The sequence below is a fragment of the Hibiscus syriacus genome, unplaced genomic scaffold, assembly GCF_006381635.1.
Source record: "Hibiscus syriacus cultivar Baekdansim isolate YM2019G1 unplaced genomic scaffold, ASM638163v2 tig00000715_pilon, whole genome shotgun sequence".
In the NCBI taxonomy this organism is placed as follows: domain Eukaryota; kingdom Viridiplantae; phylum Streptophyta; class Magnoliopsida; order Malvales; family Malvaceae; genus Hibiscus; species Hibiscus syriacus.
This window is the reverse complement of record NW_024061811.1, coordinates 400430-472518: the sequence shown is the minus strand read 5'-3', so window position 1 is coordinate 472518 and position 72089 is coordinate 400430. Positions and strand designations below refer to the sequence as shown.

General features: G+C 34.8%; 5 protein-coding genes, 1 long non-coding RNA gene and 1 pseudogene across 7 annotated transcripts; 3 read left to right on the top strand and 4 right to left on the bottom strand.

The window, feature by feature from the left end:
• Nucleotides 1-20701: 20701 nt before the first annotated feature.
• LOC120210271 lies at nt 20702-22016 on the bottom strand (annotated as a pseudogene).
• Nucleotides 22017-23098: 1082 nt separating this feature from the next.
• On the bottom strand, nt 23099-34196 carry LOC120211082. Of its 2 annotated transcripts, none has more exons than XR_005524572.1 (6): nt 34034-34196; nt 33244-33303; nt 32020-32316; nt 31700-31737; nt 31478-31544; nt 23099-23297 (listed from the first exon to the last, which is right to left on the bottom strand). It is a non-coding gene; the product is annotated as an uncharacterized LOC120211082 (long non-coding RNA). The 2 variants fall into 2 exon arrangements; XR_005524571.1 differs by having other exon boundaries at nt 23099-23273.
• Nucleotides 34197-34799: 603 nt separating this feature from the next.
• On the bottom strand, nt 34800-38758 carry LOC120211072 (protein adenylyltransferase SelO-like). Its single transcript, XM_039209695.1, has 8 exons — nt 38403-38758; nt 38008-38117; nt 37405-37461; nt 37004-37303; nt 36641-36888; nt 35684-35990; nt 35330-35603; nt 34800-35250 (listed from the first exon to the last, which is right to left on the bottom strand). The coding sequence occupies exons 1-8, from the start codon at nt 38631-38633 to the stop codon at nt 34996-34998; spliced, it is 1782 nt and encodes a 593-aa protein (XP_039065626.1). The 5' UTR covers nt 38634-38758; the 3' UTR covers nt 34800-34995.
• Nucleotides 38759-42937: 4179 nt separating this feature from the next.
• LOC120210263 (protein EMSY-LIKE 3-like) lies at nt 42938-58738 on the top strand. Its single transcript, XM_039209030.1, has 6 exons — nt 42938-42942; nt 43050-43202; nt 43284-43350; nt 43434-43497; nt 43944-44123; nt 58719-58738. The coding sequence occupies exons 1-5, from the start codon at nt 42938-42940 to the stop codon at nt 44072-44074; spliced, it is 420 nt and encodes a 139-aa protein (XP_039064961.1). The 3' UTR covers nt 44075-44123; nt 58719-58738.
• LOC120211065 lies at nt 44354-46454 on the bottom strand. Its single transcript, XM_039209687.1, has 3 exons — nt 46038-46454; nt 44517-44866; nt 44354-44466 (listed from the first exon to the last, which is right to left on the bottom strand). Exons 1-2 carry the CDS (start codon nt 46381-46383, stop codon nt 44523-44525), a joined length of 690 nt encoding a protein of 229 aa, XP_039065618.1. The 5' UTR covers nt 46384-46454; the 3' UTR covers nt 44354-44466; nt 44517-44522.
• Nucleotides 55515-58843, top strand: LOC120211054 (non-structural maintenance of chromosomes element 4 homolog A-like). The gene is made up of 7 exons (XM_039209680.1): nt 55515-55881; nt 56016-56096; nt 56399-56651; nt 56768-56861; nt 57592-57808; nt 57907-57998; nt 58426-58843. Exons 1-7 carry the CDS (start codon nt 55686-55688, stop codon nt 58660-58662), a joined length of 1170 nt encoding a protein of 389 aa, XP_039065611.1. The 5' UTR covers nt 55515-55685; the 3' UTR covers nt 58663-58843.
• An 804-nt stretch (nt 58844-59647) lies between these two features.
• LOC120211047 (zinc finger CCCH domain-containing protein 14-like) lies at nt 59648-63562 on the top strand. Its single transcript, XM_039209669.1, has 3 exons — nt 59648-59895; nt 61418-61478; nt 62654-63562. Exons 1-3 carry the CDS (start codon nt 59814-59816, stop codon nt 63408-63410), a joined length of 900 nt encoding a protein of 299 aa, XP_039065600.1. The 5' UTR covers nt 59648-59813; the 3' UTR covers nt 63411-63562.
• Nucleotides 63563-72089: the final 8527 nt, after the last annotated feature.

The following is a 72089-nucleotide window of genomic DNA, read 5'->3' as shown; positions in this document are numbered from 1 at the left end:
TGTATGATTTTTCAAGCATGAAACATTTTCATGTTTTAATGGATTAATCTCCAGTTTCACTCGAATACATACATGTTTATTATTGTCATTGGGGGAATAATGTTGGAGGAATATACCTGGAGGCTCCTCGGCTTTGTGCTCAGGGTCTTACTGGCTCATCGACTTTGTGCTCAAGGCCCTACTGGACTTGACGGTGGGTGTATGGTTCTAGAGAACCTACACATTTTGGACTTGACGGATGAGGGTAGTGTTCAAGTTTAAAACTGATTTTTAACTGGAATATTTTATTAATATGTTTTATTACATTGTATGGAGCACACTGGGCTTTTTAGCTCATTTTGAATTTTTTACCCTTTTCAGATAACAACAGACTATAATCTAGCAGATTTGGCATCAGAGGAGATCAATTACTTTTACTTTTGTATGAACGAATACCTCTACATGTTTTTCAGTTGTATTTGGTGACATGTATTTTGCTATCGTTTTGGATATAACCGTATTATCGATATTTTGTTCCGTATTACCTCTAATGTTTTATAAGTTGTTTTAAATATAAAAAGAATCTCTTAATGGGACATGTGACTGCTTAGGTTTGGGTCTAACGTTCAGGCCGAGTCTAGGGGGTTACATTTGGTGGTATCAGAGCCTTCGGTTTTAAACACTCGGACTGTGGATGAGTCATAAACTCTGGATTTTTAAGAAATTTTAATAAAAAAATGTGTCACCTTATTTTATGAACTAATTTTTTCTCGAGATCCCTGATGCTAATCCGACCATTTCTCATGATGATAAGTTTACTCCTGTGAGAGACCCTCCCGTCACTGAAGATGAAGATACTGACATGAACGAAGACACCATTAATAGAGTTATCTTTCGCATGTTTTAGAGAGTTGCTAGAGCCCCTAGTAATATGTTTGCGGTCGAGATTTCGAATTCTTTGGTAGCTGCTGGATAGTTCCTTTTGAGGGAATTACTGGGGGACCTCCGACAGACGCTGAGTATTGGCTGGAGGACACAAAATATTATGGATGAGATGGATCTGAGGCCTGAGAAGAAGTTAAAGGGAGCTCTGACTATGCTGAAGAAAGAGGGTTTTAGATGGTGGCAAACGATTTCTGATAGTATTCCGAGGAACCAGTTAACATGGGATCTTTTTAAGACACGTTTCCGGAGTCGCTACTTCGGGGAGAGATATCTGCAGGAGCGACGCCAGGAGTTTCAGAATCTGGAGTAGGGTTGTAGACACCCATTTTCTTAAAAGATAGAACTAGCAATAGTTCATCTCCTAAGAGGACTCTTCCACCATCATATCTTTTAAAGAAACAACCACACTAACAAACGTGCAACAACCGAGTAAGGAGTCTAGTTGCATTGGGATTCTATTGTTAATAGGATTCTAAAAATAGTTAGTTTTTTTCACTATAAATACATGTAATCCTCCCCATTTATAAGAAACGATTTACATACAAGATACAGAGGAAAGCACGAAAAAAGACAAAGGCAAAGCTATTGTAAACGATTCGAAAAGAAAATAAAAGGTAGCATCTTTTTTTACATTGATTCGTTCATTTCTCGCATGTGCATGTTATTTTTCTTGAGACTTGGTTTGAATAACACAAAGCGTGGGTTGCGTCGATGACCAAAAAGGGGTGGGGTTTCGAAGTTTCGAACCTAGATCTACTCCCGAGGCATGTTCATTTTTTTAAAGTATTTAATATTTCCCCTAAGTCAATCTTAATCTTTAATTTACCTTGAAATTTACCGTTTAATTTTACTTTTATATTAATTTCGTCCCTTATAAATATATTTTTAATTATATTTTTAATTTATTTATTATATTCCTTTTTTATTTATATTATATTATTTTTATTATATATTTTTTTATATCATTATATATATATATATATGTATTAATTTTTCTCCATTTACTATGTATATATATTTTTTCTTAATATTATATTTTATACATTTTTATATATATTTTTTCTTAATATTCTATTTTTGTTTTTATTTATTTATATATATTATATTTTTACTTTATTTTATTTTTTTCTATTATTTTTTCTTAATATCATATATATCTTTATTTTTTATTTGTTTTACTTAGTATTATATATTTATTATTTTTATTTATTTTAGTAAATACTACTTTATATGTACACATTATTTTTATTCATTTTTAATTTCTTTTATCTTTTTTATTTTTTTAATCCATTAATATTTTCCTTTTATCTGTGTATTTATTTTTTTAACATTTTATTCATTTTGTTTATTTTTATTATTTTATTATTATTTTTTACTTGTTTTGTTATTTTTCATTTTTTCTTGTTTTATTTATTATTTTCACGTTTGCACACTTGCTATCCTAATTCGATTTTATATTCCGCTACGAGTCAAACGTTTTTTATCTTTTAAGGGTATTCAAATCAATCAATTGTAAGTAATTTGAATCGGGTCTGTTAAATTTAAATTTAAATTTCGAATTTTTGCAACTAAGACAACCGACAAATTAATTGGTACCGAAAGGGCGGTTCAAGGGTGCTAATCCTTCCTTGACCGTAACCGACTCTCGAACCCGACACATTTCTGGTAAAAACATAGATCAGGTAAGATGGTGTCTGACCCACCTAAATTCGTTTTAAAATGGTCGGTGGCGACTCCAATCCACATTTTTAAAGTCGAAGCCCAATTCTGGGGCCCAATCGAAAGACGATTACGATAGCTTGGCGACTCCACTGGGGACAAGTAAGTGAGTCAGGCTAAGGTAATTTCCAGTTGTCTTTTTAACGAAAAAGGGTAAGTTTAAATTTTAAGGTAACATCTCTATCCTTTTTTACTTACTTTTGATTATATTTTCGGGTAAATAGTTGTACTAATCGTTTTCTCGTGAATTCATCCTTCAAATCTTTTTCATTTAAGGCTCTATACCCAAGCTCCAAACCCTATCTTAAGTGGGGGTGAAAGCGACACCTTCGTGTGAATTTATTCATCGTGTGGGCCTAGCAAGTAGCCTTCGGGATTCATATACCTTATGTCTTCGTGTGAATTTATTCACCGTGTGGGCATAAGGGAATGTGTCCTCTCGAGTTTAACTTAGTCCACACAAGCCTGTGATGGGTTTAGGACTAAGGGTCTGACAAGCCCAATGAGGCACCGACAATGAGAACTCGGGTACCGTTTTTAGAACCTAAACTGGAAAACCATGGAGAATTAGAGCCTACCCCGAAACCACATTCCAGAATCTAGGATGTTTTTACCCTAACCATTTTCTTTTTTGTGTTTTTTTCTTTCGTCATTTTTTTATTTTTATTTTTATTTTACTAATCATTTTGCCTTTGTGTTTGTTTTCTAGCATTTGCATCATAACAAGAGGCTATTGATCCTTAAAAAGCATTTGTTAAACACAAAATAAATATGAATTAATGGACAAAGGTGTTGTAATACAAGAGATTAAAAACGCTGAGGCACGACTATGGTCCGAGAAGACCCAGAAAGAGAAGGGAGATAGTCTTCAGGGAAATTATGTGTCAGAGCTTGTTAGTTACGCATCTGTCAGCCTGAAACAAAACGATGTCCAAGAACTGCGAAATATTTGGGACAGTTGAGGGAATGACAGAAAGCAGAAGTTCAGCCAACGATATGGTGATATTGCCCTCTTACTCCATGTCAAGACTGATGAGCCCCTGCTCCGAGCATTAATTTAATTCTGAAACCCAAAATATAATTGTTTCACCTTTAACCGAGAGGACATGGTGCCCATAATTGAAGAGTATACTACCCTACTGCACTACGAAAACATCAGACTAGAGAGGGCATATATTAAACACATCAAGAGTCAGCCTTTCAAGAACGGACTAGCTAAGATTGTAGGGGTTGATGAAAAATGGGTGACTGATCGACTTCGACACAAAGGTAACGAGGAAAAACTCGAGTGGATCCACATAAGGCAACTAATGAAGAACCACCCTGATGAATGGAAGACTATAGACCTTTTTGCACTAGGTATGTACGGTCTGGTTATCTTTCCGAAGACTTTGGGTTGCATCGTCGCAGCCGTGGTAGAACTATTCGAACAACTTCCAAGGTGAGTCAACCCAGTACCGGCCATCTTAGCCGAAACCTTTTGATCTCAACCATTGCAGAAGAACTGGCGGAGAAAGGTTCGTTGGGTGTATTCAGCTCCTTCAAGTCTGGATTGACAACCACTTTTGGAAGACTAATGGCGTAGCCTATCGTCGATTCAGCACTACCTATTCACCTTTGGGAGAATTCATCACTAGGAAATGACATGAAGATGCTTCAAAGGAAAAGTGGATGAAAGTTTTTAGACATCTTCAGGATCGGGATATTACCTGGAGAGCCCCCTAGTTGTTCCTCGGTGACGTTCTTTTTCGGTGTAGGGATTCTGATACTATGACCTTACTCAGACTTTGGGGTGCAGTTGGGTATGCTCTAATGTTAGTACTTAGATAGTATGGGGCACGCCAGTTTGTCCCGGTAACATGCGGGCTAGCTAGATCAGAGTTTGTGTATAATGGTGACAGTTATAAGAAGAGGATCAAGGAAGCAGCTGATTCGTGGAAGAAAATATACCGGATGGATGTTGTGGCTGCCAGAGACATGCTTACTCCGAATTATGTGGAGTGGCGAAGACTGAGAAAGAATGATAATATCCCGGTGCCAGAATGTGAAGACACCCGGAACATGGAGGAACATCTCAAGCATGTCCCTTCAGAACTTGAGATAGCTAAGGCGGAGTTTGAAGCTGTAAATAACGAGCTGAAACAGAAGGTTAAAGAACTGGAAGCTGAACGTTATCAATGGAAGCTAGATGTCGAATCTCAGAAAGATAGAGCAGACAAGCTGGAAAGAGAACATAAAAGAGTCCGTTTTGAGCTCGAGGATTTGAGAAAATGGTATCAAGATAAAGTCAAGGATAATTCCAAGTTGAAAGTAACCTCTGAATACTGGAAAGACGATGTTCATGGCTTAAAAAGAAAGTTTGAGGGGTCTGATGAAAGAGCTTGGAAATAACAGTTGAAAACTGCTCAGAGGCGCTTAGCAGACAGTCATCATCAAAATCAATGCTTGAGAATCCAGATGGCTGACCTAGAAAAACAACATGAGAGAGATGGAAAAATAATATCCGAGTTAGAAGTTATTATGGATGAATTCAAGAAGCAAGCAGCCGAGCTTCAGATAGTACCCTTCGACGGAGGTCTGCAATGACATTTTCGTTGGGAGCAAGCATAATAAAGGGTGAAAGCTAGAGACGCAGTCATCCGAGATTTCCTGGATCAAGTACAAAAAGTAGCCTGTCATCTTCACGGCCTGGCAAGGGAAGCTGGAGTGGTTCGACAAGGCATTCAACCAATGACAGATGGAGGCAGAAGACTTGTCAACCTATTAGAAATTGTTCGGGGTCTAGAGGATTTAGTCCAAACGTACCTTTGATTGTTTTTTATGTCTCTTACAAGATAAAACATTTCTGTCTAAATAAGGATTATTTATAATAATAGACACTTTTCTGGATCAATGCCTCGAACATTTCATGCATTTTTGCATTTTGCATCTACATTTCATTTTTTAAGCATTTTTATAAACATGAAATTTATTCATGGAGAATTCGATGAAGTGGTTTTAACCACATGACACCACATGGAAGCAAGATTGTAACATCAAAAGAAAAAAACTGAAATCACAACAAATGAGCCTGATCAGTTGGTTGTACGATTAAGCCTGTCAGGATAATCTGAGAAGAGAGTCCACATATCATAAGGGCTACGATGTTGAAGCTGTTTGCAGTTGCCACATAGGATACTATGTACATTCCTCTGAGAACTATAAGGCACTGAAGCGCGAGATCCAAAACCTGATGGATTCAGGGGCATGGACAGCCGAAGAAGGGGATATTGCATATATCATTTGCAGTTAGAGGATTGTTTTGTTTGAACATGTCTTTGATCTTTCATGTTTGCTTAATCTTTTAAATGATTGAATTTATGCTACTTTCTAAGGTGGAGCAATTGAACAAATTTTAATCTTTAGTTCTTCAAATATTAAATGAATTAAGGATTCTTTTAATTCTTCAATAATTATGGATTTTTGACATATGGCAAGATTAGACCTTTCTTATCCTGTCTCAAACCCCAAAATAAAATACCTTAATTCTTTACCCAAAATAACTCATGGTCATTACCAAAAAGACCAAATTTTGACATTACCTCCCTTTGAAATTTTTTAACATTGCCTTTATCTTTTTATACATCCATACCTTTCTTTGAGTCAAATAAAGTCACACCATTGTCCTTTTAGACTCAAAATTGACATTCTAATACCATTAAAACTCAAGGCATTAAGTTGTTCATTTGAACATGAGCATTCTTCTAAGACACAACTTGGGGCATCTCGTAGAGAGCCTGAACATTGAGACATGTTGGGAGCAAGAACCAGAAAGAAGAATTCACTCGAAATAATTCTACCATGCATTAATTACACTGTTTTCATGTGAATAAAAATAATCCTGAAAAATCAATCCCCCTGGGGATACCTCTTCTGTGAGGACTTCCATGTATGAAATGATGAACGACTTTCTTTCTTCATCCCTTAACAACAGTAGAAAAATATATCCCTTATGTCCCTTTTTGAGCCTATAGTATTTTTTTCTTCTGATTCAACCCTAACCAAGGATCACCCTCTACACTGGGGGGCAAGATGGAGAAATATGCTCGTATGAGTGAAGACATTGATTCAGATGAGATACCGAAAGGTGAACCAAATGCCAAGTGCGAAGATTCAATCAGAACAAAAAGAGAAAAAAAAGAAAAAAAAAGAAAAAAAAAAGAGAAAAAACAAAGGAAAATTGAAAAAAAAAAGACAAGATGCATATACAAAGATTCTCTTGATTCAAACGACGCATCGAGATTCAAACTATGATATTTATCAAGCACGATCATTTCTGAATCACTGAATCACTTCACTCGAAGATCATAGAGCATCAAATAAGATTGATCGAGCACAATCATTTTCGAATCATTGAATCACTTCACTCAAAGATCATAGAGCATCAAGAGAGAGAAACATACGAGCAGATTCAAATTGAGCAAGATATGATTGAAGAAATCAGAATGAATTGATCATTGGTTCAATCACCCTTAAACACTTATTTGGGCCTTTTATCCATTTCTTTCATAACCATGAACCATGACCTACGTTACGTGCCTTAAAAGTCCTTTCTAATCATACATGGATTTCTGAACATAAGAGACTTTCTTCAGATTTCATCCCGCCCATCAGGATTAATCTCTATTTGCAAAAAATAGTGTAATTAATGCATGATAGAGAAAAATAACAAAGGAGGGTTCAAGACGTAAATTCTGAATGGCGTCTTGAAACCAAAGGAGGATTCGAGTTGAAAACCTAAAAAGGCGGCTCGAATACAAAAATTGGGCAGCTGAGGCGATCACACGAATTCCTTGATAAGGCATCGCACAATCCGAGCTTGACCATGAAAGTTGGGAATCAGAGAACACTTCCAATAGAAGAACATGCAAGATACCCCATCAAACCTTTGAGTATCAAATAAACAAAAATGCCAAACCTTTGACCAAACACAATAACCTGAGACATTTTTATCCTTTCCTTACTTAACCATTTCCCAAAAATAGATTTGATCTTGGCACGTGTCAAACGGCTATAATTTATTGAAGGATTAACAATGTAATTAATTATTTGATATCCAATGAACTCTAGTTTTATGATTTGTCTCAATTGTAAAACCGTGAAAGGGGCAATATTTTCAAAACTTTTGGTTAAACATTTTTCGCAACTCTTTTTTGATATATTCAAAACTTTGAAAATAAAAAAGAAAGAAAAACATTTTTTCAAAACAAAACAATCTCTCTAGAGTGGATCTTGGTAAATGACATGTCGCTCTCAAACATAAAACTCATGCTTAGAATCAATGCTGAAGCAAGAAATCAGAAACAATGAGGGCATATTTGAAGATTCAACATCAAATTTTGGGGCATTTTTTTAGATTTAACATCAAATGTTGGGGCATTTTTTGAGATTCAACATCGAATATTGGGTATCTTTGGGAATTCAACATCCTAATACAAATTATCAGACCTTTTGAAGGCATCTCCTCCATATGCAAGAACAAGCACAAAAAGCACGAGACTCCATCCAGGGGATAAAATAGAACTAATTCATGTTACATGCATCTTAGACATACTTAAGAGCATCGCATTTATCATTTTTGTATACATAAGTTTTTACAGCTTTTAGAGTCAAGTTTCAACTTCAAGATGAAGGATGCTCGATTCAAAAGCACATGGTGGTTGCTCTACCTCACAGCGAAAGGGCGACTGTCTGACAACAAAACAACTTTCCAGTTTCAGTCAGAGTCAATTTCAACTTCACGGCGAAGGATATTGAACTCAAAGCGACACAATTCGCTCGAGAGTAGATTTCAACTTCATGATGAAAGATATCATGCTCGAAGTTAAACTTTATAATAAAGGGGTCATCCACAGTTTCAACTTCACGACGAATAGAATCGTGTCCACCCAACACATACAATACTTGGATTTCAACTTCACAACGAAGGATATCCAAGTCAAGGCTCAACTTCACGAAGAAAGGGTCACCTGCGATTTCAACTCCACGACAGAGGATATCGTGCCACTCCAGACAACACAAGTTCAAATCCACAACGAAGGGACGACTGGTTGTCAACAAACAATTTCCCAATTTCAGAGCCAATTTCAACTTCACAGCGAAGGATATTGGACTCGAGACAGCACAAGCTCAACTTCACAGCGAAGGGGCGGCTAGCTGTCAACAAACAATTTCTTAGTTCCAGAGCCAATTTTAACTTCACGGCGGAGGATATTGGACTCAGAACAATACAACTTACTTGGATTTCAACTTCACAACGAAGGATATCCAATTCCAAGGCTCAACTTCCCAACGAATGGGTCATCCACGGTTTTAACTTCACGACGAAGGGAATCGTGCTCACCATTGTCTCTCTTGAGACAGTTTCCAAGTTTCCTTAAAACAAAATAGTTGAATATGTTTTCATTGAAACTAATTTTGTCTCCCTTGAGACATTTTCTTTTGGAACTAAATTTTGTCTCCATTGAGACAGTTTCTCTTGAAACATAAACATTGAAAACATTTCCCTTGAAATGAATTTTACCTCGATTGAGATAGTTTCCCTTGAAACAAAATCTTTGAATTTATTTATCCTAAAACAAATTTTGTCTCCCTTGAGACAGTTTCTCTTGAAACACAAAATCTTCAAATTAATTTCCCTTAAAACAAAATTTTGTTTCCTTTAAGACCATTTTTCATGAAACAACAGAAATCTTTGAGATCGTTTCCCTTGAAACAAATTATATCTTTTTCGAGATAACTTCTCTTGAAGCATCATCTGAACCGTTACACTCAGCTCAGACACATACTTGAGATGGTCGAGAAGCATTTCTCAAATCAAAAATAGAATGTACACATCAGATTTGAACATTTGAAGAATTTAAGATCAGGGATCAGAACTTGAAGATTCAAGAATCAAGATTCCAGACAGGCAACCAGAGATCGAGATTTCTCTCCAGAGCCCCAAGATAACATATGTTGCATATGCATTTTAGGCACACCTAAGAGCATTGCATCCATAGCATCACATATATGCATAAATTTTTCAGGTTTTAGCTAGAGTTAATTTCAACTTCGCGGCGAAGGATATTGAACTCAAAGCGACACAATTTGCTCAAGAGTAGATTTCAACTTCAGGACGGAGGATATCTAACTCGAAGCCAAACTTCACAATAAAGGGGTCATCCACGGTTTCAACTTCACGGCAAAGGGAATCGTGTCCACTCGCAATATACAATACTTGGATTTCAACTTCACAACGAAGGATATTCAAGTCAAGGCTCAACTTCACGACGAAGGGGCCATCCGCGATTTCAACTCCACGATGGAGGATATCGTACCCGCACATCCACGATTTCAACTCCACGACGGAGGATATCGTGCCATTTGAGGCTCAACTTCACGACGAAGGGGCTTCCCAGTTTCAGAGCCAATTTCAACTTCACAGTGAGGAATATTGGACTCAAGACAACACAAGCTCAAATTCATAACGAAGGGGCGACTGATTGTCAACAAACAACTTTTTAGTTTCATTCAGAGTCAATTTCAACTTCACAGCGAAGGATATTGAACTCGAGACAACACAAGCTTAACTTCACAGCGAAGGGGCGGCTGGCTGTCAACAAACAATTTCCCAGTTCCAGAGCCAATTTCAACTTCACGACGAAGGATATTGGACTCGGAACAATACTACCCACTTGGATTTCAACTTCACGATGAAGGATATCCAATTACCAGGCTCAACTTCACGACGAATGGGCCACCCGCGGTTTCAACTTCACGACGAAGGGGAATCGTGTACACAAGCAACATCCATCTCTAGATTGGATTTCAACTTCACGATGAAGGATATCCAACTCAAAGAAGGGTTATCTATCAACAAAGACCTTCAATTTCAACTACGCTCAGCTCCAAGACACATAATTTGCAGCATAATTCAAGGCAAGAAGGGTTATCTATCATTAAAGACCTTCGTGTTCGATTACATTCAACTCAGAGGTAAATCAAATTTACAGCATAGCTCAAGGCAAGAAGGGTTATCTGTCAATGAAAATTGTCGAGTTCGATTCCATTTAGCTCGATGACACCTCAATTACACTATTGTCCGGCTACAATCGAGGTTTTCAAGTCGAGAAGAAAATATGGGTTAGCCGTGCCTTGGTAAGAAGAAGCCTTTTTTCCGTCAGCATAGTTTAAGTTGAGAAAACCTATCTATCAATGAAGATTTTTCGAGTTCAGTTTCATTCAGCTCGAGGGCATATCAACCACATTGTAGAGTAAAGGGATTACTTTCCAGTCGAATTTTTAGCCAAGGTCTTTAAACCGAGAAGAAGACCAAAGTGGACTACAATGAGAAGCCACATTATGATTCAAATCATTTCAAGATGGACTCGACTTCGCAACGGAGGAGCCATCCGCAACTCAATTCGACAGGGAGTTATTCTTCAACTCCACTGAACGAAAATTTGTGTCTTTTTATCTTTGTCCTATTTTTCGTTCCACGAAAAAGGACAAAGAGGGGCAGCTGTAGACACCCATTTTCTTAAAAGATAGAACTAGCAAGAGTTCATCTCCTAAGAGGATTCTTCCACCACCATATCTTTTAAAGCAACAACCACACCAACAAACGTGCAACAACCGAGCAAGGAGTCTAGTTGCATTAGGATTTTATTGTTAATAGGATTCTAAAAATAGTTAGTTTATTTCACTATAAATATATGTAATCTTCCCCATTTGTAAGACACGATTTACATACAAGATACAGAGGAAAACAAGAAAAAATACAAAGGTAAAGCTATTGTAAACGATTCGAAAAGAAAATAAAAGGTAACATCTTTTTTTTACATTGATTCGTTCATTTCTCGCATGTGCATATTATTTTTCTTGAGATTTGGTTTGAATAACCCAAAGCGTGGGTTGCGCCGATGACCAAAAAGGGGTTGGGTTTCGAAGTTTCGAACCGATATCTACTCCTGAGGCATGTTCATTTTTTTAAAGTATTTAATATTCCCCCTAAGTCAATCTTAATCTTTAATTTACCTTGAAATTTACCCTATAATTTTACTTTTATATTAATTTCGTCCTCTATATATATATATATATATTTTTAATTATATTTTTTTATTTATTTGCTATATTCCTTTTTTTTTTTATATTATATTATTTATATTATATATATCTTATATCATTATATATATATATATATATATGTATTAGATGTATTAATTTTTCTCCATTTACTATGTGTATAAATTTTTTCTTAATATTATATTTTATACGTTTTTATATATATATTTTCTTAAAATTCTATTTTTGTTTTTATTTATTTATATATATTATATTTTTACTTTATTTTATTTTTTTCTATTATTTTTTTCATTATATCATGTATATTTTTATTATTTTATTTGTTTTACTTAGTATTATATATTTATTATTTTTATTTGTTTTAGTAAATATTACTTTACATGTACACATTATTTTTATTCCTTTTTAATTTCTTTTACCTTTTTTATTTTTTTTACTCCATTAATATTTTCTCTTTATCTTTGTCTTTGTTTTTTAACATTTTATTCATTTTGTTTATTTTTATTATTATTTTATTATTTTTTACGTGTTTTGTTATTTTCCATTTTTTCTTGTTTTATTTATTATTCTCACGTTTGCACACTTACTATCCTAATTTGATTTTATACTCCGCTACTAGTCAAACGTTTTTATCTTTTAAGGGTATTTAAATCAATTAATTGTAAGTAATTTGAATCGGGTCTGTTAAATTTTAATTTAAATTTTGAATTTTCGCAACTAAGACAACCGGTAAATTAATTGGTACCGAAAGGGCGGTTCAAGGGTGCTAATCCTTCCTTGACCGTAACCGACTCCCGAACCAAACACATTTATGGTAAAAACACATATCATGTAAGATGGTGTCCGACCCACCTAAATTCGTTTTAAAATGGTCGGTGGCGACTCCAATCCACATTTTTAAAGTCGAAGCCCAATTCTAGGGCCCAACCGAAAGACGGTTACGACAAGGGTAATATAACTGTTATGGACTACGAGGTTGAGTTCATCCGATTGAGTCGATAGGCCCCTAGACTTGTTGGCATTGAGATAGATCGATGTTTGAGGTTCGAAAATAGACTCAGGTATGAGATCGGGAGTCGAGTTGCTACCCACAGGGAGAGGAATTTTGATGCCTTGGTTGATATAGCCAAGACTACTGAGGAAATAGAGCGATTGGGTATGGAGCGCAAGACAGATAGTGATCGAGCTCAAAACCGATTCTTCAGTTGTTTCTTCTACACACCCCAGCAAGAGAGGCAGGGGTTTGTCTTTTCAGAGAGGTGGTACGAGTGTTAGACTTGTTGCATCTGGTTCTTCAGTTGTTCAACCTTTTAGACATAGTGGATCTTCTAGGTTACAACATTTGTAGACATGTGATTATTGTAGGAAACATCATCTTGGGGAATGTAGGATGAAATTGGGTACATGTTATAAATGTGGTTCTGATGACCATCTCTTGAAGGACTGTCCAGAGTGAGATTGTTTAGTTCAGATGTCAGCTTGTACTCTCGCTCATACTCAGAGTATTGTTCAGACTCCAGCAGGGAATACTAGTCAGGGCAGAGCATCAGGATTGGCTAGTAGAGGCCGAGCATCTCAGAGTAGAGAACCAGTTAGATCTGAGGCCAGACAGCCTGCATTGGTTTACACTGCTAGACTTCGACAGGATCACGATAGGCCTAATGTATTGTTTCATAGTGGTTCTACCAATTCGTATGTATCACATTCTATTTCTGAGGGTCTGAATATTCTTGTTGAGAATACGGAGAATTCGGTGATTGTTCAAAGTCCCTTAGGCAAGTCCATAGTGTTGGATTGTATTTTTAGAGTGTGTCATATAAAGATCAATGGGGAGATTTTTCTGGTCGACCTGATGGAGTTATCGTTGGAAGAGTTTGATTTGATTCTCAGCATAGATTGGTTGGACAAACATCGGGCTAATCTTGATTGCCAGACCAAGAAAGTTGTTCTGAAGACCCAGATAACCGAAATATTGTAATGATCAAGGAACGTCGTGGATTTCTGGCGAATGTTGTGTCTTCTTTGGTAGCTGAGAAGATTATCAGGAAGGGTTCCGAGGCGTTTCTTACTTATATTTTGGACACTAGGAGTTCTCAATCTGATATAGAAGGCATCCGGATTGTCAAGGAATTTCCTTATGTTTTTCATGAGAAGTTGCCTGGATTACCGTCGGACAGAGAAGTTGAGTTTGAGATTGAAGTCTATTCTGGTTCCACCCTGGTTTCAATGGCTCCTTATCGTATGGCCCCAAATAAGCTTAAGGAACTGAAAGTTCAACTTCAGGAGTTGTTGGATAGGGGATTTATTCGACCCAGTGTATCACCGTGGGGAGCCCCAGTTCTCTTTGTCAAGAAGAAATATGGGACACTGAGACTTTGTATTGATTATAGGCATGGTTTTCAGAACCAGACCGGTTAGTGAACCGGCCATGCTACCGGTTCACTGGTTCAATCGGTCGAATCGGTCCGACCGGTCAGAAGAACCTGATGACATCATAATTATTTAAAAAATTAAATAAAAATACCAAAAATATTTAATAAAAAATAATTTTTTATATCACAGGTCATATTCAAAGCAAGTCATAACATATATATAAGTTAAAAACCATAAAATCAAGCGAAACAAAATGATTCAAATTAACTACAACATAATATTTAAGGTAAAACATATTAAATAATAAATATAATTATATAACTATAATTAAAAAATAAATTTGGGATTAAAAAATCATAACAAAATGGTATTGTTTGGTTTAATTTTTTTTTAAAAATAATCTCACATGGCTAAGAAACATAGAAGAGCATCCCAAAAGTCTAAAGAGTAAAAATATGAGAACAAAACAATCCCACATAGCTAAGAAACATAGAAGAGCATCCCAACTAACTTCTATAAATAATAGAGGTAATTTGACATTCAAAAATCATGGAGCCTTTTGGTGAGCATTGGGTGAACTATTCTTTCACTTCAATTAAACTCGAATTTTAGGCTTCAATCGAGCTTCTAAATATTTTTGAGTTTAAGCCTTTTTGAGTTCAAGTTTCAATATTATATTTCGAGTTCGAGTTGAACTTGATAATTTTTAGCTCATGAGTTTGAGTCGAGTTGAGCTTACTTTTAAAGTTTTCAAGTTCGAGGCGAGCTTAGCAATACTCGAGTTCAACTTGGCTCGTTTAACAAACGACGTCGTTTGGTTTAATTTTTAAAAAAAAAACAAAATTGGCAGTTTTTTTCGATTTTTCCCGGTTTTTTCCGGTTCAGCGGTTCCGGCCGGTTCACTAGTAGCGGTTCAACCGGTGTAGATTGAACCGGACTAGGCAGCAGTTCCCGGTTGAATCGGTCGGTCCGGTCCGATTTTCAAAACACTGATTATAGGAAACTGAACAAGCTCACGGTTAAAAACAAATATCCTCTGCCCAGGATCGATGATCTATTTGACCAATTTCGATGGGCTTCTATATTTTCAAAGATAGACTTGAGATCTGGTTATTACCAGGTTAAATTGAAAGATTCTGATATCCCGAAGACTGCTTTTCGTACTCGGTATGGACATTACGAGTTTTTAGTGATGTCATTCGGGTTAACTAATGCCCCTGCTACTTTTATGGATCTGATGCATCAGGTGTTTCGACCTTATTTGGACCAGTTTGTAGTTGTGTTCATCGATGATATACTGGTGTATTTTAGAACTGAAGCAGAACAAGAGAAGCATTTAAGGATTGTTCTACAGACTCTATGGAAAAATAAGTTATACGCTAAGTTGAGCAAGTGTGAGTTCTGGCTCAGTGAAGTGACTTTTCCTGGATATATCGTTTCTGCTGATGTTATTCGGGTGGATCCGAGCAAAGTGGAGGCTATTCTAAACTGAAAGCAACCCATGAACATCTTTGAGATCCGTAGTTTCTTGGGCTTAGCTGGTTACTACCGACGTTTCGTTGAAAGGTTCTCCCTTATTGCAGCTCCTCTGACGAAACTATTGAGGAAGGATGTTCCATTTGTCTGGTCTGAGAACCAACAAGCTAGCTTTGAGAAACTAAAGATTGTTCTAACTCAAGCCCCTGATTCAGCCTGCGTCTAGGAAAGCTTTTTCTGTCTACAATGATACTTCTCACTCTAGATTAGGATGCGTCTTGATGCAAGATAGGATGTCGCTTATGCGTTACGTCAGTTAAAGTCGCATGAGCGTAACTATCCTACTCACGATCTGGAGTTAGCTACCGTAGTTTTTACTTTAAAGATCTGGAGACACTACCTCTACAGGGAAAAGTGTTATATCTATACTAATCATAAGAGTCTAAAGTATCTGCTTACGCAGAAAGAATTGAATTTAAGACAGCGTCGCTGGTTGGAGCTTCTAAAGGACTATGATTTTGAGATAGAATATCATCCAGAAAAGGCTAATGTGGTGGTCGACGCTTTGAGTCGTAAGGCGATATTAGATCTGAGAGCCTTGTTCGTCAACTTGAGTTTATTTGATGACAATAGTATGTTATCAGAGTTGCACGTTAAACCCACTTTGGCCGAGGAGATTAAGGCCAAACAGCTCCTTGATAGCTCATTTCTTCCCATCATTGAATAAGTTAAGCAAGGATCAAGTTCATAGTATACTTTGAATCATGATGGTATTTTATTCTTTCACGGTCGTTATTACGTCCATAAAGATGATGAGTTGAGACATGTTATTCTTCAGGAGGCTCATAGTATTACTTATGCTATGCATCCTGGTGGGGATAAAATGTACAATAATCTCAAAGAGCGCTACTTTTGGACTGGTATGAAAAAGAATATTTCAGATTTTGTGGCAAGGTGTTTGACTTATCAACATGTTAAGGCAGAGCACCAGCATCCATCTGGATTGTTACAATCAATTAAGATTCCTGAGTGGAAATGAGAGCGCATTACGATGGACTTCGTTACTGGTCTTTCTCTGACTCATTCCAAAAAGGATTCTATTTGGGTGATTATTGATCGACTCACCAAGTCAACGTATTTTATCCCTATTCGGATTAATTATTCTCTGAACAAACTGCCTAGATTGTACATTTCTGAGATCGTTAAACTTCATGGTGTTCCGTTGTCTATCATATCTGACCGAGATCCGAGGTTCACTTTCAGGTTTTGAAAGGCTTTGCACGAGGCTTTAGGTACTCGTTTGAATTTTAGTACAACTTTTCATCATCATACTGATGGACAGTCTAAGCGAGTTATTCAAGTGTTGGAGGATATGTTACGGGATTGTGTGATTGATTTCCGTGGTAGTTAGGAAGATTTCTTGTCTTTAGCCGAGTTCGCTTACAATAATAATTACCATGCAAGTATTCACATGTCACCGTATGAGGCTCTATAAGGACGTAGATGTCGTACTCCTATATGTTGGACATAGTTACATGATAGAAAAACTTTGGGTCCAGACTTGGTTCAAGAGACTGAAGATATTGTCAAATTGATCCGTGATCGCTTAAAAGAGGCATTTGATAGGCATAAATCATACGCATATAAGCGATAGAAAGATATTGAGTTTGAGGTTGGAGATCAGGTTTTTCTCAATGTATCACCATAGAAGAAAGTATTGAGATTTGGACGTAAGGGTAAATTGAATCCGAGATTTATTGGGTCGTATCGTATTCTAAATAAAGTCAGACATGTTGCTTATCAGCTTGAGTTGCCTTCCCAGGTCAGTCGTATTCATAATGTTTTTCATGTATCTATGTTGAGGCGATACCGTCCAGATCCAGATCACATCATTTAGGTTGATGAGGTAGAGCTGAGACCTGATTTGTCATACGAGGAGAAGCCCGTTCAGATTTTAGAAAGGGATGAGCGACTTCTTCAGAATAGGTGTATTCCAATTGTCAAAGTTCAGTGGAGTAACCATGGCCTCTCAGAAGCTACTTGGGAGACACTGGAATCAATGGAGGCTCAGTTTCCTCATTTATTTTCATAAGGTAAATTTCGAGGACGAAATTTCTTGTAGAGGGGGAGAATTGTAACAACCCGGAAAATTGGAAAAGAAAAAAAATTAATTAAGTAATTTGGCAAAATTTGAGTATTAAATTGAAATTTTTTAAAACTTCTAGCCTGTTTTAGAATTGAAGGAAATTCAGGGACCAAGCCTTGGATTTATCCAAATAGTGTCTGCAGAAAACGCATTATATGCGTGCAATTCATTTCTGATTGAAATCAGAAATGAATTGCTCCCAAATTTCCTCCTCCAACGCCCAACTTCCAAACACGATCTCGACGCGGTCCGATCGTTGATTTGAAACCATCATTGGGTTCATCATCGAGCGATGAACAAACCCCTTAAATCAATTAAAGTGAAACGGTGTCAAACGCCGTGAATTTTGATTCAAAGTTTCGACTTTTTTTAGCACCACCGCCAATAAAATCTTCAATTCATCGTCAATCGTTGCTTCGTTTTCGACACCTCCCGCACAATCGTGTTCCTTGTGTCATTTCAAGCTCGTCGGTGTCCTCCTCGTCTCCGTCTACGGTGGCGTGTGAGGGAGGTAAAGCGGTCAAAGTTTCTGATGTGTTAAAATCGAGCTCTCCACCGTTTAAAATTGTGAACTGAGCTTTATAAGTGCCTGAAAATTGCTTAAAATAATTTTAGGAAATTTTTTCGTATTTTTAGAACACTGGAGCACGCCGCACGCGCCCCCATGCGTCGCCCCTGTGCGTGGGGGAGCTTCGAAATGGCATTAGAGCAGTTTGGTCGGTTTGACCGGTCTGAACCGGTTTGACCGGTCCGACCCGTTGACCGTTGATCGCGTTGACCGTTGACCGGCATTGATTGTCGTTTACCACCTTTGACCAGAACTTTGACCGGTGTTGACCGGCCATTAAACAGCCGTTAACGTTTTTCAGGTATACCTATTTTGACATTTTTAACGTCTTAAATCTGTTTTTGGGGTCTGTTTTGCCAAATTCGAACCCGAAAGCCTCCAAATCATCAGTCAAACCCATTGACTTTGACTTTGACCAAAAAGTCAAACTTTCGAAAAGTCATATTTTATGTTTTTCGATGTCTTGTGTCTGATTCTGAAGTCCGTTTTGCCAAATTATGACTTGAAATCCCCAAATCGAGCTCATTAACCCAAAAATGCTTAGTATTTTAGCATTTTTGATTATTTATTTGATATTTGGTTATGGAATTAATCCAATAAGATATTTTATAAAGGTACTCGTGTTTCACCTCAGCGAGGATCAGCTAGGTCCGGAGTTGTTCGTTTGTCAAATCAGTCCGAACCGCGTACGACGAGAATTACCCATAGGTTTCCGTAAATTATTTAAATAAAGATTAAGATTATTCATATTAGGATTCAAATATGAATTTTTCCGATTCGTAGGATCTAGCACTGCAGCAGAGCGTGATCGATAGACCCAATAGTAGGCTTCCCTATCCGATTACTCAGACTGTTACAGGTGTGTTTCCTGACGGTGTTTCCTGACGGTGTTATCTTACTGTTTTAAACTATTATATGAATTGTTTCAAATTGGTGATAATTTTGAATATTGTTACGACATGATACCTGATTTCTGAATACTGGTTACCCGACATCTGATTTACCGGATATTACTTATTTGAAAATTGTTTTCCGTAATTTTTGTATATGATTTTTCAAGCATGAAACATTTTCATGTTTTAATGGATTAATATCCATTTTCACTCGAATACATACATGTTTATTACTATCATTGGGGGAATAATGTTGGAGGAATATACCTGGAGGCTCCTCGGCTTTGTGCTCAAGGCCCTACTGGACTTGACGGTGGGTGTATGGTTCTGGGGAACCTACACATTTTGGACTTGACGGATGGGGGTAGTGTTCATGTTTAAAAAAAACATGTTTGATAAACCGATTTTTAACTGGAATATTTTATTAATATGTTTTATTATAATGTATGGAACACACTGGGCTTTTTAGCTCATTTTGAAATTTTTACCCTTTTCAGATAACAGCAGACTGTAATCTAGCAGATTTGGCATAAGAGGATATCAACTACTTTTACTTTTGTATGAACAAATACCTCTACATGTTTTTCAGTTGTATTTGGTGACATGTATTTTGCTATCGTTTTGGATATAATCGTATTATCGATATTTTAATCCGTATTATCTCTAATGTTTTATAAGTTATTTTAAATATAAAAAGAATCTTTGAATGGAATATGTGACTGCTTAGGTTTGGGTCTAACGTTCAGGCCGGGTCTAGGGGTTACAGATAAAATGACCGACGCTAAACTAAGCTTTATAACCTGATAAGGTGTGGATTTTTCTTTCCTCAAACAAGCGAAATAGCAAAAGACTGGTGGAATTTTTGTTTTACCTGTTGAATCTTCAAGCCAATGATGTGAGGCATCGACCATTTCAATTCACAGTTCAAGTACCATAGCCACAAAAGGGAAGGCCAAAAATTCCCATGTTCTTTCTCTAGAATGACAGGGTAATTAAGGACGTTTGGCACATGTCATCTATGCTCCTTCCCAACCATCATCTATGGTCCATTCAATCATATAAGAAGACTGTTTTTCCATATCAATTTATTTACTAATGAATTTCCTGTTTTGTCCATTCAGTGTTTGTCTCCCCGCTTTACACCATCTTCCACCATGTCATAGTGCTTGCGGCCATCTACGGTGGCTGCTGCTATTTCCGGTTCAATGCCAAAATATATTTAATATACTTTTTGATACTTGAATTTTGAAGGTTTAAATTAATGCTTATATTTTATTATTTAAATTAATATTTGGGTTTTCTTGTTGTACATGCAATTATAAACCAAATTGTTTATTGCAGAGAAGCAATGTAATAGCCAAACTAAGAATCCTTTATAATTCATAATACAGTAAGACGTAAAAACAAATACAAATTTGGTAGCAGAAGTGTGCAAGAAAGGCCTTATCAACCAAAAGAAAAGAACAGATACTACAAGAGCGATTGAGAAAGGAAATTTCAGGTAGCAGTGATGGTAAATGGGAATGGATTTGGAGGAATATTCACTTGGACAGCTCCTTCTGTGTAACCTTTCTCATGGTGGATCTCTGATATGGGTCCTCTTGAATGCACCAAAAGGCAGTCATCAGCAACCTCTCCAAGCTCTCTCCATTATTAATGGCCTCCTTGTCGTCTCCAATCAAGGCCTCTATTGCTCCTTCATTAAAGCAGTCATAAGCCCAATATGTTAATATCAAGTCATCTCCATCTGTACTTGCATTCTCCTCATCAACAACACTTCTACAGCAACAAATGATCTCTAGTAGTAAGACACCGAAGCTATAGACATCGACCTTTGCGGTTACCGGCAAGTTCCTGAACCATTCAGGGGCCACATACCCTTTTGTCATTCTGATGGTGGTTTTAGTATGAGTTTGATCCATCATCAAAAGCTTGGACAACCCGAAATCTGATATCCGAGCATTGTAGCAGTCGTCGAGGAGTATGTTTTGAGGCTTTATATCTCGCAATGGATGATCTGTGTGCTGCATTCTTCATGTAGGTAAAGAAGCCCTCTGGCAGTTGCTATGGCAATTTGGGTCCTTTGATTCATACTCGGCTAAGTGTTTCGGAACAGGTAATCGGCTAAAGTGCCATTGCTTAAGAACTCATGCACCAGGAAACGCTGCTCTCCTTCGCAAATTCCTAGTAACTTAACCAGGTTCTTATGATGTGTCTGCCCGATTACATTGATCTCAGTTTTGAATTCTTTGTCCCTATCTCCTTCCCGAACCACTCTATCTAATTTCTTCACTGCAACGCTACTTGTCCCTATTGTTTCTTTGTAAACAATGCCAATGGCCCCTCTTCCGAGCTGTTCCTTGAAACCATTTGTAGCTTCTGCAAGTTCTTTGTAGGTGAAAACCTTCAACTCTCCAGTCAAGCTTGATTAGTTTTCGATAACTTTTTCTGGTAAATGGAGAAAAACCCAAGGCAAAATGCTGCAACCAAGAGGTACCCAAGAGTATCGATCCAGTGATCATCAAAGTGCCTTGCTTCTTTTCTTCAACAAGATCTGGAATATCAGGGACTGGTGGAGGAGTAGGGTCGACTTTGGTAACTTTAATGAATGCCTTGTCATTAACGCCACTGTCTGCTCTTCCATTCGAAAGCGGCAGCTTCTTTTTCCAGCAGCTATCTCCTCTGAAAATGGCAACGGCACACATACAATCATGCAAACAAGATGTTTGGCAGTCTTGTTTGCAGTTTCCGTACTTATCATCTTGATCGAGTAAAGAGAATCCCGGTGGACATTTACAAGTTGGCCTGCCATTGTCGTTTAAGAATATTATTATAAATATCAAAACAATGGATCGTCTTTAAGAATAAAGAATAAAGAAAGAAGCATATATGATATGTGATACAAGAGAGGGAGAAGAAACAATTCAAGTCAAGGAAAGAAAAGTAGTCCACATTAAGACTGGTGGTGACGATTCCTTGCAATTTCCATGGAGTCATTAATCCACCACCACTTCTATATTTCCACCCCTAAGCTTTCCCCCTTTAAGCGGGCAAGTTTCCATGTCATGACAAAAATGATGGGCTGTCTGATTTGATTTTACAAACGGACATGAATGTTCAAATTTCCTTTTTTTTTTAATTATTTTGGCAAAAAGGCTAGTTTTTTTTTAAGAAAACTTATATTTTTATTCTATCAATAAATCTAAACATATTTTTGAATATGTTCGGAAAAAATATAAAAAAGAAAAATCTTTAATTACGAACCTGTCTTTAAAATTTTACTTAAGCTGTAATTATTATATTAAATCTGTCTTTAAATTTTACAAATTTAACATATATTCAAATATTATAACTTAAATTTTTTATTTAAATTGTAATTGTTATATTAAATAGTATTTAAAAAATCAAGTTCAATTAATTTTCTAAATAAAATTGGAACTTAATAAAATTGGCCTGTTCCAACTTAACATTTTGAAGAGTAGTTTTCCCCCCTCAAAAAGTGAACTATTTTTTTTTCTTCAAGATGATCTATCTTTGTGTGTTTTGTTTAAATGAATATGTTCCTAATCCACCCAGAAAAACTGGAAAAAAAACAGATTTTTTCTAAGACAATTTCACCCCCAAAAATACAAAATCAACATAGACAACATACAATTATAACAATCCTTCCATAAACAAGACAAAAATTAATCAAAGTCATGGTTTGAATTTAGCATTTAATCAAATATCTGTAGTTTTTGAAGCTTTTGTTTGAGGTTAGCATTTATGCAAGTATCTGTAGTTTTTGAAGCCTAATTTAACCAAATTATAACATTGGCTATTATATATCACTCACTGAATGATTCTTCACTGTCGGAGATAGGCATGCAGCTTCGGATGTCAGCGTATATGCTTTTTAAACTCCTCATCTTAACTTTGTTCTCAGTGGAGTGGCTAGATGAGTAGCCTTCCTCATCCTCATACTCATCCTCGGCCTCGTATCTGACCTCCATCAACGACCTCACTTTAGTCCTTTCCTTCCGACCGTTGATCATCATTGCAGTTTCAGCTTTCCGATATTTGCTATTTCCTGGAAACATCTCCTTTGCATCACCTAAGTAACAAATTTCAGATAGACAATCCATGAATGTAAGAAGAGGAATGAAACAATAGTAGCTAAGAGAACCTATTATCATTACATTAAACAAGACTTTCAAAATGACATGCTTTGTGCAATGATTTTCAGTAGCTTTCTTGTTTGAATGTATGTATCAGTTGAATGGTAAAACAAAAAATGTAGAATATGCATGTAACTATAGTTTAGTAAATCAATGAGAAAGCTCACATATGCAGAAGGACTCGCAGGAAAACGAGAATACTTAACATGACAGAATGTCACATGATGTGTAACAAAACTAACATCCATAACCAAGGCAACTTTGACATGCAGTTCATACGTTGCAAATCTACGTCTGTGGTGGCACCTTAATATCTTTCTTTTTGTTCACGTGTAGATTACAGAACTTCAAGCAGTAATTCTGTGCATGGATAAGGAAATGAATGCACTCTACACCCAAACCGAATCTAAAACAAACCTCTAAGGATAAAACACGTGCAAAATCTAAATTTTCCAATTCTACATCTCACAGATGTAAAAGCATGCACTCTTCACATGCAATTCATACTTTGCAAATCTACATCTATGCTAGTTTGACTACACCAATACTGTAATTGTTTTTTACATTCACATGCAGATTAGGAAACTTTAAGCAGTAGTTCTGTGCTTGAATGAGGAAATGTATGAACTCTACTCCAAAATCATATGTATATACATATGCATCCACACATATATGTATAAAAAATTTCAAGATTCCTGAAAATCTCTTACATTAGCAACCTGTTATGATTTAGGATAGGATGATAGAAGAATTTTTAGGAATTTAAGAAAATAGAGAGAATAGGTTACAGAAAAAGTTCATTTCATTCATAAGATAATCCCTAAAGGGTTTTGGTACAATTATATATAAGCAGGTACCACCAGCTGTCAGTACAGCAAATCTAACAAATTTACTACCTCCGATGCTGACTCACCCAATCCATCCCTCTGTTTGGATTCGTACAGACCCAACCCACACTTATAAGCCTCCTGATTTCTTAATTGGGTATTATTAAACTTGAGCCCAATTACCCCATTGACCCATACCCATTACCGTGAAACCCATCTCTCGTTATGACTTCAGCCCCTCTCCCTTCAGGTAACAATTCAATCCCTAATCCCCCTTCGATCCCTAATTCCTTTATCTCCTCTCCTAATTTCTGTTGTTGTCTCCCCAATTTCCTTCTTCGGGATTTCCCCAAATTAAGACCTTCAAACCCTAACTCCTCTTCTATCGTGACAATACCCCCTCCATCAGACGATCCTTGTCCCCAAGGATCGAAATCGGGAAATTGGTTCTGTAACACCGAATCATCTTCCCAAGTTGCATCATTTGGCCCCATGTTCATCCACTGAATCAACAGTTGAGGAACGTTTTGATTCTGTCGTTTCACCACTCGTCGGTTCAACACAGTTGCTGGGAGATTTTCAATTGACCATCTGAAGACGGTTCTGGAGGATTCAGCGAGATAAGTCCTTGTTTCTCGGTTCTCTTCTTCAATAAGCTAACATGAAACATTGGATGTAATTTAGAATCCCGTGGCAATTCCAGTTGATACGCAACCTGACCAATTTTTTTCTGTATTTTGTAGGGACCGAAATATCGAGCAGCAAGCTTTAGGTTTCTCCTTAAAGCGAGTGATGTCTGTCTATAAGGCTGAAGTTTCAGGTAAACTTCCTCTCCAACCTGAAAATCCCTTTATGTACGATGCTTATCCACAATCTGCTTCATTCTATTACTGGCTTTAATGAGTTGTTCACGTAGTAAAGCATTAAATTGATCTCTGTCTTACATCATAGTTTGTACTGCATCCACTCTAGAGTCCCCTGACCAACTCAGAATAGGTGCCTTATAACCCTATAAGGCTTTGAATGGGGTCATTTTTATAGCGGAGTGGTAATTAGTGTTATACCACCACTCTGCTTGGGCTAACCACTTTGACCAAGATGTAGGTTTTAAAAAACACATACATCTGAGATACTGTTCTAAACACTGGTTAAGTCTCTCAGTTTACCCATCTGTCTCTGGATGATAGGCAGTATTGAAAAGTGTAGTTGTCCCCAATTGTTTAAGTAGTTCTTGCCATAATAAACTAGTAAAAGACTTGCCTAGATCAGAAATAGCTACCTTAGGAGGACCATGAAGCTTATAAACCTGATCCAGATATACCTTAGCAACTTGCACCACTGTGTAGGGATGTGACAGTGGCATAAAATGAGCTTACTTAGTAAATTTGTCAATTACTACCAAAATACAATTGTACTTTGTTGAAGGTGGCAGTCCTTCAATAAAGTTCATTGTTATAACTTCCCAAGCATTGTTTGGAACTGGAATAGGTTGTAGTAAACCTGGCTTGGAAATGTGCTCAATTTTAGTTCTTTGACAGACCTCACATTGTTTTAGATATTCCTGAATCATAAGCTTCATCTTTGGCCAAAAAATATAAGCTTTAATCCTTTGATAAGTAGCTTGAATACCTGAATGACCCCCTTGTGGTGAATCATGTGAAGCCATCATAATTTTCTGTCTGAGATCTCCTTTGCTGCCCACATAAATTCTGTCTTTAAAGTATAAAACTCCTTTAATTCTCTTCCAATCCTCAATCTTGTCAGGTTGAATAAGTAAAATAGGAATTTTCTCTTGAGCCAGTAGATCCCCTTCGTAACTCTGCTCAATATCCTGTCTCCAAGTAGAAATTATAACAGTAACCCCCATTTGCAAAAAACTCACCAGAATTCATTAGCTGTCTAGAAAGTGCATCTGCCACCTTATTTGTTTTGACTTTCCTGTACTGAATTGTATAATCCAACCCAAGTAACTTAGTCAGCCCCTTCTTTTGTATAGTAGTAGTCAATTTTTGCTCTAATAGGTGTTTTAGAGGCTCATGATCTGTTTTAATCACAAATGAGTCACTTTCCAAATAATGCCTCCAGTGTGACACTGCCATTAGGATGGCCAAGTATTCTTTTTCATAGATAGAAAGGTATGCATGCTTTGGCCCCAAAGCCTTACTTAAATAAGCTATAGGCCTTTGTTGAACTATGTTTCGATATAACAATTTAAGGCAAAATGGTTTTTGGACTTGAATTGAATTTACAAAATGTATTTGGACTTAATTGAATTTATTCAAAATTTACAAAAATAATTCAAAGTTCTTTTAATTTAAAATTGAGCACAAAAATGTTTTTATGAATAGTAATTTACTATTTGAACAGTAAATTACTATTTGAACAGTAAATCACTGTTTGAACAGTATCCCGAGGCTCAAAAATTCCAATATGTAAAAGGGGAACCGATTCCCCCTAAGGGGGTACCGATTCCCTCACTGTTCATCAGCCCAACAGTCATAATATTTGAATATTATGAAGGGGTATCAATTCCCTATGAAGGGGTACCGATTCCCCCAATTCTGGGCAGCCTATTTTTGTAGAAAAATCATTCCCAAACAGCTCCAAAATATCCCCAACGGCTAAATATGACTTCAAACACATTCCAAGCTATAAATACAAGCTAAAGACACTTGAAGAAGTAAGAGAACAACTATCCAAGCAATCAAACACAAGAAAAGAGTTTTTCATTCTTATTTCATCTTTCTCTTGTAAATATTTTGTTCTTGTGAGCTCAATCTTGTAAACACCTACCTTAGAGAAGTTTTCTTGTTTACATCTTTTATCATATTTTAAAGGGGAAAGGTTCTAGCTAATCCCGTGTAAAAGCTAGGGAAAGGTTCTAGTTTAGCCCGGAAAAACTAGTGAGTTTGTAAGGTTACTCTTTATCCTCAAAAGAAAGAACAAATTAGTGAATTTGTTGGAAAATCCTTGGTAAGGAGCTAAGGTAGTGGACGTAAACTTTGATTGAGAAAGTCGAACTACTATAAATCGCTGTGCAATTCTCTATCTTTCAATCTCCTTACTCCCTAAACACAAAACCGTTCTGACCCCTCTTTGCAAATCGTTCCGGTTGTCGTTTCGAGCTTCCGAAAATCCTAACAGCCTTCCTGCTTGAGATAAAATAGCCCCAATACCTCTGGAACTAGCACCAGTTTCCAAAAAAAAAATCTGCTCAAAATTTGGTAAGGCCAAAACTGTAGCTTCACACATAACCCTTTTTAGTTTTTCAAAAGCTAATTTAGCTTCTGGATACCAATGAAGTCTTTCCTTCTTCAACATATTGGTCAAGGGTTTACTCAATTCTCCGTACCCTTTGATAAATTTTCTATAATACCCTGTCAAACCCAAAAATCCTCTCAAGGATTTTAGATTTTTAGGTAAAGACCACTGTTACATAGCCTTTATTTTTTCAGGGTCAGTTGCTACTCCCTTAGCTAAAATTAAATGTCCCAAATACTCCACTTGTTGTTGGCCAAAAAAGCATTTACTCTTTTTGGCATACAACCTATTCTTCAGCAAAATTTGCAACACCACTCTTAAATGATTTTTATGCTCTATCATACTAAAACTGTAAATCATAATATCATAAAAAACACAAGAACAAACCTCCTCAAATATGCTCCAAACAAGTCATTCATCAAAGCTTGAAAAGTAGATGGGGCATTAGTAAGGCCAAAAGGCATAACTTTAAACTCATAGTGCCCTTGATGAGTTCTAAAAGCAGTTTTATGAACATCCTCATCTTTAATCCTAATTTGCCAATAACCAGATCTCAAATCAATCTTTGAAAAGAATTTATCCCCATGTAATTCATCCAGTAAGTCTTCTACTATAGGAATAGGAAATTTATTCTTAACTGTATAAGAGTTAAACTGCCTATAGTCCACACAAAACCTCCAAGTTCCATCCTTTTTTCTGATAAGTAAACAAGGAGAAGCAAAAAAACTCTTACTTACTTGTATGATAGATGAGGATAACATATGGGCAATCTGTTTTTCAACTTCAATCTTGTGATGATGAGCAAATCTATAGGATCTTAGATTGACTAGTTGTGTCCCCTGTTTAAGAACAGTGGCATAATCATGTTTTCTGCTAGGAGGCATTCCCTTAGGTTCCTTGAACTCTTCTAATAAATCTTGTAAAGGTAGAGGAATTTTGCTTTCCTCCACTTCAGCATTCAACAAATAGATTTCCCCATTCACTTCATTATCCCTTTCAACTAACTTCTGCAATTTTTCCCCTGAGATGGGTTTGATGATTGGTAATTTCTGAGTTCCTCTAATCAGAACAGTTTGTCCATCCTTTTCAAAACTAATTGTCTTGGCCTTGAAATCCATCATTATAGGACTAAACGCTTCCATCCAGTCTACTCCCAGTATCATATCACTGCCCCCTAAAGACAAAACTCTGAAATCATGCTAAAATTCATAGCCTTGCGTCTTCCAACTCACTTTATTGCTTTTGGCAGTACTGAATAGCCTCTCCCCATTAGCTACTGTAATAACTAATGGTTGAGTCTGAACAAGTTCCACTCCGTCTTTGGCCCACTTAGGTGTCACAAAAGTATGAGTGCTTGCACTATCAATTAGCACATTAAGTGGTTTTCCTCTGATAAAACCTTGAATTCTCAATGTAGTATGCCCTACATTACTTGTAATAGCATTGATAGAAATTTCCAGGGCTTCTTTAGCTACATCATTCCCTTCTCCATTTTCTCCTTCTGTCAATTCTTGGTCAGCAGAATCTTCTTCCTCTTCCATATTGTTCAACTGTCTAACTTTGCATTGATGTTCAGGAGCAAATTTTTCCCCACATTTAAAACACAAATTATTTGCTCTTCTATATTCCAGTAAACTCTGCCTTGTATTTGAATTAGGAAGAGTTATCTTAGGCTCCAAACCTTTAGTCCCACTGTTCTGTTAACCACTTGAAGGAGTACAAGGAAAAAAATGAGAATATTTATACTTCTTTCCTTTCATCTCATTAGCCAACTCATAAAGTTTGGCCTGCCTATAAGCTTCAGACAAATTTCTGGGCTCCAACACTTTCACCTTATGTTTTAATTCCTCCTTGAGACCACTAATGAAGCTGGAAACAAAATAATCCTCCCCTAAATGCATATGATGTTGTAACAAATAGGGTCTTAACTCCTCAAACTTTTCTTGATACTCTTCTACACTACCCTTCTGCATTAACTTATTAAATTCTTCAATGATCTTTGAATAGTTTCTGTCACAAAATCTATGACACAAATCAGCCTCAAATTTATGCCAAGTCACTCTATGCTTCTGCATAATATAACCATCAAACCAGGTCTCAGCCTTCCCCATCAAATACATTGCAGCCACATCCAATTTCTGTTCCTCCGGAACTCCCTAAAGATTAAAATATTTTTGGCATTTTCTAACCCATCCTCTGGGATTACTGCCATCAAACATCTGTAGTTCTAATTTAGGTCGAGGTAAAATAGGCCCTGAACTCCCAAATAAACCCTTATTGTCTACTTTAATCTCACTAGAACTGCCCATAATATTTTCTTCTTGCAATTTTTGATTAAAAGGTAGAGGACCAGTAAACCCCACAGGTTTAGCAGCTAAAATCCCCGGTTCATTAGGTTGAAAAGTATACTTCTCATGCTCACTCAGAACCGTAACTAAGCATGGTTGCTTACCTTCACCTTTGTTTTGCTTTTCAGCTCCTGGTGGTTGACTCCTTGCTGACTGAGGTGATTCTTTTTCCTCAACTGCCTGATTGATCAGCTGTAGGATTCTCTGCAAATAGCCCCTGTTCTCAGTCATTCCTTCCTCCAAGGTTTGTGTCATTCCCTCCAGCTCTGCTTTCTGCTCCACCTACCAAGATGGTAAGGTCTCTTCCTTCACTTCTACTGCTTGTTCTGGTACCTCAATGGTTCCAGTCTTTTGCATCTTTCTTGTCTTTCCCAGCGTGAAAAATGGTTTTGGATCACATAACTCAACTCTGATTACCAATTTGTTATGATTTAGGATAGGATGATAGAAGATTTTTTAGGGATTTAAGAAAATAAAGAGAATAGGTTACAGAAAACGTTCATTTCATTCATAAGATAATCCCTAAAGGGTTTTGGTACAATTATATATAAACAAGTACCACCAGCTGTCAGTACAACAAATCTAACAAATTAACTACCTTCGATGCTGACTCGCCCAATCCATCCCTCTGTTTGGATTCGTACAGACCCAACCCACACTTATAAGCCTCCTGATTTCTTAATTGGGTCTAATTAAACTTGAGCCCAATTACCCCATTGACCCATACCCATTACCATGAAACCCATCTCCCGTTATGACTTCAGCCCCTCTCCTTTCAGGTAACAATTCAATCCCTAATCCCCCTTCGATCCCTAATTCCTTTCTCTCCTCTCCCAATTTTTGTTGTTGTCTCCCCAATTTCCTTCTTCGAGATTTCCCCAAATTAAGACCTTCAAACCCTAGCTCCCCTTCCATCGTGACACAACCATTTCAGAAAATCTTCTGAATGTGTACATGAAAACCAGAAAACCATCTTTATGATGAACAAAAAGGAAAAGCATGCTTTTGAAATGATTTTTGTTTGCTTCAAAATGCAATAATATATATCTTGAAGAGACTTAGGGGGTATAAAATGGTACTGAACATAAATATAGAACCCAAAAACAGTAGGCTATTTTCTGTTTCGGACACTACTTTTAGCAATATCTTCAGTTATTTTTGCAGCCACTCGAAAGGGGAAAGGGAAAAATAAACTAAAACAATTAGTTTTAAGAATCAAAATGAAGATATCTCAGTGTTATTTGATGGTAAAGAGGATCATTATAGCAAAGTTTTCGTGTTATTGATTCCTACGTGTAGTTGCAATTTGTGAGGGTCATTATACGTGTGTGTGTGGAATCCCTGATCAATAACAAGATAAATTAATTACTTTTTTGTAAGAATCGGTTACTATATCCTGAATTGAAGTTATTTTGGACTGCCGTAAACGGAAATATATCACAGCTAAGCATTAGTACCGACTTTCGCCCATTGACGTATAAATGAAGAAGTTAACTGTACTAATGTCTAAGAGGCACAAAAAGAAAACTGAAATTTAAAACCATTTTAAATCTGAGGAAAGATAGCTTACCTTTCCAAGAAGAAGATAAAAACCGTTGTCCCTTTACAATGTAATAATGTCCCAAAGGCGAGAAAGAAAACTCAATTTTATAACTATTTTAAACCTTAGGAAAGGCATACCTTTCCGAGAAGAAGAAATAGTTCTCCTTTTCTGCTTTGATATACCAGTACCAGAGTAATTCATTTCCTAGAACATCAAAATTAAGCTTGTTAATCTAAGATCCAAAGATAAAACTCATGGTCTTTTATATGCTTTGAATGCTAAGCATATGGATAGTTTTATTTAAATTATCAGTTTTAGTTTGGATAGAAAATTTAGTAGGTAGGGAATCACGAGTTTACTTTTGTTTTCCTTCATTTCGACATCCTTGTTTGATGACCTGTAAACAAAATCATACCGACGAAAAATAAGTAAATGATATATTTCTTAATCCTGTTAGTAAACTTAGTGGCATAAGAATACATGGAGAAAATATACTGTTGCATGATTAAAGATAAAGATTAGAACAGGCTGATGATGGAAATTTATGAGACCTGTAAGATCATAGATCAACATTTCATAAAAGATAAACTCCAAGAAAAAAAATCGTGAAGCACAAAAAATGATGATGAGGGACCATAAGGGAAAAGACATGAAATGTATAGAAATAAAAAAAGAAAACCATTGTTTTAGTTGGATTTTCTTGTTCCAACAGGCTCTTGTTCCTTCCATTCCCTGACTGTAGTTCTGTGACAGCTTCTTCATTAAGGACAGGGCCGGTGCTGGAATGTTCCTCTGGCACACAGGGATGGACGGTGCGATGATTAGTAGTATGTGATGAACATCCAAGCCGTTATATCCTTCCAATCACTGAGCACTATATCCCGTGATGCTTCTCTAGCTGTTCTTTCAGCAGGTACTGGAAAAGAGGATACCTCCATCTCTTCTTGCTTAGGTGGAGGTTCTGATGAAGAAGCCACTGAACTTGGTACGACGGGAAATGAGGGAAATCTCTTTCTAATCCTCATATTGGTATTTCAGACAGAAAGGGGAAAAGAAAGTTTGTATTTAAAATAATTATGAGTTCTTGCAATAAAATTTTTTAATTTATAAATGTCACTAAGGCAAGTAAATGTGAGAGAGTTTTTATCTGTCACTCTTCAGCTCTCTTGACATCTGTTAATTGTCTATGATTAGAGAACATTTAATCATATATGATGAGTAAGTGTAGCTATAAAGTCACAGTTCATGCAGTTATCAATTGCAAGTACGTTCTTTTTTCTCTCGGTTCTTACAACGTCATCACATTTTATTTAATTCGAATACCGACACATTACACAATACAAAGGACATCATCTAGTCGTTTATACCTATGAGATGATATTTGAATTGGGGCAAATGTCCGAAATACGTCATCACTAAGTAAGTCCGAGTAAAGAGAGAGAAGAGAGGGGGGCTAAGGCATCAGCTTATGGCCTTCATGACTTGCATGTGTTTCATGACTCCAGGTTCAAAATTCAATTGGGAGTTACAGACGGTAGCATTCAGTTGTAAAAACAATCAATTTTCAAAGTTCAAAATTAGGATACAGTCAATTTTCCGCGTTAATTACCTGTCAAAATGAATTTCTGTTGTTATTTACCTCTATTTGCCAAGTCTAAATATAGAGAAAGTATCTGGCAAGGTGTATATCATTAATGCAATAATAATAATCCATGGTATAAAGAAACTTCATAACTACAGTTACAGGCACAGCAGAAGCTTCCATTCTTGGAACAACAGGATTAGCAGCATGGGCTATGCATTCATATAATAACCTTTTTATTACCAAAACTATTGGACAGCTAGAGTACAATATATATAAAGCTGATAAAATGTTAGGACTGGTTACTATGAATTTTCTTACCAGAAGATCTCCGAGTCAACGATGATGTACGACGTATGAACCACACGAATCATACCAGTCCTGAAATTAATATAGACCTCATTTATCAATGTTTTCATAAAGCAAAGAAAAGCAAAACAAACATTAACATATAATAGAGCCTGTGTTTGTCAAAAGGTTTAATTATTTCCTTATATGTCTCTTTCTTCTTTTCTTTCTTTCCTCTTTCTCCAACTCATTTCTTATAATGTTTAATTATGTATTATCTTGTTTATCTAGCAATTCAGAACCAAATCCATAAACAAATTTTAGCTTTTGCGTTGCACATTGTGGTGCAAGAATCATAAAGAAAACAGGGATTATCCAACAGAGTATCTTGGGATGCATGCCTAACATCCATTCGAGTTTTCCCGGTTCAATCAACAACATCAACCACTATCAAATAAAGGTTATATGAGTTTATTTTCTTTACTTATGCAGAAGCAAATTCAAGATATTATTTTTATCCCAAACATAGACTGCAAATAATGGTCCAGAAAATAGAGCTTATGTGAGTTGATTTTCTTTGCTTATGCAGAAGCAACGGTGTCGGTTGTATAACAAGATCAGAGGATTAAAGTTGCAATTCAAGCAAGATAAGATGCCAAATCCATTGTAATGATTTGAAGGAACAAAAAGAAAGAAAATAAAAAGGCAAGGAAAGGACTTGATCATGAAGAGCTAGACATACATTAAATAATTTAAATGACAACAGAAAAGAATATTTCATATAGAAACGGTGTGGTATATAAAGGATATTAAGGAAATTTACCCATAGTGATTGGTGGGCAGACAAGTTTCATTGCCTTCATCGGCTTCATTACCCTAACGTTAAAAAATTGAAGTGATGGGAGCTCAACTCAGTTGATCGCACTTCATTAATTACTTTCTGCAAATATCCAAAAAAGACGGAGAACAAGAGTACACGTTGTTGATCAACTCCAGTCTCCACAAATGAAAAAAAAATGGCTGATTACTTTGATGAATTGATTTATCCTGCATGCAACAGCATTTCCCCTTGTTTCTCGAATTGGTTTGATTCGCATGGCGATCGCCTTCTTCGACTCCTCATCATTCGGTCCTTGTTCAGTAGTTTGACACGCAGCAGTGTTTTTGGTGAAGGAAGACGAAACGGGGGAAGAGAAAGGATGTTGCACTAGTAGCACGTGTAGCAACATAACCTTATATATAATTCTATATAGAATCATTTTAACAAAAAAATTATATTATTTCTGCGCATACTGTTTAATGAATTTTATTTTGTCGGTAAATAGAACCTTGAAAATTTATCACATTTTGAATACTTTTAGTTATGATATTAAGAAAACCTTTTAAGTTTAATTAACTTAAGCTTAAATGTTCCTATTTTAGCATTTTCATATTAAATCATTTAAACTGCTTTACTAATATTGTAATGCAAGATGCTATTAATCTCACGAATCTTTTGATCAGTGAAATTAGATTCTCTTTCAAAATAATAATAATTACCATCCAATCATTTCATTTCTCAACTATATATCTTTCTGGTAAAACAGATAAGAAAATAGATAATTATCAAAACATAAACAATGCATACTAGTCGTGTAAAAACCCTCATCACTGGATGATGCAACAAAGGTAAAACATAAAAATAGAACATCATTACGCTTTGTTGAAGAATTAAAAAGGAAATACAAATATTTCCCTCCCATTTTCCTATTTGTTAAAGTTTTGTATAACATACCCAATTAGTACTCATGAAGAACAAGATAGCATACGCACACCAGGCCGATAAGCCCATGCTGGCGGCAAACGAGCATATTTTTCCATTCCAGGTTGCTCATCATAAGGTCGCTCCATTACTTTAAGCAGCCTTCGGACCTCTCCAAAATCACAGAGTTCGGCTGCATCGATCGCACTCTGGCATAGGTAGTTCCTCAGAACATATTTAGGGTTCACCAAGTTCATTGAAGTTTTTCTCTCCTCATCTGAGATGCCACTGGCAACAAGCTGAACAAGGAAAGATATTTTGCAGGATTTCAGCAGTCGATACACATCGGTAATATTAATGACAAAAAACATATTGTACCTCTTTTATATAGAATTGCACCCAACTGGCCCACGCCTCCTTACGTTCCTTGCCAATATCTAGCAGAACAGCCTTTAGTGGAACCAACAACTTATCTTCTGGAATGTCGGGATCTGCTTTGATATTGGAAAGTGAACGAAAGAAGTTCGTGTAATCCACTTTATCAACAGCCAAATTATTAAGAAGTTTATTGACAAGCTGTTTACTGTACTTTTGGAGACCAAGCTTTCGGCTCATTATAGCTTGATATTCATCCATAAATTTTGTCCCGTACCTGCAGCAAAACAATGCATTGATGATCTATCATGGAATAACTTACTATTACGGTGGAAAGATAACTCAAATCGGACATACCTTTCCATGGCGTAATTAGCTTCCTTATTACTAATCAGATTTGCAGCCATCAAACTGGAGGCAAATTGTGTAATATTCCACAAGCAAATGTCAGGCTGATTTCCAAAACAGTATCTTCTCCCAGGAAGATCTGTAGTATTTGGTGTGTAACTTGGATCAAAAGCATCTAAAAATCCAAAAGGACCATAATCAATGGTGAGACCTAAAATGCTCATGTTGTCGGTGTTTAGCACACCATGAGTAAAGCCAACTCCCTGCCATCTAGCAACCAAAGAAGCAGTGCGCTCAGCAATCTCCACTATCCATGCTGGATATGAACAAGAAAAAAGTGAAAACTAGGAACAATTACCACGAATCATGAAATTTACAAGCTTATGGACAAATGCGCTCAACAACAAAAACTAATTAATTCAAAATCTTATGAGGTTCATGCTTTCAAACTAAATCTATACTCCCTGAGTCGTTAACAAGGAGGTAGAATTTTATGAACACATAATGCTTACAAATAAGAAGTGTTTCTTCATTGACCTGAAAGTAAGTTTTAAACCAAGCAGAGTGAAGCTAGCATGTCTCTAAAGAAGAAAACATGACATAGACTCATTGCCCAGATGCACAAGTGTTATGCAACATGCCTTCTCCAATAATGCTGATTTGGGCATTGTGCCCTATATGAACTAATGGAAATTTTGGAATATACCTACATTTTCTGATAATTACAAAACTTAAAACAAAAGCAGTAGGAAATCATGTTCTCAGGGACACTAAAGAACTAAAGAAGAAATCTCAAAGTAATAACCGTTAAAAGAACACAGAAAGCACGGAAAGAGAAGGGAGACTGACTTGGCTAACAAAGTGATATACAATCTAATTTTGCCAAAACAACTTCCATATTGCTCATGAAATTTACCCTATATTGCCAAAACAATTTCCAAAATGATAATGGATCCTTATATTTACCTGCATATTTGTTTGAAGTCAAATCCACAACCAATTGATCATCATCACCAGTGCTAAAAGATAAGCTCTCACTTATACTAATGTTCTCAATATGAGGAAAATGGTGTCTGATGGCATAGTCTGCCAAAGCACGAACAATACCAAGGTCCTCTTCTCCCCTAGAAGAATGTATTTGGAATGAACCAAAACGGAGAAAGGACTGCGCAACTCTGCAAACAATTGCACCAGGCTCTTCCTTTGGATTGCCACTGAAGTATAAGATGTAAACAAATATAACTAAGAACACACCCCTCATATACATTGTATGTAGGTAATGCCTAGTTAGCCCATTGTTATCTTAAATTAAAAACCCAGTGAACATACTCATAAAACATATCTCGAGTAACAAGTTTTCCAGTGGTCACAAGGCAAAGAGCACGAGTAGTTGGGATTCCTAGAAAATGCATTGCTTCACTGCAAAGAAATTCACGGATACTACTTCGTAAAACTGCAAGCCCATCAGCAGATCGACTGTATGGAGTCTTCCCAGCTCCTTTAAGCTGCAATTCCCACCTTTCTAGCTTAGAATTCAGAATCTCCCCAAGAGTAATAGCACGGCCATCACCCAGTTGGCCGGCCCATGTGCCAAACTGATGTCCTCCGTAGCATTGAGCATACGGCACACTGTCAGAGGGAACATCAATGAAGACCCAAAGGATAATAAATAATAAAGAAACTGATGTCTGATAGTAATTTGTAGAAAAAGCTCGAAGACAAATACTTACGTTCCTGTCAAAGGAGAAGCTCCGGAAAATTTAATGGGAAAATCTGGTCTTTCAAATCTGCAACTCCGACAAAGAGCTGTATGGTTAATCATTTGCGCAACACAATGCAATACAACTATACAAGGGGATACAAAAAACGGCAGTAAGTAACAATCAAAGCCAAGGCATGAAAGACACAATTCTCAAGATTACTGACAAGTTAATCAATAATCATATAAACATTTTTTAATAATATAGTATGTTTGGTATAACAAGGCAAAGTTGATAAGTAAATGGTATTACTTTTTTTCTTATTTTGGTGCACGCATTACAGAATTCCCTCATCTTATTTTTCATAATCCAATCCCTGTAGTATATTTGACAAAAATATATACATATAATCACATCTAACAGTGTTGATTATAATCAAATATTATACCAATGGCAATCCAATGTCCCATACACACCCATGTTAACAACAAAAAAATCGAAACATTATTAGTCAACTGACATTTCATGCACTACATCTAATACCTATGGCAAGTCTAAATACAGATTACTCAGATACCCATCACCCTTCATTCGCTAGTATTTTCTGAAGGACCAGTGTAATGCAATACTTACTCTTTAGGATCCAAATCCAGCAAGTCAGCCACTGAATCTGACCAAACAACAAGCTCCGGATTCTCTACTTCAGCTGATGGCAAAACCTTTGTATAACATGCATGTAAAACCTGCAAAATCATCAGAAAACCTTTTTAAAAAAATTATATTCTAAATTATACAAATCAAATATACCTTTTAATTCTTCTCTCTTCAAACCGCATAAATATCATTTCTTATATGTTGAAAATTCTAAAAATGAAATTTAAACTAATAGTATAGTTTAGTCCGAACAAACACCGACTGTACAATAAAATAAAATAAAAACGAATTGCTTTCAACAAATTTCCATTCAGCTTAGACATATGTATAAAACTCGAACATGAAAAAGAATTTAACAACAGTAGAAATTAAACCTGACGAGGAATAGAGTCGCTTTGAGCGTCCCCAGGGAGTTCTCTGACGAATGAATGATCCCAATTGAGATCTTCAAGGCTCAATTTAACAAGGCTCAATTTAACGTTTTTGTTTTTATTTTCTTCGTTTATGTGATCGTCACCTTGTTCTCTGAAGCTTTGATTTTTCAAACTGTCGACAACGGACTCGAGGGAGAGGGAGGAGGGAGGGTCGGGTGAGGAAGAGTCCATACGAAGGCTGCCGCCGGTCTAAACGCGGCGTACAGGGGAGAAGCGATGTTCGAGGAAAAGAATGGGTGAGAAATAGGAGCGGAGGCAAAAGCAAAGGCTTAGAGAAGTGAAAGAGGAAGAAACAGAAAGTCGATGCATCTTTGGGACATTTTTGAATTTATATCATAACTTTTTTTCAGCATTTTCAAAAGGGTAAACTACAATCATTCATCACTGAACTATATCTCACTTCTATTTTGATTACTAAAGTTTAAAACTTTTTCATTTGATCATTCAACTTTAAACATTAAATTTATTTGATCACTAACGTATTTTTCTCTAACACTTTGATGACATGTAATTTTTATTAATTTTTTAAGTGATAATATTTTTTATATTATTTCTCATATTTTTTTCACTTTAAAGTAGGGGTGTTCATTTTTCGGTTTTAATTGAATTAACCGATTGAATCGAATTAGTTCGATTAATTCGACCGGCCACCGAATTAGTTCGGTCAAGAAACGGTTAATAATTTTTTTAGAATTCAGTTAACGTTTAATTCGGTTCGAAATCGATTAATTAACTGAGTTAATCGAATTAACCAAAATTAAATTTTAAATATATTATATATAACATATATGCTCACCCCAAACCATTTAAAACCTAATTAATAATTTAAAATTCAATAAATTTTAAACCTAAATTAATACTAATTAATTAAAAAAATCTAGATATTATTTAAATTAATTGTAAACTATTTTTTGAATTAAAAAATATGCAATTGTTATATAAATTAGAAAATTTAGGTTAATTCGAAAATTGACTGAATTAACCGAAACTTGTTCAGTTCAGTTAATAATTTTCAAATAAATTTTAGTTCGATTAACGATTAAATAAAAAAATTTAATTAATTCGGTTATGATTAATTCGATCGGTTACCGAATGAACCATTTGAACACCCCTCTTCAAAGACCCGATTACCACCTCTACACCGATTGGTGAAGAACCGATTCTCAAAGGGGCCGGGGTGGGTTGCTGGGTTGGCTTTGCTCTCAACTTTCTCACAGCGGTGAAAACAAGAGAGGTCAACTGGAGTGGAAGCCAAACGACGGGCCCAATAATCTGTGATAGAAGAACCACTGTCAGATACAATTCTGCTCCCCCTTCGTATACTACCAAAAAAATGAGATTCCTGCCCATCTTTCTTTCGGCTTAAGAAGGTTGTAGCGAGACTGAGGATCATTTCGGAACTCTAGGAGAATGGTCGTTTTAGGGGGATCTAAAAGCTCTCCAACGTGTTGCGGTCGGTGGCTTCCCAGTCTGCGCACTCGAACGAAACAAGAAAAGAAAGAAATACTCTGATTAATTCAATAATTCGGTGGATAGTTCAGGTCTCAAGTTGGTGAGCTGCATCGGATCGACTACCTCCACCATCTGCTTCAACAGCAGTAGTGCATAGACCTGAGAATCGTAGCTTTTGCGTTGCATTATTCTCGTAATGTAATGACCCTTCAGGTGCTGTTTGCTGATGAGTCGTGATTCCCATAATGGAAGCCAAGAACTCAACAGTACTTGAAGATTCCATGCACCTTTTGTTTGTAGCATTCTCAAAAGTGATTGATTATATGCTCTTGAGACACTTGATCTGTTGCTGCAGTGGCTTGGCATCGTTGAGAAGTTTGATGATCCTCATTCTCAGGTGGGTAATTGATTTTCTATATAGTGTCCTTAATAGTGAGAGGAGAGGACGAGAGGTACAGAAAGTACAACGGGAGAGGATTTTGAAGGCTTCCTTAGGCTTGTGTGAAGCTTAGCTTACTTTAGCAGCCACGTGATGATTCAAGTTGTCGAGACAAGCTAGCTGAAAGGGGAGAGTTTCTGAAAGATATCGATTGAAAGGAGATGCCTGCAAGTCTCGACCACCAGTGGATGAAAACGGTTGACAAACGATTAGATTTCTCTTTTAAACTTTACCGTATGGTGATATCTGTGATGAGTTTGCTGCAATGTGTGTAGCCGGAACAACAAACGGTTGACAAACGGAACTCCGAGAGTCTCTCTTGACAACGGCAGCCTCTCGAGTGTCTTCGGAAACATACCGACTTTGCATTGAATGACATTAAATGAATCTAGTTTTTACAAAATCCAGAAGATTCAGCTACTAATATCGAAATTCGAAAAATGTGAGGTTTGACACCTTATCCAGTCCGAAGCATCACCGTTGACTCTATTTTATATAGTATAGGGGCAAGCCGCTCACTTCGCCTAAACTAAATGAACGGAGCGCTCTTAGGTACCACATGTTGGATGAAAGGAATACTAGTTTGTTTTAGGTTGACGAGGAAATGAAGAAAAAAATGGAAGGGGAGAGAAGAAAGAAGGAAATATGAGAAAAAAAAACAGAAAAATAATTTTTATTTAGTTTAAAACGACATCATTTTAATCTAAATTTAATATTATGTAGGACTCAAAACTATGTCGTTTTGGTTCCAGTTGCCATGTCAGAACATTGTTAATTATTTAACGGTAGAGTGACCAAAACATGAGCAATTCAAAAGTTAAGTGATTAAATTAAAAAAATTTAAACTTAAATGACCAAAATAGGAGTGAGAAGATAGTTTAGTGATGAATAATGTAATTTACCATTTTCAAAAAGAAATGTTCTTCTCCTTATTTTTCATTTTTTTCATAAATTGTTTTGTTTTGTTTTGTTTTTCTATTTTTATGTAATTATTGTGTTTTAGTTTTTTAAGGTTTAATGATAAAATAATAGCTTAAATCACCTTTATTTATTTTCTTAAATAAATGTTTAAATTGTCACGATCATTAAAGAAAATCGTCAATCGCTCATAATGTGACATATATTTTATTTTATACTAACTTTTTTAAAATATTAAAAGAAATCTCTATAATATTAGAATTCTTAAAATCCTAAAATACTCTTTAAAATTTCTAATCTTAAACAATAACAATTTAGTAAAATATGATTTTATAATTTTTAGTTTCTTCTTAAAATTTAAATATAGTTGTATTTCATCTTTAACTTTTCTTATTGCATCCAAAAGTTCCGGTGTTACGTTCTCATACTGCAACAAAAAATTTTTAGGAGTCGTTGCTGTTACAAGTGCTTCCTTTCGCGAAATTGGTTGCCACTTTTGATTTGAATTGACTAATGAGGAATGTTTGATGTTGTTTATATAGTGGTTGATTTTTTTACCACACATGAATTTACATTTAAGTGTTAACTATTATTACATACCACAATGAAATTTTTTTTTAGGGGTATGTATTACATTTAATTAGCACGTTGTATATGAACATCATTTAATTAGTCAATACAATGTATATGTTTCATTCGTGAAGAAATAGATTCGTTGAATCGGAAAAAATCTCTTTAAATTAATAAATTATTAATTTATCGTTTAATTAATACTTCTTTAAATTAATAAAATTACGTGATCCTAATATTATGTTGTTTTGCTGCATCCCAATGAAGTTGATGCGGCACCCTTCCAGTGACCTTCCTGGAATGCCCCAGGCTCCTATTCGTACTTCTTGGGCCTTTGCAACACATGAACCTGCTGAAGCAGAGCACTATATGATCCATTAATTGGAAAGAAAGCTTGGACAAGGTGGCACGCAGACAACCATTTCTATGAGGCCGTTATAACAAACTATAACCGGATTGAGGTATATTCTTCAGTTGATTATACAGTGAGTTGTTAATTATTGGAGCTATAATACTATGTTTCCATATTGTACGGCGGCATGCTTTGGTTTATGATATAAATATAGCTGATGAAACCTGGGAATGGGTCAATCTCAAAGAGGTAGAGTTGTTGCATTTTATTGCTATTTCATACATAATATTTTTACTTTGTACGGCCTGTTTTACCTTCCATTGGTATATTTTATACAATTTTTAACAAAGTTAACTTTTAAGCTCTTAGCATCTGTTTCTTGGGAGCTTTTATGCCATTCATAATACATTGCAGAATTCATGTGCATGGTCTATCCATTATCTTGAACCATATTTTCCCCTTGATAGGGTTTGCATCTCATAGGGTTACGTTGCCATGCACAACCAATGATCAATATGATTATCATGAATTTTCAAGCCGTTTATGTCTGAGAATAATCAAATTTAGGAGGTTCACTATTTCCTCTGATATGCCTGATATGATAAGGATAATGTGACCGAGTAATATATTTCCACATTGTTGATCGATATATAAACTAAATTCAAGTTTTGTGTTTGTATATCTTGACAATTTTCGCCCACTACGAATATTCGCTTTCAAACATATAAGGGTTATGCACCAAGGATGGGGTCCGTGTTTGTAATTGTTGTACCTAATGTTGCTAAGCTTGTATTATGACCTACTGAACTGGTTATTGTCATTTGTAACATGTCTTCATTTTCTTGTTTCCTCCTAGGATGTCTTTTAGTGGGGTGACTGGAGCAGGAAGAGGTAGAGGGAGTTTAAAGGGTCAGGCTAAAAACGATTTTCCTTTGATGCAAAATGGTGTTGGAAAAAAGGTTTTGGAGGATATCGAGATACTTCGTACAGATACTCTAATTAAGGATGTATAACTGCTACTGCGAGATCATCTAATAAACTTTATTTGTCAAATGTGTATGCTTCTTAATTATGGAAATGTTGAAGAGCCAGATAAAGTTTTTGGTGCAAGTCATCCTGATTCCATAGAAATTGAGAAAGCAAAGAAAGCGCTGAAAGTGAGTATTATCTTCTAATGCTGTTGCATTGGTCTATATTTAGCTATCGAAGCAGCAACCATTGTGGATATATTTCATTGCAGGAGCACGAACAAGCCTTAGTTGATGCAATTGCGAGACTTGAAGGTGCATCTGATGGTGAAAGTGGTAATAACTAATTACATATAATTATGTCACAGATTAATAGTTAAAATATGGATGCACAATCTTTTATTGTATAATCTAATTGTAGCTTTTGGATGTTCAGTTTACCTTTCACTAAGGTATACAAGTTTCCTATTATTTAATGTTGTCCACTTGTCCTCCTCCCATTCCCCTTCTAATAAGAAAGAAAGCATGGATTCAAATTAACTTGTATAGCATAGCTTCTGTCTTAAGCCCGTTTCACTATTTAACTTATTGACTGCTGTTCCTGTGACATCAACAGCAGCAAGATGAATCTATAGTTCAAAAAAATCATAATAAAGAAAATAAAAGGAAGCTTGTAACATATGGAAATGCCTTCAACTTCAAAGGAGTTATATTTATCTCAATTAATAGGTTACATATGGCTAAAATAGGTATATATATATATATATATATTTATTTGATTGGATTCAAGCATATGGAGAGCATCCTTTCTCACAAGGGCAGTCAACGGATAAAGAAAGAGCGTGGAGAAATAGGTCGTACAATGATGAGATGGGTTAAGGTAGAATGCTTGAGGGGTCCGATGGCGCGATAAAATGATGAGAGGTGTCCATAAGTTTCGGGTAGCAAATTTAACCAGCTTAGCATGTACAAAAGCAGCAGCTGTGGGGTTCTTAACTGAACAAAACGAGTTTTGTAATCTTGTTTTAATCCTTGAGGTAAAGGGCCTAATCCTCTTTAGTTAGTAGGCTGCATGCTATTGTAACTTTAATCTAACTGTAGATTAGGGAAATGTTATGTGTAAAGTTTTAAAATATTACTGGTGAATCCCTTGACTATGTAAAAAATTTAATTCATTTTGTTTGCAGCCAAGTTCACTGAAACTCAATTTTTTTCATTTGATCATACAGGATGGAAACCGAAGGTCTAAAGTCCGGCAAATTACACAAAATAATACTATATATTTATAATCAGATCGCTTTCTACAAAACAATTAGAGTTTAAGGAAGCAAATTTCATGGCAATTCATCAAACACTAGTGTTTAAAGAACAGGCTGCTTGTCCTCCAATGAGTCGATGAATTTGAGGACAAGTTTAACCATAGCAGCATCATAAGCAGGGCCTTCCATTTCAAAGTGGCTAACTCCTTCTATCAGATGTGTTTCATTGTGTCCTGCAGCAGACTTGAGCTTGTTCTCGAGCTGTTTGACGCTCGTAAATCCATCCCGAGTTCCCATGACAAAGAGCTTAGGTTTCGAGGATTGCAGGATGGCTTTGTGGTGTCTTCCAAAAAGGATTGAGGCCATCATCCCAAAAGGGTATCCCAGACTTACATAGCCCACAACTTGCTCGACTTGATCCACTGCAGACCCCGCGATTGGCGCCCCTACAAAAGGAAATAACAAAACAAATAACAAATGATGCAGGCAAGTCACAAGGCTCGAGCAAACAGTGTTCTTCGCATTGCCTTAGGCTCAGCCCCCCAAAAAATCTGGCATCCACCCCCGCTCTTCCCGACACACAATGCAAAAAAGGAAACTTATGAATCTAATTTCAATGTTTCTATTCATATTTCAAAATATCCGAGGGGCAAAACATTTGATCATTGTATGAGAATATAACTTTTAAGGTTTTCCAAATATATGAAGAAGCTTCGAAAAATTTAACCATACCCATGTCCAATATATAATTGTATCTAACATTCACATCCTTTTTCGCAGTGGCAACTGGCAAGGTCTGCTGTATCTGTATGTTAGTAGCACTCAGAACATCAAATTTCTAGTTTAAGGCTAACTTGCTCACGAAGAACACCTTCAAAAAGAATTTCATCCATTTTTTACGGTGATGATAACAACTATTAAAGTAATATCATTATTAGAAATTATATTTATCTAACATGAAAAAAATAAATTTATTTGTTCTCAAAAATATTAAATATGTAAAACTGAACCAAGATAAAAAAAAATATTGTTACAAATATATCAAAATCAAAGCTTTATAGGTGTAATTATAACATATCGAAGTTTATTTATCATATTCATATACAATTTTGAGATTTATTTGGGAAAGGAAAACAACAAGAAGAACAAAGTTTCCAACAAATCAATTCCTTCAACAACCTCTAGCATCTACTGTACTCATCTACACATCCGGAAAATTTTCAGGTACTGAGTACAAAATCTGGAAAAGCTACTAACGTAAACAATATCAGAAGTAATTCAGAATGCCATCCTTATAATTTAGAAAGCTGTTGGGGGGGGGGAGGAGAGAGAGAGAGAGAAAGAGAGAGGGAAGATAGTTTTTTTTGGGGTCAACAAATAACACTGAAATCATTTATAAACCTAAAACCAAAAATCCCCTTGTAATCTCCGAAATGGAACTTCCATTAAATTTCACTCAAAATCTAAAATGTTGTCTTTTCTTCCTTTCCAAAGTAAATTATTAAATGGGATCTAATTTTAATCGAGGAATCTAATTACTACACAAAACCCAACAATCCCTCTCCATACCAAAAACAAAGGAACTTGCAAAAAAATGAATGGATGATTCTAATATACCTGCAGAAGAACCCACCAACAAGATTCTATCAGAAGAAAGATTTTCAGAAACCCAATTGCAGACAGCTATGACATCCTTGACTTCAGCGAAACCTGTGAGAGAAGCTCTTCCAGTCGACCTTCCAACTCCCCTCATGTCAAAAGTAACAGCCCGGTAACCATATTCAGCTAACCCAGTAGCAATCCCTTTCAAAAGAGCCTGGCGACCACCCAAGACCGAGTATGGATGGACAAGGACTATCACTAGGTTGTCTTTGATCTCGTCTTTTGGTTTGAAAACCCTGGCACTCAGATTCGCTTTATCAGGGGTTTCAACAGTGGGGTAATCCACTTTGTAGTTTGACATTTTTGGAGAGAGGGAAAGTTCGGGAATAGAATCCGGGAAAGAGAACGAGGGAATATAAGTAAAATGCGTGTTTGAGTTCGTAGCTTCTAGGAGGTAAAAATAAAATACTAAGAAAGAATGAGATGTAGAAATTTGATGAGAGGAGTTGGCAATTTAATTGTTATTGGACGACCACGCTACTACCCACTACCCATGATTAAAGATTCATTTACATACATTACCAACAAATAGTAGATGAGGTATTAACTTACTTAAATGAGGTTGGAGGTTTGAATTTTGACGTTTACGAATGAAATGAATTGGGTTGAGAGGATCACCATCGCCTTTACAGTACCCAATCTAAATTAATCGGTCAATAGATCGAATATTAGTGATTAATTAAAAAAATTATTTACATTATGAGGCCGGAATTTGTTTGACTAATTGTAAAAAAAATCAAATTTCACCAAAATAAATTTAATCAAGATTAAACTACACTTAAAGTTATTTTATTATGATTTTAAAAATAACTAAATTATTTTTGATAAAATTACAAATAAGTTATTTAATTAACATATTATTATAAATATTTCACTTTACTTGTTAAATATTAGATATAACAACAATATCATATAATATAATATTTTTAATTTTTAATTTTTAAATTTTTATAACTTAATTTAATTTAAAATAATTCAATAAATTTTTTTTTATAATTTTGAACACATTAAGTGGTCTCAGAGGTAAAAAATAAGATTATTCTCCCTAAAGGTATTAGGTTCAAGCATATGTGTTTGTAGGGTGCGTAAACGTTGTTTAATAAAATTCTGAATAAATATTACCTTGTAGTTACTTCAGACTATTAAAAACCATAATTTTAATATTTTCTATTTTCTTAAATTATTTATTTTTCTCATAAATAATATTGTTATTTTTCAAGTGTAATAATAATTTAAAAAATCACATTACTTATTTATAGCATAGAAAATTATTTAATTATTATTTTTAATTCGATGTACTTGATTAATTTGATAATACTATAAGAAAATGAAATGATAAAATTTTTATAATATGATATTTAATGGTGTATCATAATTTTAAAGTATAATACAATATTTGTAAATAGTGTGCACATGTTCATTTAAGTAATTAGAGTTTGAAAGTTAAAACATTAGATTTAATTAATCTAATTTCATATCATATTTCCGTTAAATTTAATTATTTAAGTATTTTAAATTACAATAAATCAGTGAAAATAATTATTTAAAATAAATAAATAAAACAATGATTGGTCATAATTTTGGGTGTCCAACAGCTCAAGGTCAAATTATCGGCGATTTGATCAAACTGACATTGTTTAATCGAATATTTATTTTTTTAACACTGTTTGATATATATTTTTCGAAGTGACACCCTTTCGGCTGAGCTGGCGAAAGGCGTATCCCCGGGGACGCGCTTTACCCGGGTTTTCGCTAAGTTGGATGCCACGTGTGGAAGGCGCATCCCCACAGGATTCTGATGACTCGACTGTCACGCTGGTATTTTGTTTAATAATAAATATTTTATTTTTATTTTTATTTTTATTATAAATTAGTAATATATTATGTAAAGTGTTTCGATTATAATATAAGAATTATCAAATGTATTTTGTTAATGTGTGTTAAAGGTAGAGTGAATTATCTACATTAATATGATAGAACAATATATGAAAACCAGTTTTGATTTTATTGTAGTTATAAGAAAAATGTATGAAATTATAATATTACACATATGGTTATATTATTATTTTTTATTTTGATTATCGATGTATTAATTTTATTAGTTAATTATTTAAATGTTATCAATCTAGTCATCTCTTATCAATATTTAACGAAAATATTAATGCATAAGTTAATAAATTAGTATAATTACACATTTAATCTTCAAGACTTACATATTTTATGAATTTAGTCTTATTGAAAATTTAATTTAATAAATTTAATCCTCCAATCAGAACATGAAATATGTCATCGTATACATAAATTTTTAATAACTTTTTATTTGTTTAATTTAATATTTTTCTCTACTTAGAAGGTGAAAATTATTATTATATTTTAAAAAAATTTATAACTAATAATATTAATTATTATATTAAATAAATATATTGAAAATATTTATGTATTTAAAAGTTAAAAAAAATTATTTAGGTGTACATACATTGACAAATTATATAAAATGAAATAACATTAAATTATTAGAAATAAAAACATTTATTTAAATACAATATTAATTACATAAGAGTTAACGGTTATATGATGATAACAGAGTTGAACATTTTTTTCTATTGTGCCCGATGTTTCTACAATGCCCACATCGTTTTTGTTCTGTTGACTTCTCCCGAATATCCATATCACAATGTATTCTAGTAGATTTTGGACGACCTGAGTCCCTCAATAGCAATGGATCTGGTACAATTGTAAGCCAAGTTTGAATCTCATTTGGGTCTCTTTCGTTTCATATGGGCGGAAACTCAAATTCATATACCTTGAATACTTGTGAAAGTTGGTATACGTGATCAACATAATTTTTGTAGTCCAAATGCGAATGTGAGCAAGGTACAATGACATGAGAGCATGAATATTTGAGTGCTTGAAAGAAACCACAATCGCACCACCTCTCTTGCAGATTAACTCTGAAAGAGTTAGCTTCAATCCCTTGCAGCGGATGTGGCATTTCGGTTACACGAAACAATTCACGGGTGCGAGAAAAATTTGTAACTAACATCCCATTTGATGCAGCCACTTTTTTCTGTAAATCAGCTACTAGTCTTGGGTGGTAAATATGGCCATTTTGCATCCAAGTAAGAGCTTGTCCACCGAGCTTTGCAAATAGTTGACCCAAACGAAAATAAGTCGTTTTAACCAACGCCGTGACTGGTAAATGACGCGCCCCCTTTAAGGTTGAATTTATTGCTTCAGCCAAGTTTGTTGTCATATGACCATAGCGATACCCCCCGTCATATGCATTTGTCCACATTTCTTTGCTGATGTTCATAATGTACTCGCACCCCTTCTTATTTTTGCCAAACAACTCTTGTAGCATCGACTCAAACCTTTGAGGTAAGAGTTCGTAACCTAAGCCATTAGGAATATGTAATAGTTAATATGAAGTATAAATAAGAAATAAGAAATTGATAGAAAAATTGGGAAAAAGTAACATACCCATCCGCACGACTAACTGACGTTCATCGTTCTTCTTGTATTTTTCGTAATAGTTTGCAGCAATATGACGGACACAATAACGATGTTGAACATGTGGAGGTCTATACATTGTACCCAAAGAGTGCATTGCTGCTTTTATCCCGACTCCTCAGTCTGAAATAATGCATACTCGTTCCCTGGTGACAACATGTAAACGTAAAATTTTAAGGAAAAAAGCCCAAGACTCAGTGTCTTCTCCTTGAACGAGGGCAAACGCAATAGGAAGAATATTACGGTTTCCATCTTGGACCACAACCAATAATAAAACTTGATTGTATTTCCCATACAATAAAGTACCATCAATTTGGACAACTAGTTTATAGTACTTGACTGCATTAATACACTGAGGGTAAGTCCAAAAGACACGGTAAAATTGGCAGCGATCGCGAACCATTCGATCATTCACGTAATGATGTTGAGTTTCGAACTCAACAATTGTCCCAGGATTAAGTCTTTGCACAACATGAAACCAACTGGGCAGCTCGTTGTAAGAGGAATCCCATTCGCCATGAAGTTTGCAAATGACATTCTGTTTTGCCAGCCACGCTTTTTTATATGAGACAGTATACCCATATTGTGACTGTATAGCAGAAATCAACACCGCAACAACTATATGAGAGCTTTGCTTCACAATGGGCATGATTTCTTGGCAAATAATGTTGGAGTCCAAGTTGGGATGATCCTGGTTTATACCTCTTGCACAACATGTATGAGGACCGTTGTATCTGGTTAGTTCCCATAAGTTGTTCTTCCTCTTCCTTTTTGATACACGGACCATCCATTGACATCCGTTATCACGTTGGATGTAGTAGCAGACATATTTCTCCGTGTTAGATCGATCAACTCGGGACTGAACTGAGTTACGAATATTATAACTCTTTATTGCCATCATTGCTTCCTCCTTCGATGCGAACTCCATTCCAATATGTAAATTACCGTCATTGATTGATGATTGAAGTCCATAGTTGCCAACATCAGGAAGATCTGGAAATTCAGGCTCATACATTGCATCATAATCAGCCTCATACATATGTGCAGGAAGTTCGGCTAGTGTTGTATTTATCGGAACGTCATCCTCGTCATCATCAGAATGTACGTTAAACTGTGGTGAGTCAAGTTCAACGAATAATCCCGTTTCAGCACCATCTGCACCTGGCTCCCGAAGAGGTTCTTCTGGTGGAGATAAGGGTTCCTCCGATAATCCAATGTTGAGGTCAAATAAGTTCCCGCTTGCGTGTCCTCCCCTTGAACTTGAGGCCATTGTATTATGTGGGATGTGAATAAACTACCGTCTCGTTGGCATTTCCATATGTAAGTCGAAAACATTGGCAGATGAATGTCTGCCCCTTGAAGTATAAGAGATGTTGCCATATGGATTATTGGTGAAGCCACGTGGGTTGAGATCATAAGCAGTTGTAGATGAATGCCTTCATATTGAACTTGATGGCATGAAATCTGGCTTTGGATCCGTCATTAATGATGTGAAATCATTACAGATCAGTTGTGTCGGGCTATCAACTTGATCAGCTTAATATGCAATGCCAAAGTGAGAGGAATATGAGAGATCACGAGTTGCACGAACCTCAATAAAAGTGGCATACATTTCAATAAGAGATTGTGAACTCCCCATATGAATATCAACCATCATAGAAACATCATCATCGTTTGAAAGCTGAAATGATGTATATGTGAGCGGAAAAAGTTCAGTAGGAAATCTGTACTAAAGTGAAGATAGTCTTCTCTGGCCTGCTACACGAATCTTTAACGAAATTTTTGTGATTAACTCCTCAATTGTGATGTTTCTCTTCAAGGTTAAGGGGATATAATGATCTGACTCAAAAACAACCCCTTCTTCAGCTTCCTTAATTTCTCCATCATACAAAACAACAGCAGAAAGACGACTCATTTTAAGAGAATTTGAGAATTTAGAGTTTGAGAATTTGAGAATTTGAAAGCTTGTGAACTGAAGTTTGTTTTGAAAGTTTATAATACGTTGCATATAATAGTGTCTATAATCGGGGTACTATTCACATGAAGGCGCGTTCTCGGGGGCGCGCCTTCTATTATTTTATCAGAGAATATGTTATCATTGCCCTATTATGTCACTCATGTCCCTCGGGGACACTATTTATATCAGTACCTATTATTTCTCATGGGACTTGAAGGCGCGTTCCCGGGGGGGCGCCTTCCATTATTTTGTCAGAGAATATGTTATCATTGCCCTATTATGTCACTCACGTCCCTCGAGGACACTATTCATATCAGTACCTATTATTTCTCAGGGGACTTGAAGGCGCGTTCCCGGGGGCGCACCTTCCATTATTTTATCAGAGAATATGTTATCATTGCCCTATTATGTCACTCATGCCCCTCAGGGACACTATTCATATAAGTACCTATTATTTCTCAAGGGACTTGAAGGCGCGTTCCCGGGGGCGCGCATTCTATTATTTTGTCAGAGAATATGTTATCATTGCCCTATTATGTCACTCATGTCCCTCGGGGACACTAGATGGATTGTGAAATCAGGTAAATTATAACCAAATTTTAACTTCTTTTGAAAGTTCAGCAAGTTAAGAATAAATTATACATATAGATTAATTTAAGTTCATAACTTAAATTAAAACGTTATGTGAAGTTTGAATAAATTAGATAAAATGTTATGGATAAATTGAATAAATGTGAAGTGATAAGTTGATTGTGACATTGAAATTGTATGGAATGAGCTCGAGATGTTTTTACGAATAAATGTGAAGTGATAAGTTGATTTTAATGTATACGTTTTAATATATATGTTAATGATAAAACCATATGTATGGATAAATTTAATTTCAATTTAAGTATTGTGAACTATAATTGGAATATAACTTTTAATTTCGAATACAATTGGAATAATAAGTTGAAATTTAATGTTAAATTTCGAATACTGTAATTTATATTTTAATTTTAATTTTCGAATAATATTATTTTTATTTTAAATTTCGAATAATATAATTTGTATTTTAAAAACATTTATCAAACATTTAATGTTAATTGTGAATAAAAAATAACATTAAAAATATGTATGTAATAACCATGAAACATTTAAATAACATAACCAAATTACATAAAATTTTGAAATATAACTATTTAAATAACATTAAAATACAACTGGATCACCGATGTCGTCTTCTCGAATGAGTTCCACATGGAGGTGGTTGTCTATTTCGTGGAGGATTTCTTCGTGGAGGATTTCTTCGTGGAACTTGTTCTTTAGTCTCCTCATCTTCACTATCATCATCATCAACATTTTCTTCATTTGGTGTAGATGACGCTGAAGGGGCTGAAGGGCCTGTATAAAATAACGACCTTGGAGGAGTGCTAGTAACAATCCCACCGCTCCCCGGGAACTGTGAAAACTATGGAAACATTGGCATCGATGTCTGTGATCCAGATGGAGATTGAGGTGTCTGCGGAGAAGCACCACCAGCCAAATAAAATGCATATGAACCATATGCTGAATCATTAAACATAGTCGTATATGCACCTCCATATGGTATAAAACCCTGCGGGCTAGGCATGTAACCATGCGGAGATGGCATATGAACTAGTGGGCTTGGCATATGAAGTGGAGGGTTGGGCATGTACCCCTACGGCATCGGTGGATAAGGATGTTGTGGTGGGACTGATGCAAAACCGGTAGCGCCTTCTCTCCGTCCACGCGTCGGGGGACGATGATATTGAGACGGTTGACGTCTTTCTTGGCGCCTAGGAATGCTAACCCCTCGTGCTTCCGTCGAAAGTAGAAACGACTTCCCATTTTCATTAAACCAGTCCATATAGTTATCCATAACCATATGACCAGTTTCATCGTAATATTGTCGAGGGGACAACAGTTCATATCGGTTCTCTCAAAGCGCAATCCAATCTCTGTGTTTCACCACCCAGTTAACCTCTTTCTTTCCTCGTCTATCTATGTTATGCACGTTGTCTAAATTCCTAGGTGCTCCAGAAATATATTACGTACAACAATACTGATGGAGCACGCGATCAACTAGATGCCACTCAATAATAGCATAACATATAAGAGGTATAACCGACATCGATACCTCTAATGACCCACTAAGGTAGGGTGGGATGCAAGCCTTCACTTCATCGCTCGCTTAAGGTATCCACTGAAACTGAAATATAAATATACAATTCAAACAAAAAAAATATTCTAATTATATCTAGCATTTTAAATTAAAATATTAATATTTAAACAGATTTAAAAACATACCTCAGACCCAGCTTTCGTATCAATAAGTAAACGAATTTCCTCTAACCCAGTAGGTATACTTTTATGGTTCTTTCTTTTCATCGACCACCTATGAAATATAATATAAACTAAATATCACCCTATTTAATTAAAAATATTTAAATAAAAATTTAGTTCGAAAATTACCTCAACAATAAGGGGAATACGTATGGTTCATTCACAATCGGGCATAAGAAAGGCATGCGGAACCACGCCCATGATTGTAGAAGCATGAGACATCCACCAATAGCAGTTTTCTTATAATTTGTCGCCCGACACATTTCTCTAAAGAGAAATGCCAAAACTGCAGCGCCCCAACTATATCTTCCAACTTCATCAAAATCGATCAGATGCCGTAACCACATACAATGCACCTGGTTGCGAGATTTGTCGGGCATCAATATTCCTCCAATTATTCGTAGAATATATGCCTGAGCACATGCCTTTGCTTGATCCTCTGAAGCATTTTCATTTAAAACCTCAAAATTAGCTTTCAACCAAGATAAAGTTATTCTACCTCCATTAAACTCTGGCGGAGCATCTCCAAGATAATCAATGCACATTGACTGCCAATCACCATCCGCCATACCACACATCATATTTCTGTCGACGGGAAGCCCCAGATGCATAGAGACATCCTCCAATGTAATTGTGGCATCTCCACATGGAAGGTGAAAAGTATGTGTCTCGGGCCTCCACCTCTCAATCAGTGCAGAAATTAGGACAAGTTCGAGTTTGCAACCGCCAATAATTGTTGCAATATACCTGAACCTGACAGAAGCCAAATATGGCAAAATACGTTCCGGTGTCGGTATACGTGGATTTTTAATAAAAGTCTCTAAAATACGATCAATATCCTAAATAATATACATTATAAAAAATTAGAATTAATATAAATTCATAATAACTTTAAATTAAAAATAAATTTAAATATTAACATTAATTATAAAAAATATTACCATATCTCTAAAATGTCTGGAGATATGATTAACATCCAATCGCAGCAGCATTTCGTTTTCCATTATAACTGTAGACAAAACAATATAATTAGCACAAAAAAATAATTAATAATTCTAAATAAATAATAATTATATAAATATTATTTTAATAAAAAATAATATTTATATAAATATATTAATATAAAATATAATAACTATTTAAAAAAATACTAACATAAAAATAAATTTATTACCATTAATAAAAAATTTAAAACTCAAATAGTTGGAGAATTTGAGTTATATAAGAGAGGATAATATAATTTTGGTGTGAAGAATGAGGGAGGGTTGAGGGGTTTATATAAGGGAGGAGAAGGGATAGTTAGGGGAAAACGGATGGGGGCATTTATGACATTTAATGGAAGACGTGTCTCTGGGGATGCGCCTTCCACAAATGGCAGTCGAGTCATCAGAATCCTGTGAAGGCGTGTCCCCGAGGATGTGCCTTCCACACGTGACATCAAACTCAGCGAATACTCGAATAAAACGTGTCCCCGAAAATGCACCTTCCGCCAGTTCAACCGAAAGAGTGTCACTTCGATAAATATATATCAAACGATGTTAAAAAAAAAAAAGTAAAGATTCGGTTAAACAAGGGGTCAAATCGTCCAAATTATCTGGACTAAAGTTAGTAGTGGGGAAGTGAACCCCGAAAAGAAAGAATGGGAGGGAGAAAATAAAAATGATTCTGACGGTTGTCATTTTCCTTGCCTTTCTTTTGAACGGTTGAAGTTGAAAATCTTCCTCCGCTGATTTCTTCCTCTAAGGTTTTGGCCTGTTCATTATTTTTTAAGATTCAAGCTATTTGAAATAATGAGGAGAACTGTGAAGAAAGAGAAACAAACGGATAAGGGTACTACATCAGCTGAACCGGTTCGAACCAAGGTTGCTGGAGTGGCCAGGGGTGAGTCGGCGGATCTTGAGTCGAGCCAACTGAATCGTGAAAATGATGCGGAAAATCGGAGGGTTATTCGCTCCAGATACCTTGCCGTGATGACAAAAATCAACGGTTACTTCTATTCTTCTTCATTTCCTTAAAGGACATTCTTTCTATTGTTTATACAAATTGTATATTTGCTTTATTTTTCTTTTCAAATCTTTGTTTATTAAAACCCTTTTACTTAATTTTTTTGGGTGGTGCAGATGTGAGGGATGAAATATCGAGCGTGGATTCTAATAAATTCAACATAATCATTAATGAAGTTGACAACTTGCATCAACAAGGTTTCACTGTATTTTTCCTTTAAATGTCTAGAGAATTTGTTTCCAGTTACTTTTCACCATTTTTGTATAATAATCCGTCATATTTCATTTTTAACTTCTTAAGGAAGTCCGTTAACTCGTTGAAAGTGTTTGGGATTTTCTAGATTTTAATTTAATCAACTCAGTAGTCTTTGTTCATCTTTTTCTTTTCTTTTCTTTTTTTACCTGCCAAAATATGTTGCAAATTGACCCATTTTATTTGTAAAGAAACATATATGTATTATTGTAATTAATTTTTATGCTTCTCTCTTTTGGGGTTGTAGTGTCAAAGCCACGTGAACAAGTAGCTGATGCAGAGGCATTGTTGGACTTGGCCAATACATTGGCAACTTCAGTTAAGTCAATTTCTTGTGAGGGAATCAGCCTGGCAGACTTCTTCAATTGTTTAATTAGAGAGTTTGGGAAATCGAGCAGGAGCCCCGAAACACAAGAAAATGAGCAGATATCGATTGATTGGAAAAATATTGGGATGGCTGTTTCACCATTGCTTAGAACCTGCAAAGGAATTTGTACCATGTTAGTTTTTTCGATTGGATACCATTTTGAGATTTCTTTTTGGTATTTAATTAGTTGGGGGATATGGATTGTTGTATCATTGCTGATTTGTTTTGTTTTCTGTTATTGATCTTTAGGCTCGGACCTATGAATAATTGGTTAAAGCAACGGAAGCCTGTGGTTACAAGAAAGCACAATGTTAGACCAACTGATACTGCTCGGCCTGATGAGGTGAAGTCATGTTTTCTCTGGTTTTTAGTTTTTAAGCATCATTTAGGGTTATGAGAACATGGCTACAAAATTTGACAAACCTCAGTAAATTCATTGCGCTTTTTTTTTTCAAATGATGATGGAATTATTCACTTTACTTTATGGTTTTAGTTATTAAAAACTGAAATTGTTCAAATTTATCTAACCTATCAACTTTAGTTTCTTAGTTTATATTTTTATTTCATTTATATAAAACAAAAGTAGTATATGTTGTCTAAGTAAATTATATTTTAAAACTTCAACTATTTTAGTTCTAAAACCTGGATAATTAACAGAACTGTATCCAGTTTGTCATGTGGCTTAGAGTTTGGTTTGATTTGTTTTGTTCCTTAAAAAGTACAATCCTTTGATTCAAGCACTAAATTTTACTAGAACACAAGATCGTGAAGAAGGTATATAAGTTGGTAATGAGTTGCTTGGTACTACCCATATATCATGGAATTGCTGTGCTTTTGAATTATTCTTAGATGATCTCTATTGGGAAATTTGAACTTTGCTTTCTTGTTTGGTTTCTGTTAATTTATGGTTATAGATGTTTGAGTAAATGAAATATGTGTCCTGATGTGCAGTGGCTTTTGTTGTGTGGTTTTGTTATATTATGTGATATAAGCTTAGTAATCATTATTTATATATTATATATCTACTATTTTAACAACCATTTTTTACAAAGATTTATCATCCTGTTCAACAGGTTGATGATGCTGGCGCTGAAGAGAAAGCTGACACTGACAATAATATGGCTGTGATGTTTGGAATTTTAAGGAGAGGGAGACAAGTGAAACTTGAAAGTTTGATCTTGAATAGAAGTTCGTTTGCTCAGACTGTTGAGAATTTATTTGCCCTTTCGTTCTTAGTCAAAGATGGGAGAGCTGAAATAGTGGTGGGTGAAGCTGGTTCTCATTTTGTTTGTAAGTTTATTTCAAGATAATTAAGTTGTAACTTAACAGACAGTTCACTTAGCATTATACCTCGATAAGCTTTTGTCTCATTTACTGTTTTCTTTCAGCACCTAAAAATGCCCCTGCTGCTTCATCCGTAACAAGTGGTGAGGCTGGTTACAGCCATTTTGTGTTCAGGTTCGATTATAAGGACTGGAAGGTATGGAATGTGCTGTCATTGAACATAATCCAGATATTGCAAGTATTACCGACTACTATGTTCAGTGCTTTTTCTTTATCAGTATGCCAAACTATCTTAGTTCCTCACCTGTTAGAATAAATTATTAGTCTACTATAGTGTTTTTAGGTTAATTTCTTTCCTTTAAGCTTCAGTTTTTAAATGAACTGGCTTTCAGTTATTGATGAATGTGGTACTTGTTGGTGAGGAGCTAATGCCACATAGGGAAGGTTATGGAGAATAGTTTGTAGGTGTCTTTGATGTTCTTTATAATTAAATTGTGAAGTATTCATGTCGATCAAACTCTAACCAGTTGTCTGTTTTAACAAAAATATATATATTTTCCAGCACGGTTAACACTAATTTGTTTGACCTTCTAATTTGAAATTTTGAATGAATGGGGTTTTAGGTAATGATGAAAATGGTGCCACTTGGAGAGGAGTTGATGCCTCACAGAGAAGTTTCACACTCAATTCTTTCCGAGGCAGAACCAGCAACAAACAATTCGGGAACATCAACGACACCAATCCGAAAATTATCTAGGAACCGAGGGTTGATTTTGCAAGAATCCATCATAGACGACTCACCTGAAATTGATGCTAGCAAAGGCCCTGGCATTCGTAGGTGCAGGCGTAAGCACAATTGACCAACTGGCTTTTCTTTTGAGAACACATCATGTACGATTGTTTCGAATGTTGTGATGTACATACATAGCTGTAGCTCATTCCTCTGCCATGAGAGCCTGAGACAACTTTCTTTGACCTATTTACTAACTGGAGGCAGAATCACTTTTGGATTCTAGATATGTGAATGGATCTCCCTGATTATGCTAATTTTGGAGTGGACAAACTAGGGTTTAGAGTTCAAGTTATTTGATTAATGTAATTCACCATACATTTGAGTTGTCTGCTTATGTCACCTTGAGTATTATCTTGCCTTCAATCTTTTGAAAATTTCAACTAATGTTACTTGATGTACAAGAATGGCACTTTGGGTGAACTCGACATTGTTGTTAAATGTGCTTTCCAAATCCAAAACAATTATTAATAAATGAATAATTTAAATACTGTATATTAAATATTATTCAAATAAAATAATTATTTATTAATCATTTGAAACGTTTTTTTTCCGAACTATTTTATTTTTTTCCATTGAAATGCATTATTAGTATTTTCCATGAAGTATTTTTGTCTACTTTCATTTGTTTTTTTTTTAATTTTATATTATAAATTGACATTCACATTGATAGTCAATAATTTCTTGAGTGAAATATTATCTCAAATGAACTTTTATTTATAAAAATTTTAATAAAATGAACTATTAAAACTTGAATATAAAATATATATTCAATTTTAAAAGTTAGTTAACGTAAATTTTTAAATAAAAAATTCAATCAAAAAAGTATTTTACATAAAAAAATTATTTAATTAATACCTAATTTATTATATATATATATATATATATTTATATTTAACTTGAAGGTATTGTTTTTGAGTTTTTCTCTTTTCTTTTCTGAGGAATGTTGCGAAGTAACGCTATTAGTCGTAGTACGTGAGGAGTCACGTGATCATCAACACTACTAGTATTCTTTCCGTCATTTAGGATTTAAAAATCATAATTTTTCATAACATCATTCAGAGCCATTTCATCATCAAACTTCATTAACATCTTTTAAACCTAGTTTCTTTTCGACCCTTTTCGTTACCTCTCACCCGCGCTTTTTCATCTTCTCCCAACCCTAGCTTCCTATTTTCTCCCACTTTCCCTTTCTTCCTCTTAGATCTCGTTGCTCTCCGAATGGACTTTGGTGGTGGACGCAAGAGAGTGAGGCCCGAGGCTTCCTTGAACGGCAATGGCGGCTTCAAGAAATCCAAGCAAGGTGCGAATTTTCTGCTACTCATATGTCTATCTTGTTTATGTACATGCTTATACGACTGTTTGTGCTATATTTGTGGTAAAATGGTGATTTCTAGGGTTTGGAGAACTTTCCTTTTGTTTTTTGCTTCCCCCTTCCCCTTCTTCGTTTGTAATCTCTCTTCACTTTATTTATTGAGGTACCGAGAAAGTAGCAAGCTTCAAAATTGTGTAATTTAGGTGTTTGATAACTTGGAAAATACTAAAAAAGATTTGAATATTAGATATACTTTTGGTGACAAAAAAATTCTCCAAATGAATAAGTATAAAAATAAATTGAATGATTTATGCTCTAGTTTAATTTAACTATGTAAACTTAATGAAAGCGTAAAAAAGAAGCTTCATGAAAACAAAGGTAAAAAAGGACATTTGAGTTCAGATTTTGCTTATTTATGTCACATTCGATCACATACATACAATTGTCGGGTTTTAAAACAATAAAACCCTAACAAGCAGCTTTATGCTTGCTGGGTGGAGTTTTAGAAATCAGCGTAAAAGTATTCAGTTAGCAAATTATCCGGCATTTAGTAGAAGTTTAAACGCTACTTTGGATGATGCAATTATCTATTTCTTTGAACATGGAATTTAATTACTCCACAAATGGCTTGTTGGTTGTCACATCCGTTTAACAACATTTGCTGTAGACATTTTGAATTCTTTTCCAATTTGTAGGGTATTATCCACCCCCTGTGTGTTATCTCACTTATGTTTGGATTTCCTGAGCTTAAACAGTAGTGAGTTGGCATGTGATTGCTCTTGTGCTTTATTGATGATAATTTGTATTGTTTCATTGTTTGCATAGCTGGGTTTATATTGGCGATGGTCATGAATGTTTATTCTCCATCTCTTGTTGCTTTTATCATTGTGTTATTTGGGTAAAAAATTGAATGCATTGTCAGGTACACCGATCCTTAGTTTATTATGGTTAAGCTTTTCTTACGTGATTTCAGTGGGCTTACTTTGTTTGTGAATCCAGTATTATACTTGTATTCATTGTATTGTTGCAATTTTATAGTCTTGATTTCTCACGTGTCTTTGTATTTGAAAATTTGGCATGGTAAATTCCTTTATAAGTTTTTGGTATTGATGTATGAAGTGAAGAGATATTTGCCTTGATCTGATTTTTCAACAGAATCATTTGGGGTGGGTGGGGGTGGGTAGGAGAACTCTGTTTTCTTTTAATCATCTAAAACTTAGTTCTTTGGGGAAGTTGGAAGCAGAACTTACTTTCAAAGTAAGTTGAGCTGTATTTTTTCCGGGGAACAAAAAATGTCAGCCCACTATTCAATTTATTAGTAAGCTTGATGGCTGTATTCTTTAAAAATGATCTAAACCAGTTATTCATATTTAATAAAGCACATATTTTCTTTTATAGTGCTGATAAGAAATGGTAACAGGGTATCGAATACTTTGTAAAGTTCAAATTTAAAAAATCAATTACTCTCTGAAATTGTAACTGAGATAAATTAATTAATGTTTTGCAACAGAAATGGAGTCCTTTCCAACTGGTATAGGAAGCAAATCAAAGCCATGCACAAAGTTTTTCAGGTTCAAATCTTAACCTATCCAAAATAAATAGCCTAATGCACTTCCATCATTTTCTAATTTTTATAAGTGGTGAGGAAACTTTTCCTATGACGGCAACCTTCTCATGTAAACTATATGTGATTACAACTTATTAATTGGTCACTTAAAGTGATAATTATACAGGTAACGCTCTTGGCTCTAATAATGATAAGAAAGACCATGGGATAAAAATGGTTGGTTGGTTTCTTGGTGAATTTTTGGACTAACTATATACTGGGTTATATGTAAACAGAAAGCAACCATACAGGATTCAGAACTTTTTTATCTTACATTGTACTTCTATATACCAGCAATTTTGGTACAGGGTGATCTATTTTTGTTTCTTTTGGGTAACATGTAATTGCACTTTGTCAAATTATGATTCCCATCTCTTAGATTTTTGTTTTTCTCCTGTAAATAAATAAATTCACCAATTCCTGGTCAAGGTGGGTCTTTTTTTTAAAAAAAAATTCATGTCTTTTATCGATTATAGAGTCTTCTCAAATCTCTCATTTATCCTCTGTAAAATCTTCTTGGTCTTCTCTCCTTTACTCTTCAATACACACATCAATATCATTTACATATTGTAGGCTCACAAGAATTTTAGAAGTCATAGATACGAACGGCAATGTTTTAAGAGAAACTAATGGAACAAGCTGGGTTCTCTACATAAAAAAATTGATACTATGTGGAAGTATTTACTTGGTTTTGTGTGCATTTATTTTTTTTTCTGTGAATAAATTTTTATGTTTTTCTTGGGGTTACAGAGAGAATGCCTATTTAAGAGTTTTCTAGGCTCCTAGTATGCTTTGGGTGAAATTGACACATTTTTATTGCATGAATATGCTTTAAAAATGAAATTTAATAGTAGGGTTCAGAATTGCTGATGCTTGGTTCTGAACAATAATAAAAGGTTGTGTCATGTTCTTGGTGCTTGTTATTCAATATAGTAATGCAGATGATTGTTGTTATGATTCCTGTTGTTACTTGTAAGTAACACTTATTTCATGGTATTGCACAGCTGGTGTACGTATGAAGAGCTTCGATGAATTTATAATTTTATCTCATAGACTGAACTAGTACTTGAATTATAGCACTAGCAGAGCAGTATTTCCTTGATATTAGCTTGACATTCTTGAGTTCTGTTTATTTCACAGCACTTCTGGGTGCCAATTTGGTGAGAGCTGTCACTTCTTGCATTATGTTCCGGGTGGCATCAAAGCAGTGTCTCAGATGCTTGGTAACAACCCGGCTCTTCCTGCAGCTGCCAGAAATGCAGTAGCCCCACCATCCTTCCCTAATGGCGCATCTCCTCCAGCTATAAAGACCCGTTTGTGCAGCAAATTCAGCACTCCTGAAGGTTGCAAGTTTGGCGATAAATGCCATTTTGCTCATGGTGAGTGGGAGCTTGGCAAGCGGACTGGTCCTACTTACGAGGATCCCCGTTCCATGGGAGGTATGCCTGGAAGGATGGCTAGCAGAATGGAGCCTCCCTCACCAGGTTTTGGTGCTGCAGTCAGTTTCGGAGCATCTGCCACTGCCAAGATCAGCATTGACGCATCTCTTGCTGGAGCTATTATCGGGAAAAATGGTGTGAACTCAAAGCATATATGTCGGGTTACAGGAGCCAAGCTTTCTATAAGGGACAACGAGTCGGATCCTAGTTCAAGGAACATTGAGCTGGAGGGAACATTTGATCAGATCAAGCAAGCCAGTGCAATGGTTCACGAACTGATTTTAAATGTCGGTTCGGCCTCTGGAAGCAGCATGAGGAACACTGCTAGGAGTGGGTCCGGCTCGGGGAACAACTTTAAGACTAAGCTTTGCGAGAACTTCTCTAAAGGATCCTGCACTTTTGGTGAGAGGTGCCACTTTGCTCATGGAACCGAAGAATTGCGCAATACGGGAATGTAAATTCCTCAATAATATTGTATTGGGTAAGAACTCTTGCTTTAGCCTTTGGGTTATTTCGGTGTAGTTTAATGTGTTTTGTATTATTCCCCCCCCCCCCCCCCCGGATGGGAATGTAGCTTGGATTGCAATAAATTTCTTATATTTAATTATAATGATTTTCTGTATGAATGTATGGGATGGGCTCTGGAGATGCCCTAGCTATTATGATTTTTTAACCTTTTTTCTTGGCTTGATTAATTTTATCAAAAAGATCTCTTATGTAGTGTAAGGACTTTTGACATGGTACACATATAAAAGTCATAACGTGAAATAAGACTGCATATAGGTTGGAGATTGATTTTACAACTAAAATATGGCGAACTACATAGGAAGAGATTTACTTATATAATATTAAACTAAAAGCTTTATATTAAGATTTTTGGATTACAATGAATTGAGGGTTGAGATTAAATCATTTTTTTTAGTTATGAAAATTTCTTTTCATGAAATATCTGTTTATTTCTCATCATTAATGATCTTTATGCCTATTTGTCTTAATATGACAAGCAATGAACACGTTTTTTTAATAATTTTTTATGCTTAAAATTATTCTATATATTTTGCAGGAATCAAACACATGTAATTGGAGTTAAATATATCGATAACTATTAGCGTCTTCAAATAATATTGTCGGTTGTTGTTAACGACTCTGATATTCTACCATTACAGCATGAGTGTACCTTTAATTTATTCAATCACAAGATGATTTTATTAAAGTCGTCAACATCTAAAGACAACTTTGGTAATTACTATAAAAAATATATCTAATTTTATTGAATAGATTTCTTAAAACTCTATTTCTTAAAAAATATACAACATGGGATATTGTTTTGTTAAGTGCTATGACTATTAAAAGTTAAAAAATGGTTCATGAAGTTGTTTTGTTGAGTCTCTCGACTATTAAAAGTTATAAAATGATTACACGACTATTCATTATGTTTCAAACACGTCCGTTCCCGTTCAAAAATTAATGGCAATGTGAGCTGGATGTTAACATGTTGATTGAGACATGATAAAATTTGATCTCATAATCTCAAACGAAGATATTGATAACTATTAACATACTAACATCCAACTCAAATGATAGTTAATTTTTTAACGGAAAATGACAAGTTTGGAATATAATAAATAGTGGAGTGATTATTTTCTAACATTTAATAGTCAATGACTCAACAAAACAACTCCCTATAGTCGGAGACTATTTTATAATTTTTTAATAAAACAATATCATATAATTTAGAGAGCGTTTGTGAACTTACCCTACATTATTTTCACTATTCTAAATCTCTAACCAATAACTATATTTAAAAAAATATACTAAATTCCCTCAAGTGTTTATATTTGATGATATTTTTATATCTTTTTATCTTATAACTTATGATAAAAGGAAATCCTTCAATTCATTCGCTAGGAAGGGAATTATGAAATAAACATTAAAATAGATGATAAGTTGTTCAAGGAAGTTCAAAAAACCATTAACACAATTTTCAGGTTCAAATATGTTAAAAATGTTATATATTATTTTAAAATTTAATTTTATAGAATTGTTGAATCTTTATATTATTTTTGTTTGGAAATTTTGACATTTTTCTTAATTTATGTTCAATTTTATATGATTTAATAACTAAAAAATAAAATTATCTTTTTATTTTTTACTTTTAAATTATTTTATCAAATTAACATCTATTCTATAAAACTAATAAAAAAAAACAAATTACCTTATTACAAACGAGAATAAAATTGCTAGCATATTAATATCTCAAGAAAATGTTTTCATACTATTGAAATAAAGAGAAAAAGCAGATTGCAAAATAAAAATGGAAATATTAATATTAATATTCTTGTCTCATTTATTCATTAGAATTGGACCGTCGGCCTCGGCATCACTTATGATAACCGAAGATTTTTTAGATAATAATAACTTCTATTATTACTACTAAATCTGATGACTATTAAACTAATTTAATGAAATCCGTTTGAAGAAATATTTTATTACCAATCAAAACCTTTTAATATACTCCCAGGGTTTTGTCTAAACCAGGGTTTTGTCTAAACCAGGGTTTGTCTAATTTCATATAATGATATGTAAATGAAAGTAATATACGTGTGCAAACGTACCTTGGGGCCGAGAGGTCCTTTGCGCCACGTAGGAGTATCGTTGGTTTTGCAGTTGTAGCTAGTGCATCTCTTGTTAGGGTCATTGTAGTTGCCAACGCGGAAATGCCCTGTAATATCTCAATATCGGGTTAGTGATCAAATTGTAAAATTTCAGAATTTGGTGAATAAAGTAGAATAGTTGAATAGTTCAATGATTTATTTGGAAATATTTTCTCAAAGTTGTTAATGATTATCAAAGGAATTAAAGGGCAAAATGGTCTTTTTATCTAAAAGATAATTATCTTATCTCTTTATTAAGAGATAAGTATGTGGGGAGAGTTATCTGGAAAACTCTTCTCCCTTCTTCTTCCTTCTCCCCGTGAAAGTTAGGCAAATGTAAGATTTCTTTGTTGTTGATTATTAGCTAAAATTTAAGTTGGATTTTGATCATTAGATGATAACTAAGCTTAAGAAAAGCTTAAGTTATCTTAAAAACAAAAGATGAAGAAGTTATGAGAGATTAAAGAGAAGAAGTTTTTAGATGAATTTCTGGAAAAGAGTTGATAAGTTGAATTTGAGATCAAATTTGACTTGTCATCAACTTAATTAAGGAATATGAGGTGTTAGAATTGGATTTAAAACATGTTAAAAATCTGGTATGATTCTTGAAGTTAATAAAGAGGATTGGATATTAAGGTTAAAGACGAGATAAATGAATATAAATGAGTTTAAGCATGTATATTTAAGTTAAGAATATGAAAGGGGATGAAATATGAAACATTTGAGTTGAATTAAGTGGATTTTCGGGCTTAAAAAATAATTTATGGGCAAGATGCATCGGTACACGTTCAATATGTACTGATGCACTCTTAAAAGAAGAAACATCGAATGCCATAAGTATATCGATGCACCCCTTAAGATGAAAACATCGAATGTAATTTGTGTACTGATGCACCAGTGAAGGGATGCATCGATACACTATAGAATGTACCGATGCATACGTTAAACAAGAAATGAAAGTAACATTTCCTTTAGTTTAAGAAAGGAAAGATAAGAGTATATCAATTGGAATATTGATATGGATATATGTATTGTTATGTAGATATAGAACGTAATCCCGTTCCGGAACAATCAAAGAATTAGGATCGAATCAAAGCAAGACTAAGGTGAGTGCAAATTTAATTTGTACTTATATTATCGAATAAACATTGGCTTACGATGAGCTAGTGACGGAGTTACTATGGTAAGAAGTGACTCCGAAAATGTTATTTGATTTACAATGCATGCATAAGTTATATGTGTTTACTTGATTCAATAAAGGATACATGATTTATATGTATGAATGAGTATATGTGTTAACATGTTATTATGTATGTTATATGATTTGTATAAGTATATGTTAGAGTGATAAGTCATGTGAAACAATACAAATGATTTATATGATGGTATAAGAATATGAAATAAGTTATGTGATAAAGGCATAAGGAATGAAATGAACATGTGAATATAAGATTACCAAGTATAATTTATACTAAATGGTATAAGTGAGTACACGAGAAAGGTTATGAAATTTTATGAGAACAATATTTAAGTTAGGAGACATAGACATAAATGATTATATGAATATGTAAGATAAGTTATATGGTAAAATTTATGTGCTTAAATGAAAATACGATATGAGGTAGATAGTAAATATCTATGAAGACATATGAGAAAAATTATAGGAGCTATGTGGAACTAAACTAAGAAAATGGATTATATATATATATATGAAAGAAATAATAGAAGTGATATGTGTTTATAAGTATGACATAAGTTACATTATTTAGGTGAATATAAGAGAAGAAAGCATAAGTTATATAAAATTATATGAGTTAGTATATACCTATATGATATATGTTATTAAATATGATATATTTGATTATGAGAAGAAGCTTATAAATCATGTGAATGCAAGTTTATAAAATAATATATATGTCAATGATAACTCATAAGAATAAGGTATGAATCAAGTGATATGAGTTATACGGGAAATATATGTGAACGCGATATGATATATATATGTTTATGTGAAACCATGCAAAGTGATACGAGCTATGTGACATATGAATATGAAGTCATATGAAAAGTGACATGAATTACATGAAAGTAAACTACGTGATTATATACACATGTGATATGTGACAGAAGAGAAGAAATATGTGATCATAAGAGCAATGATATGAGTACATGAATATATGAAGCATATGAAAAAAATGCCCATGTTATATGATACGAGAGCTATAGGTATAGTTGGCATGCCAAGAGTCAAGGGTCTACGCAGTCTTTTAGGACATATACTGTAACACCCCCAACCCGTATCCGACCCGGATACAAATCCGAGGTGTCACATTGACTAGTCAAAGCACATACTTCTATAAAAACCATAGAAAATTTAAAACTTCTATTCTATAAAGAAATTATTTTACAAAAACATGTTAAAACCTTAACATACTCCATCAGAGCGTACATATTTAATGACTTTGTTTACATGCCAACATACTAATTTACATAATAGAACATACTTTACAAGATATTTCTGATCTGATCTTCGAGTGATGATATACTGTTCTGCTGAAGCAAATCTTGATCATTTTTCTTACCAAAACCTACGCGTAAGACACTTACACGCTAAGTCATAGACTTAGTGAGACATGTAAATGCACAATATAAACTAACAAATGTATGCATATATCGTATAATACACATCCTATTTACATACCTATTGAACCAATCATTAATATATTTATCATTACTTATTTCCTTTTCATTAATTCTATTCTATCATATGAGCATATATTTGACATAAACATATAATATAACTCTAAAACACAATAATACATGAATAAATATTAATTTCATATCATACAAAATCACATATCATCTCTTATCACAAAACACATATGCACTCATTATCATTATATTCTTTTCTATTATCATATGATTATGAGCTTATCATTCATACATGTCATATAGCACAAATATCATTTCACAAAGAATACATATATTATCATAACACATATTTATTATTTTTGAAGCCCATGCACTCTTTTGAGAACTTAAGGTATGTGAGTACATAGAGGTTGTGCACAATGCTGTCACCACAGCTCGTATAAATCCCACTAGGGGCGCGTAAAAATTTGTCCCGTAGGACCACTATGTCTCGAAGGACCACATAGAACACATATGTCCCGAAGGACCACATAGAACCCTCGACTCTTGGCATGCCAACTATACCTATAGCTCTCATAACATATGACATAGGAAATATCTGTTATATCATTTCACATCTTCACATAGGCACATAACTTACTTTCACGTAGCATATTTCCATATAATTTACATTCACGTATCACATAACTTTCCACTTTTACTTGTATTCTTTTTCACTTAGCTCATAATTATGATTCTCATCTCATAACATATATTCACACATATGCATGTTCTCATACAATCCCTTCATTCAATTATAACATTTAGCTTAGCTTATTACGCTAACATGTATTCACATCACTCATATAACATACATAGCATATCGTGCAACGTTCTCATAGAACCACATATGAATCATATCACTTTCACATATATTTTATCATATATCTTATCTCTTATGATCATATAACCTATTATCACACATACATGCATTCACAAGGTTCACATATAAAGATGCATTCGACAATTAAACCTATGCATTTACTCATATACTTCTAGCACCATATAGGATCATGCTCAGGTACTCTTAAACATCATATCATACTATACTTATATTCTTGTACTCATGTCATCTATTATCGGAATTAGACTCATCATAAGTCTTCATTCCATAAACATCATGTACACTTAATATCATGTACTCACATGGTAAACCTTCTTATAACACTATAACACTTAACTATCTCTCTTAACTCACCATAATTCTTGAATCAAAGAATTTCATCAAATTTTCCATGTGTTTTAAATTCAATTCTATCACCTCTAACTTCTTAATTAACCCTTTGGCAAGTCAAATCCATCCTTAGAACTTCAAAAACCTCTTTATATCAAGAATTCATTTCTCAACCCTTAATCAAATTTTCTTTCAAATTTTCTCTGCTTAATGTTTTAAGCTTATATAAGCTTCTTAATCTTATATAATACCCAAATACTCCATCCCAACTCATAAATTCAATAAATTAACCAACTGAAGTAAACTTACCTTATAAACTTGAGCTTGAACCCACGGGAAGAAAAAAGCAAGAAGAAGAAAGAAAGCTTCCAGATATCTCTATTCCCACGTGTTATCTCCTTAAATAAGGGAGATAAAATATCTTTCAAGCTAAATTACCATAATACCCTTATAATCCTTTCATAATTACCCTTTAATCCAACACTGAAATATCCTTATTAAATCCTTAAACTTTTTAAATTTCCTAAATTGATCCCTAAATTTTAAAAATTCTCATTTTAGTCACTAACCTGGATTTCGGGATGTTACATATACAATATACATAGGTCATTCGGGACAAATACATAGGCCCTTCGGGACAAATACATAGGTCATTCGGGACAAATACATAGGTCATTCGGGACAAATACATAGGTCATTCGGGACAAATTTCACATGCCCCTAGTGGAACCCCATACGAGCTGTGGTGACAACATATATGCACAACCTCTATGTACTCACATATCTTTAGTTCTCACAACTGTACCATGGGCTAATAAAGATATAATAACAAATACAATATATGTGATGGATATGCTTTGGTGATATGAAATACTTTATATGAATTATATGATGTTATATGTGCTTTGTTGTGAAATGATATATGTATATGTGTGCATTGGTTATACAATGGGAGATATGCTTTTATATGATATGATAGTATTAATTGTTTATGCATTGATATGAGTAGAGTAATATCATATGTTTTCATGCCTCACTAAGTCAACGACTTAGCGTGTGATTGTTTCACACGTAGGTTCCGAGAAGAATAAGATTGATAAAATTTATGCAAGACATGTCAGCTTCTCCTTTCCAAAGATCAAATCAGAAATTAAATTGAATAATATATATTTTGTAATACATATTATGGTTGGCATATAAATAAAGATTCGAATCCAATATGCTCTGATCAGTTTTGAAAAACAATATGATTGTATTTTATGTAAATTATTCAGTGATATTTAGTTAAAGTTTAAAAGTATTCACTATTTTGTCTAAATAAATGTTTTGAAATGTTAATGTGACACTTCAGATTTGTATACGGTCGGATACAGGTTGGGGTGTTACATGCCCAGAGACGGAGGAGCTTCCGAGCTCACAATGATGTTGATTGACGGTAGCTCTTCTCAGAAGGATATCGAGTAGAGTATAATCGTTCGAAGGTTCCACATGAAGAGGAGGAGGGGCAAAGTTTTAGTAAGAGGAGTTAGTGGTGTCATCATAAGGAAATCTTGTAGAAGAAGTGTCGGACAAAAAGTTAAATGTATTTGCAGAATTCATATTATGGACATTGCTACCCATTTGATTTGATGATGGTCATGTATATTGACCCTGACTGCCATTGAAGCTTTATTGACATTCAACTGTTTCTCCTTGGTTAAATGCATTTGTAGATTCATGTTATGGACACTGCTACTCATTTGATTTGATGATGACCATGTATATTAGCCCTGATTGTCATTGAAGCTTTGTTGATCTTCAACCATTGCTCTTTGGTTAAATGCATTTGTAAAATTCATGTTATGGACACTACTACTAATTTGATTTGATGATGACCATGTATATTGGTCCTGATTGCCATTGAAGTTTTGTTAACCTTCAACTGTTGTTCCTAAGTTAAATACATGTGCAGAATTTATATTATGAACTCTGCTACTCATATGATTTGATAACGGGCATATATATTGGCTTTGCCTACCATTGAAGCTTTATGGACCTTCAATCAGTGTTTCATAATTAAATGCATTTGTAGAATTCATGTTATGGATAATGTTATCCATTTGATTTGATGATGGCCATGTATATTGGCCATGACTGCCACTTAAGTTTTTTTGACCTTCAACTCTTGTTTCTCGGTTAAATGTATTTATAGAATTTATATTATGTACATTGCTACCCATTTGATTTGATGATTACCATGCATATTGACTTTGCTTGTCATTGAAGCTTTGTTGATCTTTAATTGTTGCTCTTTGATTAACCAATCCTTGTTGAATCACATCCAAATTAATATGGTAAAAGAACAAATAGAAAACTAAGAGAAAAGTTGTTAATTAACCAAAGTTTAAGTGCAAATAGTAAAAATATCTTATTCATATCTAATCAATTGAAATAATTTTTTTGTACTTTTAAAATCAAATTTAAAATAAATTGGAAAATTTTAATATTTAATTTTTTTAATTATATTCAAGCTCGAATTTATGAATGATTAGTCTTGAACTATTTAAGATTTTTAAAATATCCATTGAAGTTTTATGGACCTTCAATCAGTGTTTCATAATTAAATGCATTTGTATAAT

Bases quoted from the DNA above. Each gene is read 5' to 3' on its own strand.
- LOC120211047 (XM_039209669.1), top strand. From the start codon at position 59,814: ATGGACTTTGGTGGTGGACGCAAGAGAGTGAGGCCCGAGGCTTCCTTG. The intron at 59,896-61,417 runs GTGCGAATTTTC...GTTTTGCAACAG, and splicing joins CTTCAAGAAATCCAAGCAAG to AAATGGAGTCCTTTCCAACT. The intron at 61,479-62,653 runs GTTCAAATCTTA...TTTATTTCACAG, and splicing joins CCATGCACAAAGTTTTTCAG to CACTTCTGGGTGCCAATTTG.
- LOC120211054 (XM_039209680.1), top strand. From the start codon at position 55,686: ATGAGGAGAACTGTGAAGAAAGAGAAACAAACGGATAAGGGTACTACA. The intron at 57,809-57,906 runs GTAAGTTTATTT...GTTTTCTTTCAG, and splicing joins AGCTGGTTCTCATTTTGTTT to CACCTAAAAATGCCCCTGCT. The intron at 57,999-58,425 runs GTATGGAATGTG...ATGGGGTTTTAG, and splicing joins TCGATTATAAGGACTGGAAG to GTAATGATGAAAATGGTGCC.
- LOC120211072 (XM_039209695.1), bottom strand. From the start codon at position 38,633: ATGGACTCTTCCTCACCCGACCCTCCCTCCTCCCTCTCCCTCGAGTCC. The intron at 38,118-38,402 runs GTTTAATTTCTA...ATGATTTTGCAG, and splicing joins GCGACTCTATTCCTCGTCAG to GTTTTACATGCATGTTATAC. The intron at 36,889-37,003 runs GTATGTTCACTG...CTTATACTTCAG, and splicing joins ACTCGAGATATGTTTTATGA to TGGCAATCCAAAGGAAGAGC.
- LOC120211065 (XM_039209687.1), bottom strand. From the start codon at position 46,383: ATGTCAAACTACAAAGTGGATTACCCCACTGTTGAAACCCCTGATAAA. The intron at 44,867-46,037 runs GTATATTAGAAT...TTCCTTTTGTAG, and splicing joins GTTGGTGGGTTCTTCTGCAG to GGGCGCCAATCGCGGGGTCT.
- LOC120210263 (XM_039209030.1), top strand. The intron at 43,203-43,283 runs ATAACTGCTACT...TGTTGAAGAGCC, and splicing joins GATACTCTAATTAAGGATGT to AGATAAAGTTTTTGGTGCAA. The intron at 43,351-43,433 runs GTGAGTATTATC...ATTTCATTGCAG, and splicing joins AAGCAAAGAAAGCGCTGAAA to GAGCACGAACAAGCCTTAGT.